At 45.7% G+C, this 72089-nt stretch overlaps 1 long non-coding RNA gene across 50 annotated transcripts; it reads right to left on the bottom strand.

Moving 5' to 3' along the window:
- Positions 1 to 39292: 39292 nt before the first annotated feature.
- LOC123069758 (uncharacterized) lies at positions 39293 to 47667 on the bottom strand. Of its 50 annotated transcripts, none has more exons than XR_006432901.1 (12): positions 47251 to 47659; positions 47008 to 47097; positions 46534 to 46616; positions 45537 to 46456; positions 45406 to 45454; positions 43145 to 44029; positions 41659 to 42563; positions 41450 to 41517; positions 41285 to 41371; positions 40804 to 40878; positions 39719 to 39823; positions 39293 to 39568 (listed from the first exon to the last, which is right to left on the bottom strand). It is a non-coding gene; the product is annotated as an uncharacterized lncRNA (long non-coding RNA). The 50 variants fall into 50 exon arrangements; XR_006432902.1 differs by having other exon boundaries at positions 46534 to 46607; XR_006432897.1 differs by having other exon boundaries at positions 45537 to 45592; positions 46457 to 46616; positions 47251 to 47657.
- Positions 47668 to 72089: the final 24422 nt, after the last annotated feature.

Raw genomic sequence — 72089 nt, 5'->3', positions numbered from 1 at the left:
CTATGTTCATATGCACCTGGTTATCATGTTCTACCTGCTAGTATTACTTTCATGTTGGCCATGCTTGGTAGTAGTACATGTTGGGTTGGTCATGTTCTTCGGTGCATGACTATCGTCGGTTACCGAATACCATTGAAGTGCATGTTTCTTTGTTGTTAGTTGGTTATGTGGTTACTTGGTAGTTTTATCATTATATTCTTGCGTGGTATTTACTTCTGATGCTAGTTGTTATGCTATGCTTATGAGTAGTGTTATGCTTGTGATATTCATCCTCGTCGATATGCCATGCTCATCTAGATAAATGATTCATTGTTGTTATGCTTAAGATTTATGTTGCATCCATGCTTATGTTGAAATAGTGCTCATGCATTGTAGTTGCATCATGTTATTTTAATATGGCTCAGCTTATTGCATTCAAGTTTAACCGGGCTTAATTGAACTTGAACAACTATTGGCTGAGTCATGGTGCCACCATATCAAGCTGACCAGTGCAACCACATTTGCCTTTTATGGGAAGGTCCTAACTAGGTCTATTTTCATGCCTCTCGTCGGTGCCTCCAACGAGGGAAGGTTATGCACGGGTGCTACCTTGGCCGCGTAGGACAACCTAAGCCTTGTGTGCATGTTGTTTTGATTGGTATACCATTGTCCCCGTGGGACCATTTATTGTTTTGCCACGACGGTGGTCGTTGATGCCTTTGGTAGGCATGGGGCCTCCCATGACTTAGCCCATAGGGGAGTTGGTCGGAGTGGCCGGGAGAATGTCATGGTAGTAGAGTGGTTTTACTAGAATGTCATTGGTCCACCCGAATGGGAGCGTGAGGCCATGGGTTCCGTGGTGTGGGTACAGTGTACTACCTCTGCAGAGTGTGTGTTAAATCTATCAATAGTCGCGCCCACTGATATGGGCCCAGCTCATAGTTGGTCACACTATGGGTCAACAGTAATAATAATGATGTGCTTAATAGAAACCCCGATTCAATGATGAGAGAAGTTGGTTGATCTTTATGTGATCGTGAGATGATCACCATGGTATCAAGGATACCTAGTTGCTGGATATTTGTGGTGTTATGCGGGAATCAAGGGTGAAGGTCAAGCTCCTTGTGGTCATGTAATGATTACTACGGTATAGTAATACGAAGCTTGATTGGATCCTGAGGTGACCATGTGATGTCCATGATGGTAAGCTGATGTATGTGATGGTTACGAGGTAACCAAAGCAAAGTAAGTTGGTGCATGATAGCTTCATCATGTTGCATGTAGAATCATTATGTTCATATGTTCATGCCATGTTCGTGTGTTCTAGCTATGCCATGTTCATGTTGATTCAAGCCATGTTGTTCTGATGATATCATGTTAATTTCTGCTTAACCTGTAATTGCCATGTTGTTGTTTGCCTTGAATGCTTCTAGTTATTGTGAGCTTGCAAGTGCATTCAATGTACTGACCTGGCGTGTCATGCCAGTTTGCAGGTCATGCTGGATTTGATTACTTGTTTGCCGTGGATTCCTTGTTTGCGAGCTAGGATCAGCGTTCCAGCCAGAGTCCCTGCGGAGTGGAGTTCACCACCGTCGTCATTGTTCCGCTGCCATTAGTTATTCTGCTGATTCATGTTATTATGTTGCTTGCATAGAGCAACCATGGCAGGTGTAGTGTCGTTGTGCCGATGTAATCCCTTGTATCCAGATAGCTTGTAATAAAGAGCTGATTTGTTCTATGCTAAGCAATTCCGTATTCCAGAAGACTTCTCCTTGACTCTAGGCTGGAATACAGGGCATTCCGGTTTCTCTGAGCCGGGGCGCCACAACGCTTGATATTTGAGCAGGTCTGGCTGTAGGATGCCCTAGCCTGCGTGACCATTATAATGCGGTAGTATAGAGCCCAGTTGGTTTGTTTTGATTGCTTCATTTGTTTGTTGCATAGCATGCATAAAGACTTATTATCTTGTCACTAACGGTTTATCTTGTGAGTGTAGGTGGTATCGGTTTTGATCCACTACCTGCACTCTCCTTCTTTGCATACCTACTCTTCGGTGTTCGGCGTCATCTCTATCCCAGCAGAGTGATGCCCTGGTACCAAGTGTTCCAGACACCATTTGCAGGAGTTATGTGTCACGCCCAATATGCGACCCTATCCTAAAGGAACTCGAAGGTCCCACCAAGGATAGAAGTGCATATTGGACACGCTTTTGCAAGGTGGATATCATTACATCATACCATTACATAATAGTTGGGGATACATACAAAAGGCATACAATGTTGCATGAATACAACAACATCATACACAAGAGAACCATACGACTATGGATGAAACACAAACAGAAACTCAAACGACATCCACCTAGCGAGCCCAGGATACCGACCAGGAACCTATCCTCTGAACGAAAAAAAAGCAAAAGAAGAACTCAAAAACAAGTAAACATCGCTCTCGCATCATGATCATCTCATTACCTGTACCAGCAACTATTGTTGTAGGAATCTGTGAGTCACGAGGACTCAGCAATCCCATTACCATGGGTATCAAGACTAGTGTCACACCCTGCATTTTGTAACATTTCATTTGCATTAATAAAGGATGAAAATTTGGACCAACAAAAACTTTTGCATTATCTGGCTTTTATTTGGAGTTGGTTTTCTCTTTGTGATTTTTTAGTGCTCTTTAAAGTCAACACAACTCCACCTTATATACTTCATCTCCTTGCCCAAACTTCTGCCCAATGATCATGCCATGTGTATAGAGCAATATAATATTTTCATACAAAAATAATTTGGCCAAATAGTATTTTCAAAAATTAGTTTTCCAAAAACCCCTAAATTGAGGTTTGCACTCCAAATACTTGATTTGGGGTATGAAAAATATTTCAAAGAGTATATTTGAGACCTATTAGCTATCGGACTCCCATAAACCACAAAAATATAATTTTAAAAGTTATTTTCCTATTTTATTTAAAGGCTTTTTCTTAAGGCCAGAAATGGTCTTTAATAGGGAAAAATTATTTTATTGTTTCAAAAATATTTGACAAAAATCAGGGAAGCTTAGTGGACATATGTTTTCCATATATAAGAGTTTCAACACATGGTCATGTTCAAAATATTGGACAAAACCTCCCAAAACCATTTCTGCCCATTTCAAGGATTTGAAATATTTCTATAGGAAATATTTTCATAAAAATCCAAGGAAAATCCAGCAAGTCACAAATGCATATTGTGATCACCTTGCAAAGCCTCATGTCAATTAAAGTCATTTTGGTTCACCAAAATGCCCCAAAACCCTCTCTGACTAGAATAAAAATTGAACTACTTTGTACTGCCAACTATCTCTCCTTGATCCCAACTTTTGTGAGCATGATCACATGACCAAATGAGGCCACAACACCAAGTGGTGCATCAAGGAGAAGTGATTTACTCAACTAGATCTGCACAAGTCCATTCCTGCCAATTTCTAGGGTTTACAAAAGTTGCATTGGCAACTTTGCCCAAATGAGCTCAAAATGGGTGGAAGGCCCTAATTATATGTGCCATTTCACCCTGTGGAGTCACATGACTAATGGAAATAATCTACTTGCCCAAACCAGCATCAAACACCTTTTGCCACTTTACCAAAATCCCATTTTTGGCCTCTCCCACTAATCTCCGTGAGCTCTGCTTTTTACCACAACCCCTCCTAGATCCCCTCTATCACCTGGATGCTTTCATGTCCGAGGAAGCAATGATGAAGGGAGGGGGAACCCCATTTTTCTTCTCTGGACAGCAGATTCCCCGCTCTCTCAGCCTCCTTCTCTCCCCTCGGCTTTCCAGAGCATCCAAGGCTCTCTACAGCTTTTGCCCATGCCCCCTCCAGCTGTCATACACAAGTGGAGGCGCGCAGACGCGGGAAAACCGCAAATGCCGGCCAAAGTCGCGCTCTGGAGCGCCTGGCAGGGAACCCGACCATTGACGCCGCGTCCCCCGACCACCTCGAGCCTCCCTCGCGCGCCAGTCGATGCCCCTCGACGTCCGCTCCACGCCAGCAGGCCGCCCACTTGCTCCCGCGCCCTCCTCTCTCTCCTGCAGCTCGCGCTAGAGTGCCGCCCCGCTCGGCCAATGCTTGCACTGCTCCCATGGCCCGCCCGCAGCTCGACCCTCTCCTCCTCTCTCTCCCTGGCACCCTAAACCACTCCCACGAACGCCCCCGAGCCTCCATTCCCTCTCTAATGGCCACCCAAGCCGATTCCGCGGGCACCCGTAGGCCACGCCTACGGTGGACCTCGGCCAGCCTATATAAGACGACTCCGAGCCCCTCTCTCTCACTCCCTGTCGCTCCCCCACACTCCTAATCAACCTCCCGCACCCCCATTCATCTCCAAAACCGCCCGAGCTCGAGATCGAGCCCGAGCTCCGCCGCTTCGGCTCGCCGGAGTTCGCGAGGTACAGGCCTCCCCCGCTCCTCCTCTACCTCGATCTGGAACCCCCGAGCACCCCTGATCATTTCCCCTTTCTCCCCTGCTTCTTTTGCAGCCGAAAATGGCCGGAACCGACGAAGCCCGAAGCTCCTCCGCCGTGCCTCCTCGTCGCCGGCGAACCAGGCCACCCCAGCGACCGCAACCACCTCCACCCGAACGGCGACGCGACTCTGAGCCCAGCCGTGCCCTCGCCCGACCTCGCCGTGCCCTGCATCGCCGCCGGTGAGCTCGCCAGCCATCTGGACTCAGGGTTAGGAATGACAGGCGGGCCCCGCGTGTCAACCGCTCCCCTCCATCGCCCCTCTCTCTCCCTCTAACGCCTGGGCCACGCCCGTCAGGTTTAAACCTGGCGCGCGTGCGTGCACCAGCGCGCTGGGCTGCCTCGCTGGCTAGGCCGCTGCCCTGCGGCTGTTCTGGCCCAGCAGGCAAAGTGCCCCTTCCCCTTTTTCTTTTTCTGACACCCTTCCAAAAATTCCACAGATTTAAATATTCGTCCAAATAAATTAATTCCAACTCCTAAATTCCTGAAATATTGCAACGTACTTAATGGTGCAACTTCCATTCAAATCCAACAAACTTTTCTTCACTCTAAATATTTAGATGTGATTTTAAGCATTTAAATATACCTTTGTAAATCCATTTCTTCTATTCTGCTACTCCAAATCCAAAACTAGGAATTCTCCCCTACTTAGTTTTCACCCTAGTTTTTAACAAAAATAAGTTGACATTTTTTTGAGCACTTTGGTTTTTCTGTTATTATTGCCTTATTTTTCTCGTTATTATTTTGTGACGATAGATTGCGTTGCTGACGAAGGAGTTGGACCAGAAGACTTTGAAGACCCAGAAGACTTTGTTGAGTCAGGCAAGCAGCCCTTTGACCATGTCTATGAAACCCTTTTTATGCATGTCATATAGCACCATATTGTTGTTGCAGGAATCATGATGAGGTAGTAACCACTTTGATGGTTGGCCACCGTACTTCCTCGTTGATACTTGCATTGTGCTTGACCCTACCTTCTTATGAGGGTTATGCCGGTGGGAGTAGATAGGATGCTAAAGTAGTGACGGGAATATGCATGGTGATGCAGACAAAGTATTTTCAAAAGACTTTTCGAAAACCCCATCGGGTGCCACTTATGCCCGGGGGAGATGATGAGTTGGGTAGCCACTTGATGACGAAGTGGTGTACCGAGGCAAGTGTGTGTTGTTTTCAAAACGGATTGGTTTAAATTGCGACCGTTATTCCAACCTTACATGCGCAACCACTCTACCCTTGTATGGGAAAGGGCATTATTGATTAGCTAGGCCAATACTAGCTTGGAGCCCGCATTACTAGTGACGGGGGAGAGTTGGTGCTCTCTCTCGGGACGGGGTCGTGCCAGGTAGGGCGGCCATGACTATTTTCACAGGGCATCGGATACACCGTTGTGTCCCCTCTCGGATGTTACGATCTCGAGTGAGTGTTGTATGATGTACATCGTGAGGATACGGAACAACGAGTGACTCCTTGTTAGTGTCGTCTAGAGAAAGATAGTGATCGGGTGCTTACCCTGGGTACTTGAGGTATCGCGGGTCGTGGATGACACGGAAGTTCCCCGGATCTTGTGGGTAAAGTGTGCAACCTCTGCAGAGTGTCAAACTATTCGAATAGCCGTGTCCATGGTCAAGGACAGTTGGGTAACCGCTCTTGGGCTACGTCCACATGTTTACAAACCAGTGTGTGTGTTTGGATAACTACTTGGGTCAAGTCAAAGGACTTGACATGACTGAGTTGGGTTGATGCCCACTCTATTTATGTTGATATCTGTGACCTGTCCTCATGGTTACTTGAATTCTCCTGATGCATGCCTTACAAATTGTTGAACATGTCATTGCACTCAAAACTAGCTTTCTCCAAAAAATTACCTATATCATGCATTGTTGTATCTTGAACCAAAACATGGGTTGCTTGCGAGTACAATCAAAGTACTCATTGGCTTGCCACTGGTTATTTAATTGACCAGGCATGGAAGAACCGGAGTTCGAAGAAGAGTTCTTTGGAGACGAACATGCGAACTAGGACGTTTCCCAGTCAGAATGCCTGTAGGGTTAAGGCAGATGGCATGGGTTCTACTTATCAACGAAGATTTCCGTTGCTTGTGTTTTATTTGAAGTTCAGCCCTTAAGGCTTTATCAATGTAAGACTTGACCATAATGGTCATAATTTGTGTAAGACGGTATGTATGGATGTAAGACTCTTGTTATTCAGCTTCTGTGTGTTCAGTGAGCATTGATCTCTGGGATCACTGTACACGTGCATTCGGTGATCACGACTTATGAGTCGGGGTCCCCACAGAGCTGGTATCAGAGCCATCCTGACTGTAGGAAGCCTTAGTTAGCATGGACGTTAGTTAGAGTGAGACTATCTACGAAATAACCTTTATACCTACGTTTTCTAAAATTATCCCAAACATAGGTCACCTTTCCCCTATTGACCCTTCCCCTTCCGTTTTTGTAGATGGCCGTCGTACCCGAGGACTTCCTGACCACCGGATTTCCCGTGCTTCTCGAGGATAGCCTCAGGAAGTGCCAGTTCACTCGAGCCCCCACCTACTCCTACCACGAGCACCGGATCAACAGCACCAAGAAGGAGTATCACGTGGAGGTAGTCGTGAGGGCGAACGACTCCCCGACAAGCTGGTACTTTGAAGGACCCCAGATGGCGACCCTCTTTCTCGCCGTTGACACTGCTGCACTCAAGGCGCTGACTCGCCTTCGAGATCTTCTGCCAGAGATGGCAAGTGAGCCAGCCACTCGTTACCTGCCCTATCGTAAGGAGGGTGATGACGAGAGCGGTGCACCAGCTCCGCCCATGGACGAAGGACTTTCCCTCCATTTCCAGACCTACTTCAGCTTGTGTGCTGACAGCCTAGCACAAAACTTGGCCTCGGAGTCGGTGGAGCTTCGGAAGGAGCTCCATGAGACCAAGGAACTCCTCCGCCTGGCTCAGACAAAGGCGGACAGGATCAAGAAGGATGGAGCACCCCCTGGACAGCCCATTGTAGCCTATCGAAGCGGGCGACCCCCACAGATCACGAATGCCAAGGGGTCATCTCAGCCACGCCGTATAACGGTGAAGGACTACCGCAACCTCTTCATGGTGCCCCCGGCGAAGCAGCACCGTGTTTAGCTCCTCCACTCCCCCACTCCCTCAAGCGACGAAGAGACTGAGACATATGAAGATGAGGAGGAAGACCCAGAGGAGCCGGAATACCCGACCGAGCATTCCACCACCTAGACACCGTTCATGACTAGGATAGGCCAATCCATAATCCTTAAGGTAGGATAGGTCGTGTACCCCTTATGCGAAATCGAGTCCATGTAATGGTTCAAATGAAACCATGTTGTGTTGTGTTTTCTTTCGAAGTGTTTTGATGGAAGTTGTACTTTCCCTTTCAGGAAATTGTAAACAACTACATCACCCATTTGGTTTTAATGCATGAGTTTGGCCCTTCCGGCCTTGGCTTAACTTAAAATTGTATCACACCCACCCCTTACTAGGCATCCCATCTATATTGCTTTCTCTCCTTTTTCCCAATCATGAGACCTTGACCGCTCCAACAGGATGCCTGTTGTAACACGTACTGGTACCTCTACCCAGCAGCAAGAAGCCGGAGGTTCTGCTGAAGCAGGAGCCAACCAGGACCAAGCCCGAGGACAGACTCCACCACCGCCACCACCTCCAAACATGGACATGGCTCAGCTTCTCCAAGCCTTCCGGGAGGAACGCCAAGCCAACACTGCAGCCCTTCAGATGATTGCTCAAGCTGTGAACCGCCAGCCGGCAGGGAACGGCAATGGGCGTTCCACGTTGGCAGAATTCAAGAAGCATGCACCACCCACCTTCATCGAGACTGCTGAACCCCTTGATGCTAACGACTGGGTCCGCACCATTGAGGACCTATTGGAACTAGTCGGCTGCACTGAAGACCGTGATAGGGTGGCATATGCTGCCCACTGTCTCGGGGGAACTGCCAGAGCTTGGTGGGATGGATTCAAGGTCATGCATGCGGGGCAAAACATCACTTGGAATGACTTCAAGGCAGAATTCTGCAGGGCCCACATTCCTTCTGGGATTATGGCCATTAAGAAGCGCGAGTTCCGGGCCCTGAAGCAAGGGAGTAGCACTGTCAAGGAGTACATGCAGAAGTTCAGTGTTCTGTCAAGGTATGCTCCTGAAGATGTCAGCACTGATGCTGCCAAAAGAGAGCGCTTCATGGAAGGCCTCAATCAGACCCTGCAGTACTCGCTTGTTGTGTGTGACTGCCCAACCTTTCCTGATCTGGTGAACAAGGCACTCATGCTTGAGGACAAGCGACGTGCTTTGGATGATACCCGTAAGCGCAAGATGATCAGCAAGGGTAGCTCCAGCAACCAGAAGCCTCGCCCGTGGCAGCCAGCCCCGGTCAAGCCAACCTATCAGCAGCCAAGAGCCCTTGCACCCCGCACCAACTATCAGCCTCAGCAGTATGCCAACCCCAGGCCAGCTTACAACAACCCCAATAACAATGCTGGCAAGAGCAGCAACCCCAACCAAGTCACTTGCTTTGGATGTGGTCAGCCAGGACACTACTCCAAGAATTGCCCCAACAAGAAGCCCGACGCCCCGCGCCCCAATGCGCAGAACCCAGGACAAGGCCGTGGAATGCCACCAAGGAACCAAGCTCCCCGCAACCCGCCCAACAACGGCAAGGGTCGTGTGAATCATGTCACTGCAGAAGAAGCCCAGGAAGACCCGGATGTCGTGTTGGGTACGTTCCTTGTCAACTCAGCACCTGCAACTGTCTTGTTTGATTCTGGAGCCACGCATTCGTTTGTCACCCAAAAGTTTGCATTAAAAAGTGGCATGATCCCTACACCCCTGAATAACCCTATGGTGGTGCAAACCCCCGGAGCAGAGATGAGAGCCAAGATAGGATGTAAAGGAGTCGGGATTGACATTAATGGGGTAGACTTCCTAGCAGACCTTATCATCTTAAGATCACAAGGCTTGGATGTGATCTTAGGAATGGATTGGATCATCAAGCACCAAGGCTTGTTAGATTGTGCCAACCGGACTGTCAATGTGACCAATGACCAAGGAGTCAAAGTTAAATTTGCCTCCAACCCCTCCTCTGCTCAAGCCAACCAAGTCAACTGTCTGACTGAAGTTGGAATGGAGCAAGTGCTGGTAGTATGCGAATACCCTGATGTCTTTCCTGATGAGCTACCAGGAATGCCTCCTGGCCGAGACATTGAGTTCATCATCGAGCTCATACCCGGAGCAGGACCCATCTATAAGAAGCCGTATAGAATGGGATCGGAAGAGTTAGCAGAGTTGAAGAAGCAACTAGAAGAGCAGTTGAGGAAGGGATTCATCCGCCCTAGTGCCTCCCCTTGGGGATCACCTGTTCTGTTTGTGGCCAAGAAGGACGGTACCATCCGCTTGTGCATTGACTACCGCTCCCTCAATGAAGTTACAATCAAGAACAAGTATCCACTTCCCAAGATTGAAGATCTGTTTGACCAACTCAATGGGGCCAAGGTGTTCTCCAAGATCGACCTCAGATCTGGGTACTACCAGCTGAAAATCAGACCCCAGGATATTCCGAAGACGGCATTTGTAACCAGATATGGCCTGTATGAGTGCACGGTCATGTCCTTTGGACTGACCAATGCCCCAGCTTACTTCATGTATCTCATGAATAAGGTCTTCATGGAATATTTGGACAAGTTTGTTGTTGTCTTCATTGATGACATTCTTGTCTTCTCGAAGACGGAAGAAGAGCACGAGCAACACTTGAGGATGGTCCTAGACAAGCTTCGAGAGCACCAACTGTATGCCAAGTTCAGCAAGTGCGAATTTTGGCTACGTGAAGTTGGATTATTGGGTCATGTTTTGACCGAAAAAGGATTGTCGGTCGATCCCGCTAAGATTGAAGCCGTGACTGAATGGCAATCCCCAAGCAATGTGAAGGAAGTCAGAAGCTTCCTCGGACTCGCAGGATATTACCGCAAGTTCGTTGAAGGATTCTCAAGCATTTCCCGACCCATGACTCAGCTCTTGAAGAAGTACAAGAAGTTTGAATGGACGCCGAAGTGCGAAGAGAGCTTCCAGGAGCTGAAAAAGAGACTGACCACCGCCCCAGTTCTAGCCACACTAGATATACACAAGGAATTTGTGATATATTGTGATGTGTCAAGAACCGGACTAGGAGGTGTTATGATGCAAGAGGGCAGAGTCGTAGCTTACCTTTCAAGGCAACTACGGCCTCATGAAGAGAACTATGCTACTCATGACCTCGAGTTGGCAGTTGTAGTTCATGCCCTAAAAACATGGCGACATTACCTCCTAGGGAAGCGGTGTGAGATATACACGGATCACAAAAGTCTGAAGTATATTTTCACTCAGAAGGAATTGAACATGAGGCAAAGAAGATGGCTAGAGTTGATCAAGGATTATGACCTTAGTGTTCAATACCACCCTGGAAAGGCTAATGTGGTAGCAGATGCATTAAGCAGAAAGGCTTGTTCCTTGAATGTTATGCTTAAGGACATGCTACCCTCCTTGTATGAAGAACTTGAAAGCTTCGGGTTGGAACTGGTTGCACCAGGATTCTTGGCCAACCTCGAAGTTAGGCCTACCTTGATAGGTGATGTTGAGGAAGCTCAGAAGGGACACGAAAGTATTGAAGGCATCAAGAGGAAGATCAAGGCAGGCAAGGCCCCAGGATTCTTGGAGGATGAGCACGGAATTGTGTGGTTTGGGAATCGCATTTGCGTACCCAACAAGATTGAGCTCAAGAATTTGATCCTGCAAGAAGCTCATGACACCTCGTATTCCATCCACCCCGGAGGAACCAAGATGTATCAAGACCTAAAGGAAAGATTCTGGTGGCATGGCATGAAGAGAGAGATAGCCACTTTCGTCGCTAAGTGTGACATATGCCAAAGGGTCAAAGCTGAACATCAGCGACCCGCTGGATTGTTACAGCCTCTCAAAGTGCCTGAATGGAAATGGGATAAAGTCGGAATGGACTTCATCACTGGATTACCTAGGTCAAATAAGGGACATGACTCCATCTGGGTCATAGTCGACCATTTGACCAAAGTAGCCCATTTCATTCCTGTCAAAATGACTTACAAGGGAAACCAGCTAGCCAGCCTCTACATCAACAGAATCGTAAGCCTTCATGGTGTTCCCAAGGAGATTGTGTCAGATCGAGGAACCCAGTTTACCTCAAGGTTCTGGAAAAAGTTCCAAGAGGCCATGGGGACCAAGTTGTCCTTCAGCACTGCTTTCCACCCACAGACCGGAGGTCAGACAGAACGAGTGAATCAGATACTCGAAGACATGCTCCGAGCCTGTGTCTTAGCATATGGAGCTAGGTGGGAAGATTGCCTCCCTTTCGCCGAGTTCTCTTACAACAACAGTTATCAGTCAAGCCTTCAGATGGCACCATTTGAGGTGTTATACGGACGGAAGTGTCGCACACCCCTCAATTGGTCAGAGACCGGAGAAGGACTAGTCTTTGGGCCTGATATCCTCCGTGAAGCAGAAGAGCAAGTCCAGCTTGTCAGAGAGCATTTGAAGACTGCCAAGTCAAGGCAGAAGAGCTACGCTGACTCACGTCGTAGAGACGTGAACTTCCGAGTTGGAGACCATGTCTATCTCCGGGTCACACCTCTCAAGGGGACCCAGCGCTTAAATGTCAGAGGAAAGCTCGCCCCAAGATACATCGGCCCCTTCAAGATCACTGACCGACGAGAAGAAGTGGCTTACCAGTTGGAGCTTCCACCTGAATTATCCGATGTGCACAACGTATTCCACGTATCACAACTCCGGAAGTGTCTCCAAGTTCCAGACAAGCCTGATCTTTACAAGGACGTCAATCACCAAGCCATTGACCTTTAGCCTGATTTGACCTAGTGTGAGAGGCCCATCCGCATTTTGGATGAGGCTGAGCGACACACTCGAAGCCGCACCATCAAGTACTTCATGGTCCAGTGGAGCAACCACACCGAAGCAGAAGCAACTTGGGAACGTGAAGACTACCTTAGATCTGAGTTTCCGTATCTCTTTAAAGCCTAGTTTGGGAATCTCGGGGACAAGATTCTTGTAAGGGGGGTAGGTCTGTCACACCCTGCATTTTGTAACATTTCATTTGCATTAATAAAGCATGAAAATTTGGACCAACAACCGCCTCCTCTTGGTTGGTGCCGGGCCCGAGAGTGATGGGACTACTTCCTTAAAGAGCCTTTTGCATTATCTGGCTTTTATTTGGAGTTGGTTTTCTCTATGTGATTTTTCTTAGTGCTCTTTAAAGTCAACACAACTCCACCTTATATACTTCATCTCCTTGCCCAAACTTCTGCCCAATGATCATGCCATGTGTATAGAGCAATATAATATTTTCATACAAAAATAATTTGGCCAAATAGTATTTTAAAAAATTAGTTTTCCAAAAACCCCTAAATTGAGGTTTGCTCTACAAATACTTGATCTGGGGTATGAAAAATATTTCAAAGAGTATATTTGAGACCTATTAGCTATCGGACTCCCATAAACCACAAAAATATAATTTTAAAAGTTATTTTCCTATTTTATTTAAAGGCTTTTTCTTAAGGCCAGAAATGGTCTTTAATAGGGAAAAATTATTTTATTGTTTCAAAAATATTTGACAAAAATCGAGGAAGCTCAGTGGACATATGTTTTCCATATATAAGAGTTTCAACACATGGTCATGTTCAAAATATTGGACAAAACCTCCCAAAACCATTTCTGCCCATTTCAAGGATTTGAAATATTTCTACAGGAAATATTTTCATAAAAATCCAAGGAAAATCCAGCAAGTCACAAATGCATATTGTGATCACCTTGCAAAGCCTCATGTCAATTAAAGTCATTTTAGTTCACCAAAATGCCCCAAAACCCTCTCTGACCGGAATAAAAATTGAACTACTTTGTACTGCCAACTATTTCTCCTTGATCCCAACTTTTGTGAGCATGATCACATGACCAAATGAGGCCACCACACCAAGTGGTGCATCAAGAAGAAGTGATTTACTCAACTAGATCTGCACAAGTCCATTCCTGCCAATTTCTAGGGTTTACAAAAGTTGCATTGGCAACTTTGCCCAAATGAGATCAAAATGGGTGGAAGGCCCTAATTCTATGTGCCATTTCACCCTGTGGAGTCACATGACTAATGGAAATCATCTACTAGCCCAAACCAGCATCAAACACCTTCTGCCACTTTACCAAAATCCCATTTTTGGCCTCTCCCAGTAATCTCCATGAGCTCTGCTTTTTATCACAACCCCTCCTAGATCCCCTCTATCACCTGGATGCTTTCCTGCCCAAGGAAGCAATGATGAAGGGAGGGGGAACCCCATTTTTCTTCTCTGGACAGCAGATTCCCCCCTCTCTCTCAGCCTCCTTCTCTCCCCTCAGCTTTCCAGAGCATCCAAGGCTCTCTCCAGCTTCTGCCCATGCCCCCTCCGGCTGCCAGACACAAGTGGACGCGCGCAGACGCGGGAAAACCACCGATGCCGGCCAAAGTCGTGCTCTGGACCGCCTGGCAGGGCACCCGATCGTTGACGCCGCGTCCCCCGACCACCTCGAGCCTCCCCCGCGCGCCAGTCGATGCCCCTCGACGTCCGCTCCATGCCAGCAGGCCGCCCACTTGCTCCCGCGCCCTCCTCTCTGTAGCTCGCGCCAGAGCATCGCCCCGCTCGGCCAATGCTCGCGCTGCTCCCATGGCCCACCCGCAGCTCGACCCTCTCCTCCTCTCTCTCCTTGGCACCCTAAACCACTCCCACGAACGTCCCCGAGCCTCCATTCCCTCTCTAACGGCCACCCGAGCCGATCCCGCGGGCACCCATAGGCCACGCCTACGGTGGACCTCGGCCAGCCTATATAAGGCGACTCCGAGCCCCTCTCTCACTCCCTGTCGCTCCCCCACACTCCTAATCAACCTCCCGCACCCCCCATTCATCTCCAAAACCGCCCGAGCTCGAGATCGAGCCCGAGCTCCGCCGCTTCGGCTCGCTGGAGTTCGCGAGGTACAGGCCTCCCCCGCTCCTCCTCTTCCTCGATCTGGAACCCCCGAGCACCCCTGATCATTTCCCCTTTCTCCCCTACTTCTTTTGCAGCCGGAAACAGCCGGAACCGATGACGCCCGAAGCTCCTCCGCCGTGCCTCCTCGCCGCCGGCGAGCCAGGCCACCCCGGCGACCGCAACCACCTCCACCCGAACGGCGACGTGACTCTGAGCCCAGCCGTGCCCTCGCCCGACCTCGCCGTGCCCTGCATCACCGCCGGTGAGCTCGCCAGCCGTCTGGACTCTGGGTTAGGGATGACAGGCGGGCCCCGCCTGTCAGCCTCTCCCCTCCATCGCCCCTCTCTCTCCCACTGACGCCTGGGCCCCGCCCGTCAGGTTTAAACCTGGCGCGCGTGCGTGCACCAGTGCGCTGGGCTGCCTCGTTGGCTGGGCCGCTGCCCTGCGGCAGTTCTGGCCCAGCAGGCACAGTGCCCCTTCCCCTTTTTCTTTTTCTGTCACCCTTCCAAAAATTCCACAGATTTAAATATTCGTCCAAATAAATTAATTCCAGCTCCTAAATTCCTGAAATATTGCAACCTATTTAATGGTGCAACTTCCATTCAAATCCAACAAACTTTTCTTTGTTGTAAATATTTAAATGTGATTTTAAGCATTTAAATATACCTTTGTAAATCCATTTCTTCTATTCTGCTACTCCAAATCCAAAACTAGGAATTCTCCCCTTCTTAGTTTTCACCCTAGTTTTTAACAAAAATAAGTTGACATTTTTTTGAGCACTTTGGTTTTTCTGTTTTATTATTGCCTTATTTTTCTCGTTATTATTTTGTGACGATAGATTGCGTTGCTGACAAAGGAGTTGGACCAGAAGACTTTGAAGACCCAGAAGACTTTGTTGAGCCAGGCAAGCAGCCCTTTGACCATGTCTATGAAACCCTTTTTATGCATGTCATATAGCACCATATTGTTGTTGCAACGGAATCATGATGAGGTAGTAACCACTTTGATGGTTGGCCACCGTACTTCCTCGTTGATACTTGCATTGTGCATGACCCTACCTTCTTATGAGGGTTATGTCGGTGGGAGTAGATAGGATGCTAAAGTAGTGCTACGCAAAAAGGGACGGGAATATGCATGGTGATGGAGATAAAGTATTTTCAAAAGACTTTTTGAAAACCCCATCGGTGCCACTTATGCCCGGGGGAGATGATGAGTTGGGTAGCCACTTGATGACGAAGTGGTGTATCGAGGCAAGTGTGTGTTGTTTTCAAAACGGATTGGTTTAAGTTGCGACCGTTATTCCAACCTTACATGCGCAACCACTCTACCCTTGTATGGGAAAGGGCATTATTGATTACCTAGGCCGATACTAGCTTGGAGCCCGCATTACTAGTGACGGGGGAGAGTTGGTGCTCTCTCTCGGGACGGGGTCGTGCCAGGTAGGGCTGCCATGACTATTTTCACAGGGCACCGGATACACCATTGTGTCCCCTCTCGGATGTTACGATCTCGAGTGAGTATTGTATGATGTACATCATGAGGATATGGAACAACGAGTGGAATCCTTGTTAGTGTCGTCTAGGGAAAGATAGTGATCGGGTGCTTACCCCGGGTACTTGAGGTATCGCGGGTCGTGGATGACACGGAAGTTCCTCGGATCTTGTGGGTAAAGCGTGCAACCTCTGTAGAGTGTCAAACTATTCGAATAGCCGTGTCCACGGTCAAGGACAGTTGGGTAACCGCTCTTGGGCTACGTCCACATGTTTACAAACCAGTGTGTGTTTGGATAACTACTTGGGTCAAGTCAAAGGACTTGACATGACTGAGTTGGGTTGATGCCCACTCTATTTATGTTGATATCTGTGACCTGTCCTCATGGTTACTTGAATTCTTTTGATGCATGCCTTACAAATTGTTGAACATGTCATTGCACTCAAAACTAGCTTTCTGCAAAAATTTACCTATATCATGCATTGTTGTATCTTGAACCAAAACATGGGTTGCTTGCGAGTACATTCAAAGTACTCATTGGCTTGCCACTGGTTATTTAATTGACCAGGCATGGAAGAACCGGAGTTCGAAGAAGAGTTCTTTGGAGACGAACATGCGAACTAGGACGTTTCCCAGTCAGAATGCCTGTAGGGTTAAGGCAGATGGCATGGGTTCTACTTATCAACGAAGATTTCCGTTGCTTGTGTTTTATTTGAAGTTCAGCCCTTAAGGCTTTATCAATGTTAGACTTGACCATAATGGTCATAATTTGTGTAAGACGGTATGTATGGATGTAAGACTCTTGTTATTCAGCTTCTGTGTGTTCAGTGAGCATTGATCTCTGGGATCACTGTACACGTGCATTCGGTGATCACGACATATGAGTCGGGGTCCCCACAACTAGCAAAGCTTAATGGGTATGGAAAGGATAAGTGGGAAGGTTGCAGCAGCGACTAAGCATGATATGGTGGCTAACTGATACGTCTCCAATGTATCTATAATTTTTGATTGTTCCATGCTATTATATTACCCGTTTTGGATGTTTATGGGCTTTACTTTGCACTTTTATATCATTTTTGGGACTAACCTACTAACTGGAGGCCCGGCCTGAATTGTTTTTTTTTTTGCCTATTTCAGTGTTTCGAAGAAAAGGAATATCAAACGGAGTCCAAACGGAATGAAACCTTTGGGAGCGATCTTTTTGGAACAAACGCAATCCAGGATGCTTGGAGTGGACATCAAGAAGCAGCCGAGGCGGCCACGGGGGTTCCAGGCGCGCCCTAGGGGGGTGGGCGCGCCCCCCACCCTCGTGGGCCCCTCGTGGCTCCCTTGACCGACCTCCCTCGCCTATATATACTTGCATACCCTAAAAACATCGAAGAGCACCATGAAACCCTATTTCCACCATCGCAACCTTCTGTATCCGCAAGACCCCATCTTGGGGCCTTCATCGGCGCTCCGCCGGAGGGGGAATCGATCATGGAGGGCTTCTACATCAACAACATAGCCTCTCCGATGAGTTGTGAGTAGTTTACCACAGACCTTCGGGTCCATAGTTATTAGCTAGATGGCTTCTTCTCTCTCTTTGAATCTCAATACAAAGTTCTCCTCGATCTTCTTGGAGATCTATTTGATGTAACTCTTTTTGCGGTTTGTTTGTCGCGATCCGATGAATTGTGGGTTTATGATCAAGTTTATCTATGAGAAATATTTGAATCTCCTCTGAATTCTTTTATGTATGGTTGGTTATCTTTGCAAGTCTCTTCGAATTATCAGTTTGGTTTGGCCTACTAGATTGATCTTTCTTGCAATGGGAGAAGTGCTTAGCTTTGGGTTCAATCTTGCGGTGTTCTTTCCCAGTGACAGCAGGGGCAGCAAGGCATGTATTGTATTGTTGCCATCGAGGATAAAAAGATGGGGTTTATATCGTATTGCTTGAGTTTATCCCTCTACATCATGTCATCTTGCTTAATGCGTTAGTCTGTTCTTATGAACTTAATACTCCATATGCATGCTGGATAGCGGTCGATGTGTGGAGTAATAGTAGTAGATGCAGGCAGGAGTCGGTCTACTTGTCACAGACGTGATGCCTATATACATGATCATGCCTAGATATTCTCATAACTATGCACTTTTCTATCAATTGCTCGACAGTAATTTGTTCACCCACCGTAATACTTATGCTATCTTGAGAGAAGCCACTAGTGAAACCTGTGGCCCCCGGGTCTATTTTCTATCATATAAGTTTCCAATCTACTTTATTTTGCAATCTTTACTTTTCAATCTATATCATAAAAATACCAAAAATATTTATCTTATCTTATTATCTCTATCAGATTTCACTTTCGCAAGTGGCCGTGAAGGCATTGACAACCCTTTTATTGTGTTGGTTGTGAGGTTCTTGTTTGTTTGTGTAGGTACGAGGGACTTGCATGGAGCCTCCTACTGGATTGACACCTTGGTTCTCAAAAACTGAGGGAAATACTTACGGTACTTTGCTACATCACCCTTTCCTCTTCAAGGGAAAACCAACACAGTGCTAAGAGGTAGCAAGAAGGATTTCTGGCGCAGTTGCCGGGGAGGTCTTCGCTCAAGTCAAGACATACCAAGTACCCATCATAAACTCATCTCCCTTGCATTACATCATTTGCCATTTGCCTCTCGTTTTCCTCTCACCCACTTCACCCTTGCCCCTTTATTCGCCCTCTCTTTTCCGTTCGCCTCTTTTTCTCTTGCTTCTTGTGTTGTCGCTTGTCGTCATGGCTTGTCCTTCTATCATTGGTAGTACTTCTGATCATGAAGTTCTTAATTTTAAACAAAGGGAGGGAGAAAATCTAAAAGATGCTTGGCATAGAATTTGCAATGCTCAAAATAGGTCTACTAGGAAGCAATCTACTTCCGTTCTTCTTCGCAATTTTTATGTAGGCAGTACTCCTTGGAATAGATATATTCTTGATACCATTACCGGAGGGAATTTCTTGGGTAGCCATACTTTTGATGCTTATAATGTTATGTTAGATTGGTTTGGACCACCACCTCTTTTGGTTAATGGAACCGTTTTAACCTTGGAACATGTGATGCATAGGCTTGAAATTATTTAAAATAAAGTTACCACAGTTGAGTTAATTGAAAATTTGGATAAAAAGATCCACAACCAAATTACCCAATATGGATCTAGGGTTGGAGTTACTCTTAAAAAATTTAAAGAGAAGGAACATATAGTTAATGAAAGAATAGATCAAGATTCTACAAGAATCGGTAAACTTGAGGATATTATTACTAACTTAGGGTCTTCCTTTTCATCCGTGAAAACTACTCCAACTCCTCCTACCAAATTTGCCAAATTTATTTATGTTCCTAAAAATAAGGGTGAATCTTCTAGTAAGGAAAATGCATATCTTAAATCAATAAGTGTTCATCCCAACTTTCTCGCTATCATTAAGGAACCTTTTGCTACAAATAAATTTCTTGATTTATTGCCTAGGAGTTTAATCATTGCTAAAAATAAAGAAACTCCTAAGGGTTATAAATTCTCTATCGAAGAATTGAATACCAAAGATGGCAATACGTAGATCTATTCTCGCTTTTATGCCTAGCTAGGGGCGTTAAACGATAGCGCTTGTTGGGAGGCAACCCAATTTTATTTTTCTTCCTTGCTTTTTGTTCCTGTTTAGTAATAAATAATTCATATAGCCTCTGTTTATATGTGGTTTTATGTTTTAATTAGTGTTTGTGCCAAGTAGAACCTATAGGATCATCTTGGGTGAAAGTTAATTTGATCTTGCTGAAAAACAGAAACTCTTGCGCGCACGAGAATAATTTTAATAAATCACAGAAACGTGATTTTTAGTTGATTTATATTGAAGTAGATCAACAGACAAATTGCCTATGACTTCCTATTTTGGTAGGAGTTTTAGAGTTCCAGAAGTATTCGAAAGTTACAGATTGCTACAGACTATTCTGTTTTTGACAGATTCTGTTTTTCGTGTGTTGTTTGCTTATTTTGATAAATCTATGGCTAGTATCGAGGGGTATGAACCATAGAGAAGTTGGAATACAGTAGGTTTAACACCAATATAAATAAATAATGAGTTCATTACAGTACCTTAAGTGGTGGTTTTTCTTTCTTGCACTAACGGAGCTCATGAGATTTCCTGTTGAGTTTTGTGTTGTGAAGTTTTCAAGTTTTGGGTAAAGATTTGATGGACTATGGAATAAGGAGTAGCAAGAGCCTAATCTTGGGGATGCCCATGGCACCACAAGATAATTCAAGGACAACCAAAAGCCTAAGCTTGGGGATGCCCCTGAAGGCATCCCCTCTTTCGTCTTCGTCTATCAGTAACTTTACTTGGAGCTATATTTTTATTAACCACATGATATGTATTTTGCTTGGAGCGTCTTGTATGATATGAGTCTTTGATTTTTAGTTTACCACAATCATCCTTGCTGTACACACCTTTTGGGAGAGATACACATGATTCGGAATTTGTTAGAATACTCTATGTGCTTCACTTATATCTTTTGAGCTAGATAGTTTTGCTCTAGTGCTTCACTTATATCTTTTTAGAGCACGACGGTGGCTTTACTTTGTAGAAATTATTGATCTATCATGCTTTACTTATATTATTTTCAGAGTCTTTTAGCACAGCATGGTATTTGCTATGGTTATAAAATTGGTCCTAGAATGATGGGCATCCAAGTTGGGTATAATAAAAACTGTCATAGGAAGTGAATTGGATGCTATGATCAATTTGATGCTTGATAATTGTTTTGAGATATAGAGGTGGTAATGTTAGAGTCATGCTAGTTGGGTAATTATGAAACTGAGAAATACTTGTGTTGAAGTTGGCAAGTCCCGTAGCATGCACGTATGGTAAAAGTTGTGTAACAAATTTGTTACATGGGGTGCTCTTTTCATTGCCTTCCTTATGTGTGGAGGTCGGGGGCACGCGATGGTTAACTCATACCAACCTCCCCCTAGGCATGCGTAATAGTACTTTGCTTCGAGGGCTAATAAAACTTTTGCAATAAGTACATGAGTTCTTTATGACTAATGTGAGTCCATGGATTATACGCACTCTTACCCTTCCATCATTGCTAGCCTCTACGGTACCGTGCATTGCCCTTTCTCACCTTGAGAGTTGGTGCAAACTTCGCCGGTGCATCCAAACCCCGTGATACGATACGCTCTATCACACATAAACCTCCTTATATCTTCCTCAAAACAGCCACCATACCTACCTATTATGGCATTTCCATAGCCATTCCGAGCTATATTGCCATGCAACTTTCCACTGTCCCATTTATCATGACAAGCATCATCATTGTCATATGCCTTGCATGATCATGTAGTTGACATCGTAATTGTGGCAAAGCCACCATGCATAACTTTTTATACATGTCACTCTTGATTCATTGCCCATCCCGGTACACCGCCGGAGGCATTCATATAGCGTCATATCTTGCTCTAGTATCGAGTTGTAATCAATGAGTTGTAAATAAATAGAAGTGTGATGATCATCATTATTAGATCATTGTCCCTTATAAAAAAAGAAAGGCCAAATAAAAAAAGAAAGGCCAAAAAAAGGCCAAATAAAAAAAGACCCAAAAAAGGGGGACAATGTTACTATCCTTTTCCACACTTGTGCTTCAAAGTAGCACCATGATCTTCATGATAGAGAGTCTCTTATGTTGTCACTTTCATATACTAGTGGGAATTTTTCATTATAGAACTTGGCTTGTATATTCCAACGATGGGCTCCCTCAAAATGCCCTAGGTCTTCATGAGCAAGCAAGTTGGATGCACACCCACTTAGTTTCTTTTGTTGAGATTTCATACATTTATAGCTCTAGTGCATCCATTGCATGGCAATCCCTACTCCTCATGTTGACATCAATTGATGGGCATCTCCATAGCCCATTGATTAGCCTCGTCAATGTGAGACTTTCTCCTTTGTTGTCTTCTCCACACAACCTCCATCATCATATTCTATTCCACCCATAGTGCTATATCCATGGCTCACGCTCATGTATTGCGTGAGAGTTGAAAAAGCTGAAGCGCGTTAAAAAGTATGAACCAATTGCTTGGCTGAAACCAGGGTTGTGCATTTTGTGTGATGAAAATGAAGCATAGCCTAACTATATGATTTTGTAGGGATAAACTTTCTTTAGCCATGTTATTTTGAGAAGACATGATTGCCTTGTTAGTATGCTTGAAGTATTACTACTCTTATGTCAATATGAACTTTTATTTTGAATCATTTGGACCTGAACATTCATGCCACAATAAAGAAAATTACATTGAGAAATATGCTAGGTAGAATTCCACATCAAAAATTCTGTTTTTATCATTTACCTACTCGAGGACGAGCAGGAATTAAGCTTGGGGATGCTTGATATGTCTCGAATGTATCTATAATTTTTTATTGTTCCATGCTATTATATTACCCGTTTTGGATGTTTATGGGCTTTACTTTACACTTTTATATCATTTTTGGGACTAACCTACTAACCGGAGGCCCAACCCGAATTGTTGCTTTTTTTGCCTATTTTAGTGTTTCGAAGAAAAGGGATATCAAACAGAGTCCAAACGGAATGAAACCTTCGGGAGCGATCTTTTTGGAACAAACGCAATCCAGGAGACTTGTCAAGATGCAGCCGAGGTAGCCACGAGGGTACCAGGCGCGCGCCCCACCCTCGTGGGCCCCTCGTGGCTCCCCTGACCAACCTCCTTCGCCTATATATACTTGCATACCATGAAAACATTGAAGAGCACCACGAAACCCTATTTCCACCGCCACAACCTTCTGTATCTGCAAGATCCCATCTTGGGGCCTTCGTCGGTGCTCTGCCGGAGGGGGAATCGATCACGGAGGGCTTCTACATCAACACCATAGCCTCTTCGATGAGTTGTGAGTAGTTTACCACAGACCTTCAGGTCCATAGTTATTAGCTAGATGACTTCTTCTCTCTCTTTGAATCTCAATACAAAGTTCTCCTCGATCTTCTTGGAGATCTATTCGATGTAACTCTTTTTGCGGTGTGTTTGTCGAGATCCGATGAATTGTGGGTTTATGATCAAGTTTATCTATGAGAAATATTTGAGTCTCCTCTGAATTGTTTTATGTATGATTGGTTATCTTTGCAAGTCTCTTCGAATTATCAGTTTTGTTTGGCCCACTAGATTGATCTTTCTTGCAATGGGAGAAGTGCTTAGCTTTGGGTTCAATCTTGCGGTGTCCTTTCCAGTGACAGCAGGGGCAGCAAGGCACGTATTGTATTGTTGCCATTGAGGATAAAAAGATGGGGTTTATATCATATTGCTTGAGTTTATCCCTCTACATCATGTCATCTTGCTTAATGTGTTACTCTATTCTTATGAACTTAATACTCTAGATGCATGCTGGATAGCGATCGATGTGTGGAGTAATAGTAGTAGATGCAGGCAGGAGTCGGTCTACTTGTCACGGACGTGATGCCTATATACATGATCATGCCTAGATATTCTCATAACTATGCACTTTTCTATCAATTGCTCGACAGTAATTTGTTCACCCACCGTAACACTTATGCTATCTTGAGAGAAGCCACTAGTGAAACCTATGGCCCCCGGGTCTATTTTCTATCATATAAGTTTCCAATATACTTTATTTTGCAATCTTTACTTTTCAATCTATATCATAAAAATACCAATAATATTTATCTTATCTTATTATCTCTATCAGATTTCACTTTCGCAACTGGCCATGAAGGGATTGACAACCCCTTTATTGCGTTGGTTGCGAGGTTCTTGTTTGTTTGTGTAGGTACGAGGGACTTGCATGGAGCCTCCTACTGGATTGATACCTTGGTTCTCAAAAAACTGAGGGAAATACTTACGCTACTTTGTTGCATCACCCTTTCCTCTTCAAGGGAAAACCAACATGGTGCTCAAGAGGTAGCACTAACTTACGAGTACAAGAATAAGATGAGAAGCTACGCAAACGGTCGCAAACTAGTAATGATTAAGAAGTGATCCTGACCTACTTATGTTCAAACATAACACCACCGTGTTCTCTTATCAACCCACTTGAAAAGAGACCATCACGGTTACACACGCGGTTGGGTATTTTAATTAGAATGTGGTGTCAAGTTCTCTACAACCGAATATTAAAAACTCTCATCTACCACATAACCGCCGGCACGGCTCTCGAAAGTTTATACCCTGCAGGGGTGTCCCAACTTAGCCCATTATAATCTCATGATCCGCGGAGACAATCCTCCATTGCGGGAAATCTGATCAGACTAGGGATCCCGATGCACAAGACATTTCGACAATGGTAAAACAAAGCCAGCAAGACCACCCGAATGTGCCGACAAATCCCGATAGGAGCTGCACATATCTCGTTCTCAGGGCACACCGGATGAGACATCCTACGAGTAAAACCAACCCTCAAGTTTCCCCGAGGTGGCCCCGCAGTCTACTCTATTTGCACCAACACTCAGAGGAGCACTAGCATGGGGGTTGATTAGAAATACTAGGGTTCCAGATAAAATCCCCTATTTAAGTTTTATTTGTTATATTAGGCAAATGTAAAACCAATGTTGGGCCTTGCTGGAAGAGTTTTATTCAGAGCGAACTGTCAAGAGGGTCCCATACCCCTCACCGTGTTAGGGACGCAAAATCAAGGAACATAATACCGGTATGATGGAAACTAGGGTGGCAAGAGTGGAATAAAACACCAGGCATAAGGCCGAGCCTTCCACCATTTACCAAGTATATATGTGCATTAATTAAATAAGAGATATTGTGATATTCCAAGATATCCAAGATATCCATGTCCCAACATGGACGACCTGCAACTGCACCTACAACTAACAACGCTATAAGAGGAGCTGAGCAAAGCGGTAACATAGCCAAACAACGGTTTGCTAGGAAGGGTGAAAAAGGTTAGAGGCTGACATGGCAATTTGGGAGGCTTGATAAACAAGTGGTAGGAAGCGCGACATAGTGATAGCATCGAAACAACTAGCATAGTAATGATAATAGTGAGATCCAGGGTAACGGTCATCTTGCCTAAAATCCTGCTAGGAAGAAGATAGAGTCCATGAAGAATACGGACGGGTGTATACGAACCAAGCGTAGTCGAACGAATCTTCACGATCACAACGAAACAGGAACTACCGAGAAGAAGCACAACCGGAAACAAGCAAACAACACGGTAAACACACAACACATAAACATGGCATGATGCACAATCAAGCATGATGGATGGCAAGGCTACATGATTCTACTCATGGCAAGATATGATGCAAACAAGAACAACACATCAAAGCAAGTTTAAATGAGGCCGGAAACAACATATAACAAATCCGGTAAGTCCTCATGTGCTAATTTCGAAATTTGTCCAGATCTGAATAAACCTTAAGTTGAAGTTGTTAAACAGCAAGTTAAAATGCACCATGATGATCTACACAAAATTCTAGTTAAGTTACATATAAAGTTCATTTAATTCGGAGCTACGGTCTAGAAGATATGACCAAAACAAGTTAAATATGGCATTGATGCAAAATACATTCAAACATCAAGCAAAGACACTCAAAAGAAGGATTCAATATGACATGATAAAACTGCATGCAATTCTAAGCAAGTTTCATATAGAGCATGCTCAAAACGGAGCAACGGTGCAACACATACACTCCAAACAAGATATAACATCAATCTGGCCAAAACAGCAACTAGGCACTTCACAATCATCAAAACAACATGCTACAGGAATCATATGAGCACAAACTTGATATGCACTTCATGTAAAGATAACAAACTTCAAATATCATTAAGCTTGAGGTTTATATGCATCAAGATTAAACCAATATGATCAATGCAAAATGCAACTTTGTAACACAGGAGCATAAACATGAGCAGAGTTAATATGATGGCATGTTAGAGGCATGAAACAAAGATGCTACAGCAACTATACATGGCAACCAAGGGTCTGGAATCAAATTACACATAACAAAGAGCAAATACATCAAGGCATCCTATACATATGGCTCGTGGATTGGTGGGAACCAACATGACAAGATTGAATATTGAAACAGTTTCAGCAAGTGTAAAACAGCAACATTATCATAGCATGTTTGCAAGCATGGAACAGAGGCATATTATATCCAAATTCACAACCATGGCATGTGAACACAGTACTCATGTCATACTTGAAATCGTGTAACTGGAGCATCTCCAAAAGAGGCATGGATCACTCAATAACAAGCTCGCAACATGGCATCATGAAGTTAACAGAAAAACTGGAACAACATTTAGGCATGTTCATGGCGATGAATACATATGCTACAAATATATATATGGCAAAAAGTGGCATGGCATGATATAGCATAACATGGAAAAGACAACATGTCAACTAAGCATCTCCAGATTATGCATGGATTAATTGGTAGTATCAAGCAAACATAGCAACATGATATAGCAGATTCAGACTTGACAGGACATTAACAGCAAGTAGCCCACTTCACAAGCTTTATGCACTCACTATAGTGAATATCAAAATAAATGGCTTGCACCCCTGTAAATATGGCATGATTATGCTCCTAAAACATGTAGACATGATGCTCAAAAGAAAATCACACAAAAATATATAAAAATGACAAATAGGCAAGTTACAACAGTTTTCAACAGTTAACAGCAACATGCACTTTTGCAACAGGGATCAAGATATGTAGATAAACTCAAACAAGCATTGAACAGCAACCAACATGTATAGCATGAAGAGAAGAACATATGCAAATCAAGATCATCATCATAGGATAAACATGAGCAAAGTTACACTACTCACAAGATGCATAAATGACATGTTTCATTTGGATGCATGGATATTTAGTTATGAGCATTTTAAAATGATGGCATTTCTGTAGATATGCAATGCACTAGAAATTAAACAAATCCGCAGGCAGAAAATAAAATATGCATGGCCTGAACATCACGGTGCAGCGGCCCAAACGAGGATTCGGCCCAAGTGGTTGTGTGCTAAAGAAATGGGAACCAGGGCAAAAACTGGGTCGCCTAGGATGGTGATGCGCATGTAGGGCTTTGGTATTGCGGGTGCAAGGGCGAACAGAGAGGGCCGAGCACACAGAACCAAGGCAAGTTGAGGCAAAAGCACGAGCTTCAGCTCTCTGCCATGAAGGGCATGCATGGCGGAAGTGGCCTCAGGAAGAAGACTACGGTGACGGAAATGAATCGGCGAGGGACTGGGACGAGCGGCTGCTCATTGAGGGTTCGCTGGTACCAACGGATCAAGCGGCGAGGCGACGGAGGCGACGTGGGGAGGCGCTGACCGACGGTGATGGTTTGGCCCAAGGAAGAAGACGACGAAGAGGACGTCATGGAAGGAGCTCCGGTGACCGTGTGGAGGCATGAGCTGCGGATGAAGATGGCGAAGACGGCCATGGTGCTCCTTGCGGAAGAAGATGATGGGGGATGGCGTGGTTCAAGCCAGAGAGGAGCCAGAGGAACTCTCGACCATGGCGACAGCTAAAGCGTGGCGGTAGCTTACCTTGCGGTGGTGCGAGGAGGAGGGAGGAATGGGTAAAGGGGAGACCCTAGGGCACCGGGGCGGGTTTATAGGAGGTAGGGAGGTTGTCCCGGCCGTCAAATCAAGTCGGCTGCAGACGTGGAGGTCTTTGATGCGCTGCCGTACATGAAAGAAGAAGAAGAACAGGGGCGCTGGCGTTGCTGGGCTGGGCCTCGCGCCTAGTGGTTGCTGCTGCGCTGGGAGGCCTAGAGGGAAGCCCAGGTAGGCTACTGCTATTCTTCCTCTTTCTTTCATTTTCCTCAAACAAAAAATCAAAGAGAAAAGTGCAAGGGGCTAGAAGAGAAATTTGGGAGAGATGAAATATTCCCAAACTCCTGGGATTATACGCTAACTAAATAAATTTCCTTGGGCATTTTTAGAGGTAGAAAAATAAAACAAGTTTGAATAATATTCAAACTTGAGGCATTTTTGAACCCAACCAAATAAACTCCAAACGGAATGAAATTTGACAGAGAGGTCTACTGGTGATACACCAAGGCCACTCGGCAAATCTCCGCCCATTCCGAGAACGTTTTTCTCCCACTCACGAAACAAGGTCTGAGAGGGGCGACAGGTGCGGGTGGGAGTGTCGGATGACGAAATGGACAATGGGGAAAGAGACTGGATGCAAGTTTCGAAAAACATGATGATGCGATGCACATGATGACATGTCAAGATGCAACACGCGAGCGAATGACATGGCAACAACGACGAATGACTAGAAGACACTTGGCGCATCGGATCCAGGGTGTTACAACTCTCCTCGACTAACAAGATATCTCGTCCCGAGATCTTAGGAACGAGACAGAAGAGAAGAGGATGAGGTGAAACAAGAATGCAAGAGAGATCATGAACAAAGTTCGAGAGCATTCGAGTAGAAAAGAGGAATGACGAGTATGACGGGAATCAAAAGCTCAATGAATAGGATAGACTCTAAAACTACTCCTGTTAGAACAAGATAGAAAAGTAATAGAACAGAAGAATTCCGGCAGCACTCTGGCTGAAAATGGAAGGAATAGAACATGAACTTCACAAGATGGAATGACACTTGACGAGATGAACAACACAATGCCTCCGGAAGAATTGAAATAGTGGAATGACAAGAACCGATAAGAGAACAAAAAATTCCACCACGAATGAATTTGATAGCATCCTTAGAGGAAGGGTAGAACGGATTTGTTGAGATATTCAACAACAAAAGAATAAGCTTGTTGTGGACTTATCAAAAACATCTCAAAACTTGAGGTGAAATTATACCACAACCAAATGTCTGAATAGCTGAGAAGAATGAAGAAATGCAAAACTCCACTTCAGAAGAAAACGGAGAATTATTTGCACTTCGAGACGCGAGAAGAAAATATACTTGAACTCCTCCAACAAAAATCTTGATGAACTCTTGAAGAATGAATTAAATCATGAAGAACCACCATGAAGAACTCCAGTGACAAAAGGATGATGAGATAGAATGAAGGATGAAAGAATAAGATTAAGCCTTGCGGTGATTTAGATGGAGGTTCCGACGAAATGGCCGAGGGAATTTGAACTCCAGAAAAGAAAAGATGAAAACACTTCGAACCGCGAAATTATTCATCATGAACAAACTCTGAAGGAAGGGATTGGTCACTTGGAGGAAATAAGAATAAGATTTATTGAATTCTTTTCCTTCATCAAATTAAATTGATGACAAGCAATGGATTTTGCATACTACTTATTCTTGTTGGAAAAGGATTGAGGGGTATATAGCGCAACCTTGAGGAAGTTCTTCAATGAACCACCGGTAGGATTGGAAAGAATGAATGAACTGATATGATGAAAAAGGGAGAGGAATGCTGAAGGAACCACCATAAGAATTCAAAAATGACTGGTGAAATAGAATGAATCACTGGGAAGAATTAGAAGAGAAAATATGCTCGAGGGGATTTATATGCAAAAGAATGAAGAGATAACGAGCTGATTAAATAATACTTGACAGATGTGCCGGGATAATTGGATAACGATAGCTAGAATGTGAGGACGGAGAATTCTTCTGGAATGATGGCTTTAGGTGAAAAGAAACAGAAAACAACTCCTGACATACTCCGGATGGGTAAGAAAAGAATATTTGACAAACGGAACAATTTGAGAGGAGAACATGAGGCTAGAACCACGAATTTTCGGGTGAACGGAGAAGATTTAAGAGAAACTCTTCTTCGGTCTTCAAATGACAACGGGAAACACCACAAAAATTACTGAGATACCCCGGGAGAATGGAAAGAGGAAGGGTTGAACTAAAGATGAAAAGAATTTGAAAGCGATCTTGGAGAAGGCATGTGACTGATGGAATTCAATCTTACATCACACTTTGAAAAGAATTTGAGAATAACTCTGTCACGCCCAATATGCGACACTATCCTAAAGAGACTCGAAGGTCCCACTAAGGATAGAACCGCATATTGAAACGCTTTTGCAAGGTGGATATCATTACATCAACATTACATAATAGACGGGGATAGATAGAAGAGGCAAACAATGCCACATGAATACAACAATATATCATACACAATATCAACATCCGACTACAGATGAAACACAAACACAAGCTCAAACGACATCCACCCTGCTAGCCCAGGCTGCCGACCTGGAACCTATCCCCTGATCAAAGAAGAAGCAGAAGAAGAACTCCAAGACAAGCAAACATCGCTCTCGCATCATGATCATCGCATAACTTGTACCTGCAACTGTTGTTGTAGTAATCTGTGAGCCACGAGGACTCAACAATCCCATTACCATGGGTATCAAGACTAGCAAAGCTTAATGGGAAAGGAAGGGGTAAAGTGGTGAGGTTGCAACAGCAGCTAAGCAAATATGGTGGCTAACATACGCAAATAAGAGCGAGAAGAGAGCAAGCGGAACGGTTGTAAAACTAGCAATGATCAAGAAGTGATCCTGAACTCCTACTTACGTCAAACATAACTCAAAACCGTGTTCACTTCCCGGACTCCGCCGAAAAGAGACCATCACGGCTACACACACGGTTGATGCGTTTTAATTCGGATCTGGTGTCAAGTTATCTACAACCGGACATTAACAAATTCCCATTTGCCACATAACCGCGGGCACGACTTTCGAAAGTTTATACCCTGCAGGGGTGTCCCAACTTAGCCCATGATAAGCTCTCGCGATCAACGAAAGATATACCTTCTCCCAGGAAGACCCGATCAGACTCGGAATCCCGGTTTACAAGACATTTCGACAATGGTAAAACAAGACCAGCAAGACCGCCCGATGTGCCGACAATCCCGATAGGAGCTGCACATATCTCGTTCTCAGGGCAACACCGGATGAACACTACGTACAACTAAAACCAGACCTCAAGTTTCCCCGAGGTGGCGCTGCAAGTGGCTCTGGTTCGGACCAACACTTAGACAAGCATTGGCCCGGGGGGGGCTATAATAAAGATGACCCTTGGGTTAATTACTCCCAAGGGAAATGTAGGTGGTGGTGAGGCAAATGGTAAAACCAATGTTGGGCCTTGCTGGAGGAGTTTTATTCAAAGCGAACTGTCAAGGGGGTCCCATAAATCACCCAACCGCGTAAGGAACGCAAAATCCGGGAACATAATACCGATATGACGGAAACTAGGGCGGCAAGAGTGGAACAAAACACCAGGCATAAGGCCGAGCCTTCCACCCTTTACCAAGTATATAGATACATTAATAATATAAGAGATATTCTGATATCCCAACATAACCCTGTCCACCATGGAGAACTCTTCAACTTCACCTGCAACTAACAACGCTATAAGAGGGGCTAAGCAAAAGCGGTAACATAGCCAAGCAAAGGTTTGCTAGGAAGGGTAAAAAGGTTAGAGGTTGACATGGCAAATTGGGAGGCTTGAAGAGCAAATGATAGGTAGCACAGCAAAGCGATAGGACGAAGCAACTGGCATAGCAATGATAGTAGTGAGATCCAGGGTAGCGGTCATCTTGCCTGAAATCCCGCTAGGAAGAAGAATGAGTCCATGAAGAAGATGAAGCCACGAAGACGAACCAAGCGTAGACGAACGAATCCTCACAATCGCAACAAAACGAGAACTATCGAGAAGAAGCACACAACATGGTAAACACACCACACATAAACAAGACATGATGCACAACCAAGAATGATGCATGACAAAGCTACATGAAGCTACTCATGGCAAGAGATGATGCATACAAGAGCAACACATCGAAGCAAGTTTAAATGAGGCCGGAAACAACATCTAACAATTCCGCTAAGTCCTCATATGCAAATTTCGAAATTGGTCCAGATCTGAATAAACCTTATGTTCAAGTTGTTAAACAGCAACTTAAGATGCACAAATATGATCTACACAAAATTCTAGTCAAGTTACATATAAAGTTCATTTAGTTCGGAGCTACGGCCTAGAAGATACGAGCAAAACAAGTCAAGCATGGCATTGATGCAAAATGCATACAAACATCAAGCAAACACCTCAAAACAAGGATGCAAGATGATAATATGAAACTACATGCAATTCTAAGCAAGTTTCATATAGAGCACACTCAAAACGGAGCAACGGTTCAACACACCCACATGAAACAAGATATAATAACAATCTATCAAAAACAGCAACTAGGCATCCTGCAAGCATCAAAACAACATGCTACAGCACCCCAACATAAAAACAAAAGGCATGGACATGATCTACAGGTAAATCATGACAAAACATGAACAGTGAGCTATCTCGAGAAATCACAAGAACATGCTCAAACACACATGGCAAGATTGCAAATAGTAACAGTTTCAGACTTTGCAGAAATAACATCAGCTTGCAAAGTTTAGAGCTATCAAACAACATATTACAGGAAATTATCATGGCAAACAAAGGAATGGCATGAACCTACTAATTGCATAGAACAAAAATCCCTTACTGACCATGAGCCAAAAATGATCAGAAGATATGATGGTGCCCATGTAAACATAGCAAGTTATATGACAGATTCAAACATGGCAGGATCAACGATAAGTAGGCATGTTGGTGAGCTCGTCACACTCACCACATAGCAATACATGGCATGGCAAGGCAACCAACGGTAAGAACACATGTTTATGAAGCTAAGCATGGCAATATCAAGTTCATAGAGTGCATGGATCACTAGCAAAACACATGGCAAAACTGAACTTCATGTTAACAGGCTGACAGCAACATTATTTAGCAACTTTGGAGCAAGATTACAACAACCTACAGCAGGATAGAAATGCAACCAGGGGCATGGATGGATAGATCATGACATGTATAACAAAACATCCTTAGTGAACATTTCCAGATTATGCATAGAATGACTTGTAGCAGCAGGTTTACATAGCATCACAAAATAACAGATTCAGCCTAGCAAAACAGTAACAGCAAGTACACTACTTCACGAGCTCGATTCACTCATCACAAGTCATTGCATGACAAAATAAGCATATCATCAGCAAGAAGACATGATTATGAAACTAACAAAGGCAAGAACAAGTTCATAGCATGCAAGGATCAACTACAACAACCTTGGCAAAATTGAAAAACATGTAAACAATCTGCCAGGAAACATTTTATAGCAAAAGTAGAGCAAGAAAATGACATACTAGACTACTCCATAATTGCAAACAGGGGCATGAATGGATAGATAATAACCATATGTTCAAACCATCCTTACTGAAGTATCTCAAAATATACTTGGATCTCTCTGTAGCATCAAGTTTACATGGCATACAAATAACAGCAGAACAGGGACTGAAATCAGCAACATCACGAAGCCTAGTTTGCATGCTTGTTCTAGTCACCACATTGATCAAAAAAATACATGGCATATACCCATGTAAAGACGGCATAATGTAGCACAAAACATATGTAGACATCAACCTCATAGGATGCACACATCAAACATGGCAAAAATGACAAATGAACATGTTCTGTTAACAGACAGCAGACAACATTATATAGCACTCTTGCAACGATGATTCAGGCATCAAGATGGACTCAAATGAACATGACGCAATGGAATGAAATGAAAAGCATCTCTCAGCAAACATTTTGATATATTATGCACGCAAAATGGAGCAGTATGCAGGGAGTTATGATGCGATGAACAGGAGAACCAAATGCAAATATATTACAGGACTTGGAGGGGGAAAAACACAGCGAGCGTCGGATAGCTAAAATGCGACCGTGGCGGGTTTTCGGCGGGGCTCACCATTGGGCTGCGGCCCAGGGAGCGTGGGAAGGTAGGCCGGCGTTGCTAGTGCTAGAGCTGGGTCGGGCCTTGGTCGACGGAGAGGCCGGCCCACGCGGGCGCTGGAGGGATCGTGCCCCTGCCGATCCTACTGGATCGAGGCAGGGACGAGCATGGCGGCGGCGGAGCGACGACGGGAGCCGTCGGTGGCGCGAAGAGAGGACGGGGACGGGCAGATCTAGGCGCGGGAGTGCCGGATCCGTTCCTTGTCCTCCGGATCTGGCCGGAGAAGGGGGCACGGGAGGCCGGCACAGCTCTAGGCGGCGGGCGGCGCTGGGTGGCGGTGACGGGCGGCACCGGCAAGGCGGCGGTGGTGGCCGGCAACCAGAGGCGGTGAGCGGCGCTCGGGAGAGGCGCGGGGAGGCGGCGCGCGCTCGGGCTGAGCCACGGGCAGCTGGCGGCGGCGAACGGGCCCCGCGGGCCCGTGCTGGGCTTGGCGGGCCTCGGTGGCCGCGGGCGCGAGGAGAGAGAGCGAGGCCCATGGACACGTGGCGGCGGGCGAGTGGGCGTGGCGCGGGTGGCGACTGACGTGGCGGCGTCATATTGGCCAGGGTGAGGTGGCTGGCGGTGGTGGACGCGTCCGGCGGCGGGCGGACATGTCCGGCGGCTGAGAGGGAGAGTGGCTAGGGTTTCATCTGCGATTTGGACGGGGGAGGGCTAATATATAGCTAGAGGGAGCTAGGAGACTCCAAATGAGGCACGGTTTTTGGCCACGCGATCGTGATCAAACGGCCGAGAGCATGGAGGGGAGTTTGCTGGGTTAGTGGGCTGATTTGGAGGGTTGCTGGGCTGCAAGAGAAAAAGGGGGTTTAGGGCTGCGCGGTTAACCGTTGGAGTATCAAACGGACTCCAAATGGCACGAAACTTGACAGGCGGTCTACCGGTGCTATATCAAGGCTGCTTGGTAAACCTCGGGCCATTCCGAGAAAGTTTAACACCCGCTCACAACGAGAGACAAAGAGGGGGACGCCGGAGGGCATAGGAGTGTCGTATTGCAAAACGGACAATGGGGAAAATGCTCGGATGCATGAGACGAACACGTATGCAATGCAATGCACATGATGACATGACAAAAAGCAACACGCAAGCAAATGACATGGCAACGACGGCGAATAACTGGCGGACACCTGGCGCATCGAATCTGGGGCGTTACAACACTCCTCCACTAACAAGAGATCTCGTCCCGAGATCTTAGGACCGAGACGGAAGGGAAAAGGGATGAGGTGAAGCAAGAACTCAAGAGAAGAAGCAAGGAATCGAGAGCACTCGAGAAGAAGAGAGGAACGACGAGAATGACGAGAAATCGAAAGCTCACGGAATCAGATAGACTAGAAACCACTCCGGTTAGACAAGGCAGATAAGAATAGGCACGAAAGAATTTGGACAGCACTCCGGCTGAAACATGGAGGAATAGAACACGATCTTGAGATGATGGAATGATACTTGATGAAGACATGGCACAAAACCTCCGGAAAGAATTGAAAGAGTTGAATGAAAAGAACAGAGAATAAAATGACAACTTGTGCCACGAATGAGATTTAAAGCATCTTTAGAAGGAAGGTTTAAACGGAGTTGTTGAGAAAATCAACAACGAAAGAATAAGCTTGATGTGGACTTACGGATAACATCTCAAAATTTATGAGCTGATAACCGACCACAAGCGGAAAAAATTGAATAGCTGAGAAGAACGAAGAAATGCAAAACTCCACTTCAAAAGCTATGGAGAATTAAATGCACTTCGAGATGCGAGAAGAAAAGATACTTGAACTCCACCGAGAAGAATCTTGATGAACACTTGAAGAATGAATTAAATCATGAAGAACCACCATGAAGAACTCCGGTGACAAAAGGATGATGAGATAGAATGAAGGATGAAAGAATAAGATGAGCCTTGCGGTGATTTAGATGGAGGTTTCGACGAAATGGCCAAGGAAATTTGAACTCCGGAAAAGAAAAGATGAAAAGACCTGGAACTAGAATTTATTCGTCAAGGACAAACTCCGAAGGAAGGGATTACTCACTTGGATGAAATAAGAATAAGATTTATTGTATGCTTAACCTTCATCAAATTAAGTTGATGACAAGCAATGGATTTTGCATACTACTTATTCTTCTTGAAAAGGATTAAGGGGGGGGGGGGTATAGCACAAAACTTGAGAAAGTCTTCATGAACCACCGGTAGGATTTGAAAGAACGAATGAATTAAAATGGTAATCAAGGAAAAAGGAATCTGAAGGAACCACCGAAAGAATTAGAAAAAAAATGACTGAAAGAGAATGAATCACCGGGAAGAATTAGAAGAACAAATCTGCTTGAGGGGATTTAGATGCAAAAGAACAAAGAGACAACAAGCTGATCAAAGAATACTTGACAGATGCACCGGGATAATTGGATAACGGTAGCTGAAATGTGAGGACGAAGAACTCTTCTGGAATGATGGCCTCCGGTGAAAAGAAACGGGAAAACAACTCCTGACATACTCCGGATGGTTAAGAAAAGAATATCTGACGAATGGAATAATTCGAGAGGATAATATGAAGCTAGAACCACGAATCTTCGAGAGAACGAGCAAGATTTAAGAGGAACTCTTCTTCGGTCTTCAAATGACGACGAGAAACAGCACCAAAATTACTGAGATACTCTGGGAGAATGAAAAAGAGGAAGGGTTGAACCTAAAATGAAAAAAAAATTGAAAGCGATCTTGGAGATGGCATCTGACTGATGAAATTCATTCTTCCTTCAGACTCCGAAAAGAATTAGGAATGGCTCCGGAATAATTAGAAGAGTCAGGTAAGATCCTTGGAAAAGACCTGTGGGTTATGGGCCCACTAAAGAGAAAAAACACCGTTGAAAAGGATGTTGAAGAGATAGATGATGCACCGGAACAATTGAAATATTTGAATGAGGTGACAACCTCGACTTAATTGGAACACAGACGAATCTCCTGAGATGTCTTGAACTCCGGAATGATGGAATGGCGACAGGCAAACGAGCAAGGAGAACACTAGATCCAAGGAAAAGAATATGATCAACCGAAAACTTGAATTGGGTCCACCGGAAAAGAGATGAAGGCTATCAAACAAAAGAGAATTCACCGGTTGAAATAATTGAGGGAAGACTGAAGAGGCTCCGCACGAGTGAAATTGATGGTCGTTAGAGACTCAAGGCTCCGGGAAGAAGAGGGTGGGAGGGCGGGAAAACAAAGGCAACTTTGAAGGGGAAACGATGAATATCTTGAAGAGAAAACACCGGTTGAAATCATTGAGGAAAAAAACAAAGACTTCGCACGAGTAGGAAGGATACTCGATTAGGGACTCCGGCTCCGAGGAGAAAAAGGGTGGGCGGGTGGGAAAAGAAAACAACTGAGGACAGAGAAACAACTTCGTTGAGAGCGGACTGAGGATTGAACTTGGCAAAGACGAAGAGGCTCGAGTCAACTTGACGAGAAATGCACCGGATGAAAAGAGATGAGAACCAACGATCGGAAAACCAACTGCGTGATACTAAAGAAAAATTTGAAGGGGAAGAGGAGTAATTCAAAACACCTACGTCAAGATTCCTCACCAGAGTGACGAAGGGGCTGAGGAGTAAAAATAATTCCTACTCTCCGATATAACTAGACTCAGAAAACAGTTTTCTTCTAGACCCAACAACGGCCAAACTACAAGATCAATCAAGGGGGCTCCTAAGGTCGGTCGAGGCTCTGATACCAACTTGTCACGCCCAATATGCGACACTATCCTAAAGAGACTCGAAGGTCCCACTAAGGATAGAACCGCATATTGAAACGCTTTTGCAAGGTGGATATCATTACATCAACATTACATAATAGACGGGGATACATACAAGAGGCAAACAATGCAACATGAATACAACAATATATCATACACAATATCAACATCCGACTACAGATGAAACACAAACAGAAGCTCAAACAACATCCACCCTGCTAGCCCAGGCTGCCGACCTGGAACCTATCCCCTGATCGAAGAAGAAGCAGAAGAAGAACTCCAAGACAAGCAAACATCGCTCTCGCGTCATGATCATCGCATAACCTGTACCTGAAACTGTTGTTGTAGTAATCTGTGAGCCATGAGGACTCAGCAATCTCATTACCATGGGTATCAACACTAGCAAAGCTTAATGGGAAAGGAAGGGGTAAAGTGGTGAGGTTGCAGCAGCGGCTAAGCAAATATGGTGGCTAACATACGCAAATAAGAGCGAGAAGAGAGCAAGCGGAACGGTGGTGAAACTAGCAATGATCAAGAAGTGATCCTGAACTCCTACTTACGTCAAACATAACTCAAACCGTGTTCACTTCTCGGACTCCGCAGAAAAGAGACCATCACGGCTACACACACGGTTGATGCGTTTTAATTCGGATCTGGTGTCAAGTTATCTACAACCGGACATTAACAAATTCCCATTTGCCACATAACTGTGGGCACGGCTTTCGAAAGTTTATACCCTGCAGGGGTGTCCCAACTTAGCCCATGATAAGCTCTCGCGATCAATGAAGGATATACCTTCTCCCAGGAAGACCCGATCAGACTCGGAATCCCGATTTACAAGACATTTCGACAATGGTAAAACAAGACCAGCCAGACCGCCCGATGCACCGACAATCCCGATAGGAGCTGCATATATCTCGTTCTCAGGGCAACACCGGATGAACACTACGTACAACTAAAACCAGACCTCAAGTTTCCCCGAGGTGGCGCTGCAAGTGGCTCTGGTTCGGACCAACACTTAGACAAGCATTGGCCCGGGGGGGCTATAATAAAGATGACCCTTGGGTTAATTACTCCCAAGGGAAATGTAGGTGGTGGTGAGGCAAATGGTAAAACCAATGTTGGGCCTTGCTGGAGGAGTTTTATTCAAAGCAAACTGTCAAAGGGGTCCCATAAATCAACCAACCGCGTAAGGAACGCAAAATCCGGAAACATAATACCGATATGACGAAAACTAGGCAGCAAGAGTGGAACAAAACACCAGGCATAAGGCCGAGCCTTCCACCCTTTACCAAGTATATAAATGCATTAATAATACTAGTTGACCCGTTGCGCCAAATGGCGCAGAGACCCGCTGAAGACATGCTATCGATGAAAATAGTTTCATGCTGCAAGGACCTTTTGCTAAATCATGCTTTTTTTTAAACATGTTTATTACGTTGTGAAATAATAACATGGAAAAGGGGAAATTGCGTAATATGAATATGTTCAGTTTGAAAATATGCCCACTATGATGAGAGAGTAAAGTTGGCATGGTTGTATTTTTTTGGCAATGGGTTTGAAAAAGGAAAATATTTGTGTGACATGAATAGGTTACTGTAGGCTTGAGCAATCACATAGGACACAAATTGTAACTATTTTTATAAAAAAGAATAGACTTGTCCTTTAAAATATATACTTGAGAAGGTAAACATAGGTGACACAATAAAAAAGAAGGTAAACATAGGTGACACAATAAAACCTGGTTTGATGAACTCTATCGCACACTTTGTGATGTTTGATGAATAAAGCTACACTTCAAAAAAAAGTGACACAATAAAATGTACTTAATACATGATGAACATTTCTTAGAAATAGTGGTCAATTACATCATATAATTTGGTTCTGTACAAAAAAAGTTTCCTGTTTTGTGTATATATCCTAAACACCACCCCTTGCGATGAACTCTTTGTCTTTGTCCACAAATTTGGTTATTCCCCATCCAACATGTCAGTTGCAGTCTCCTGAAGCATAGGAACAACACAAGTTAAAACAATCTGGTCAAACATACACTAAGAATATACTCATGGGCAGTTATAGTGTAGCAGGTTCTATGTAAAGTCAAGTTACCATGTGGTTTTTACGAACCAATGGAGAAAAGCCGAAACACTGACCCAAGAATTAATCTGAGAAGGTCATTCTTCAAGCTGACTCCTAGCAGAAGATGATGCATCTAAGTGAAGTTGCCTGGAGATTTCTTATATGTCCCTTGCTCTCTACTGCAACAGATAGTTGGAATGGCATATAAGATAAGTGTGAGGTACTGACAGAAGCTCACTCTCAAAAGGCACATTCAATATGTGTATGTAATGAAATAGATGTGTTATTAATTAAGTAACCTGAATAAGTTGTTGCATATTTCTTCTAGGGACAACTGTTTATATATTTCTTCTATATCCATTGCTCTCTGATTGAACGATTAGAATGGCAAACAAAGTAATTCTTAGGCATTGATATTACCGACTTACTTGTTCGCAGGCGTATACTGAAATCGAGAGCATAAAGGTAATATGCTATAGCATATATCTGTACTGTAAGTAACAAAAGAGTAGTCTCTTTCCTTTTTTCAACATAACAGTCTACTTATCTGATGCACTTGGGCTAACACGAACATAAGAAAACACCAATGACTAATCATTTGGAAGGCAGCATGGCTGAGTCCTACACATGGCTAGTCAAGCCCTCTTGCCAAGCTGGAAAGTTTCTTACAAATGCGGAAATATCCATAAAATTGCATCTCTCCTGTTCTACTCAAATAATATTTTGTATATATCAGAGGTTTCAAAAGCTAGGTACCAGTTAACTCCTATTGTGTCTGTTTGTATATATATCATTGGTCTGTTTTATTCTAGAGCCTTACTAACCAAATAAAGATCAAAACTTTGAAGTAAATTCTATGCCTAGAAACCAAATAAGAACTACACTGAAAATATTTATGAACTACTACAACAATTCAGACCATTTTAGACTACTTTAGTATGAGACTGTAATCAAGAATAATGAATGTAGGTGGCTGATATCTTGTTCGAACAATAAAATAAATAAGGACATACAGGTAATGGATTTGACCAACAAAACCAAATACTTCTAGATCTGTACGAACTTCTAAAGAATTGATCAAATCTTAAAAGTTAGAAAGGCTAAGCAGATAGAGTAATGATATGTTACACGAATAAGAAAGCATGTCTGCTGACCATACATAGTAGCTGATTAGCGATGATGCACTCAATGCGAACCAGTGTTTCCATGCCTATCAGGATAAAGGTATTCTTTTCTGCAAGGATAAACATGGAAGTGGAGTGATCAAGCACACCAAAAAGAGTTTTCATGACTTAAAAATAATAAACAGAACATGGAAATAAGTGCTTTGAAACATAGAATTTGGAGCTGCACAAAAGATGCAGCTGAAGAGGACTCCCCTAAATAAAAACATCAAGCTAAAAAATTAAGCTAGCAAACCAGTCTGACCTATTAGATATGTCACATGGACAGTAGCACCTACATATTGAAGCAACAAAATTGACAAAAAAAATCCCCATATATGAACATCACAATCTGTGGGCATTAACTAAACACAAATTAAACCTAAAAGAAGTCAAATGATAAATCTTCTACAACATTAACACATGGGTGATAACATCAAGAAAACAATGATTGTGTTCACACGAGAGAAATATCACCTTGTTCTTCTTCACCGAATTCTTCTGCTGGATTATTCCTCCTCTTATTTCTCAGATCGGCCGACATCGAATCAGAAGATGGAGCACCTAACAGAGCAGAGCAGGGAAAATCTTTAGGTCTAGTAAAACATTAGCCAAGCGAGTACACAATTTCTTGTCCCTTACCTTGAGGAATATGAGATCCAAAAATAATACACTGCGATAAGGTGACCATTATGACAATGTCCATGGACCTGCAAGCACCATTGAGTACAATCACAGAAAAAAATCAAAAATACATTACAGAACAACAGGACATCATCACAATAATACCTTTAATCTAAGAGAATAAATGAATAATACTGAAGAAATAATGGAAGGAGAACCAGACGAACATGTCCAATCAATAATCTACGCTCGCATTTGTTGACTCTCAAAACTGCCAACAAAACGGTCCCTCCCAACCACTCGGCAGTTGGCACATGCTGGCCACGAGACAGCTAACCGCCAGGATACGTGCAGCTGCTTGGTTTTTCAGGTTGGAATACCTAGTGCCAATAATTGGAGCAACCAACCTTTACAGGATCGAGAAAGGTTTTGCAGGCCAGCAGTACGCGTCATTCTTTTCACCCCTTTTGTTATTATAGATAGTGTAGCATTAATACAAACCACAAACCACTGGCTTTTCAGTCCACTGGTCTGCACCGGCAGCATCGTAAGACGAGGATCACCGCAAACAATACAATCAGAACCAGACCAAAGCCATCATGCATGTCTTGCCATGCCATGCCATGAAGCCCATGGCTGCAATCCCATGGCTCTGACCGGAGCGATCCGCACATTATGTTGAGCTCCTCCCCCATCTTCAGACAACAGCTGCCCTTCATACGGCTTGCAGGCCGAGCGTCCGGTCCATCCACCCGATGATGTCGGCCGCGATCTCGTCGCGCTCGGGCTCGAAGAGCAGGTCGTGCAGGAACCCCTCGTACAGACGCAGGTCCTTGTGCCTCGACGCGGCCTCCGTGTAGAGCTCCTGTGAAGCCAGCGGGTCCGTCACACGGCCCGCGGTGCCGTGCAGGACCACGAACGGGACCGTCACCTTCTTCAGGTTGTGCAGCAGGTAGGAGGAGATGCGCAGGATCTCATGGCCTGTACGGACCCTGATCGGCACCGTGTAGACCAGCGGGTCAGAGTACTTCGCTAGCAGCGCGGCGGGGTCGCGGGACACAGGGATGCCGCGCTTGTTGGCTCCCTTGAATTGGAACTTGGGTACTATCAGAGAGAATATCGGTGCCACGGCCTGCATTGATTCAGATGAGTCTCAGTGATGAAACGCAACTTGGCATGCAGGTAAAACAAATATGTGTGGCCAATTTTAAGTTTTGGATTTGTGGATGAATTCAAAAGCAGAGCTTCTGAAGTAGCTCTGCTTTTGATATGAGCGTACAATATCAAAATGAGCTCGACTACTGATGCACAAATTGACAGCAGAAACAAACGCGCAATTCCAAGAACATGCACAACTCGGCAGCAAGAACAAATGCGACAGTTCCAGCCTACTGGAAGAATGAGTTCGACTGCTGATGCACAGAAACAAACACGGAAGTTCCTTTTGTGGATAAATTAGGCTATGATCAGAGGCATTAAAATATTTTACAGTTTAGTTTAATGCAACAGAAAATAAGATAATGTCAGATCAGACAAGGCACACTTCTCGCAAAAAAGAGAGAAGTCCACACTAAAGAAGCATGTTCCTAGTATGTACCTAGTAAAAAATAGATGCTACTAATCAATATAACTAAACTATTATTCCGTGAGCAAAAGGAAATCATGGATGTAGCTAGAAAGAATACGCATCTGTCCAGAAAAAAGGAAGCAAACCTCAAGCAACAGAAGACCAAGATGCAGCAACACAGGAGAACGTAGAACCTGCTACATAAACAGAGATGAAGCAATCAGAGGAGGTAAAGAGAACTTCATGCCCCAAGGCATTAAAATATTTTACAGTTTGTTTTGCAAGTTCAAAATTGACACCATGGCGGCCCAGAAGCATAGAGTAAAACACCAGCATGCTATGCATGTCTACCATGTTTCACTTTGAAATAAAGCTCGATTGCAACTGAAATATATCTCCTTGTATCTCCTATATCCCACATACCTAGATTAAACCAGCAAGTTAGAATGTTGTTATTTACAAAGAAACACCACAACAACCTAATCAACTATATCCCTTCTTTAATAATTTCCTTTCTTCTCTGTAGTTCTATTTTTTCAACATGGCACAATGATTCATCCCTATTTAAACTTGCACTGAGATCTAAATTTAGTGTGTGGCATATATGTTAATACACCCAGCCTAAAATCTGAGAAGAGCAAAAACAACAAAACGGAGAAAGTTCCCCTCTTTATTCTAAGTTTCGGTGAACTGGCAAACTCATATGTAGGCAACTCAAGTTTTGCGCCTCCTGCAAGAAATGAACTTCCTCAACAACCTCACAAATGTAGGACAAGTCAGCCAAGAAACAAATGCATATCGATGCATGAGCTGAGAAAACGATCATGTACCTTTAGATTCAATGACACAATTATCCTAGAAAGATCTTAAGCCTAGAGAGCCCTTAAACTGAACGAAAAACAGTAAGTCTGGATATCAATCAACGACACAATAGACAGTTTGCTAGCAATCGACAGTGCCGTTGAAAGAATGCCCTTCTCCGCGGTAGCCAAGCAAGCCCATGACATTCTCGTGGTTTAACTTGGACAAGTCTGTTATATGGAAGTACAACTATTGGAGTCAAATATGAACTGAACAATGTGTATTTATTCAAGCTGAAGGTAAAACTGTATATTACGGCTTCCTGTGATGTGATTCGTATTTTTCTAACCATTCCAATCAGTCCATATGTTAACCAAACATTTGACCCCTAATCACAAAGACCGTATGTGCATATAAATAAAACAGATTAAAATCTTCTTAGAGTTACCAAGAGGAGTGAGCAAAGAAGAGGAGAGGTGCAGCGGGGAGAGGACATTTTTAGCACCCTGTGTGTGGGATGTAGGGCACAGAGTTTTCCACCTATCCAAAAATTCAAAAGTTCTATGTTTACTGAATATCATAAAACTGCATTACCGAACAATTTCAGTAAATTATTCTAGTTTCATGGCAACACCACAAAAATCTTACAATCACAAAATTCACTATGCTTTAAAAAGTGTAAAAATTAAAAAGAAAAAATCATGATTCCATAACAACCAACATAAATCAAAGAGAACACAAATCAAAGGAGAACATGATTCCAACATGGTATCCTGTAAGCTTATGGTTAATACGAAAGATTGAGTAAAATGAAGTGTCAACAGAAACAAGATCGGTACTAAATTATTAATTTGCTTACCTGCAATCCATCTTCAGAGATCACCCTAAACAACGGTCGTAACTTCTATATATTAATTCCTCAGTACTTCCATTTTGTAAGATGTTCAAGTATTATATGTACTCGTTAGAAAAATACCCGTGAAAGTACACTGTTCCAAAATGAAACAATAAATTTGACGCAAACTTAATGACAGTCTGAAGCTGAAATCCTACCTTCAGGCTATATACACATTTTATTATGGAATGGTCTGAATCAAAACTACCCTTCTAGGAAAGAAACTCACACAATGAGGATCATTATACACTAAGAGGAAGGACTAAAGGATAAAATGCAGTCAAATAAATATTAACACACAAAGCTCAACCAGAACCAATAGAAGGGGCGGCAAAAGATGTACAGCTCAACTGTACTGAATGTTGGGGTTTTTCCATGGACCGCAAGCTAATATTTTATTTGCCTGAGAAAATTACAGTGATGTTGTCTACACAACACTGATTACTCTTCCACCATGACCAGCTCTTACAGTTCAATGAGATAAATGGCACGAATACATCTATTTAACTATTGCACACAATATATTGAAAATCATCACCACGCTCCATATGTATTATTGGTTGGGCTATACAAAATGTGAAATATGGTCTTGTCTACTGTAATTCAACGACTGGGATTCTAATCATTGTGTTGGATCAATGATACAATTTTGCTAGGTAACACTTCAGTAAACATGAGGAAAGTGCTTGGGGAATTGGACAAAAATAGTACCTTTAGAAAAACTGAAAAGACCTCCAACGCTGGAAATAAGCTCTCCAACCTGTATGCAAAGTTGCAAACACTATTGATTTAATATGAACTGAAACAAAAACATAAATCAAGAGAAGTAAATAAGTGCATACCGGAGCATGCCTAAACACCATCAGGGTTCGATCTTAAGTCAGGCCTGCTAAACCTCCTACACACACACACACACACACGAAAAGTCGACTTACTAAGGACCGAATGGTTGATTTAGTCTAGCTGAAATTGACACACCAAACTGAGCTACAGATTACAATTCGAAAATGGAAATAGAAATATATATGGTTAATGTGGATGCAACAAAAGAGTTTTTTCTTAGAACAGAAGACCTGACATGGAGAAAGCAAGGTTCAGGAACACAATACAATGGCATGCACCACTCCCAGTTTATCTGAATCCATAATTGTGCATTTTACAGAAGGTATAAAAATCTCCAGAATGTGCAAAACCTGATCATCCTAACCACTTCATCAGAGTTGGAAAACTATCAATCAAGCTTCAACAGCTCATGGAAAAAAAGAGGTGTAAGTTTTGAAATTCTTTGTTTTACTTATATAGCTGAAAGTTTTAGATACAACTTATGTGTACATAAGGATCTTCACTCAAAAACTAAAGGTACATTATACGTCAGGTAACAAAACTAAAGCCACTCAATGTGCTTCCACCTTTTTTTATTCTCAACACTGGATCATTAACATTACTCCAGTTATTTCCTTAAACTCAGAATAAGATATGAGAGATCATAGTTATAAATTTTGTCAGGGTAACACAATTACATGAAAGGGTGCACATAGTACCCAACGCTATCACTACAACTGAGCATGAAGGACTGTCGGACGGGGACATTTCTTCAGTATGTATAGTCTGTCTACCCTACAACAGTTAAGCTGCAAAAAAGAAAATTACCAGATGACCAGACCAGAACAAGTGTTCCACAGAACTATTAGAATTATGTAGCATCCACACAGCGAACGATTGAACTCAAAACATTAGTGCAAGCTTTGCCAGCTGCAATTACCTTAAAAAACCAGAGCAATAGGTAATGTGAGCGGTTACTCCACTGCAGATTTTTCAGAGGTCTAGCAAAAGGAAAACCTTCTATTTTCAGATTAAGGTGAAGATGGCTCCTGCAGTTCCGACTGGTTGTTCTGAACTATTTGAGACATCAGCTTAGATATCTCAAAAATAGCAACAGCGATGAAGCAACGAGCAGAACGGAGATGCCGCAACGGATGAGATCATACAACGTGTAAAATACAGAAAAGAACTTGTCAGAACACAATCACGGCATGCAACAATGCAGATGGAAGCAAGAAACACTAAGGTGTCATTTCTATAAGGTGTCATATCCTCACAATTAACTTGCAGCAAATATATAGAGTAGTTCTTTTAACAAGAACAAAGTTGTAAAACTATATCATAGGTCTATCCTCACATCCGCACCTCTCGTTTTGCATTTGTGATTCTGCATCGACCACCAAGGTAGCATAAAAAAGGTTCGCAAACCAGGATAAACTAAAGCATGCACTTGGAAAGGAAAATCAAATAAACAAAAATGGGCTAGTATACCTATGGATAGGTTAGACAGAGAGTCAGCGAGAACGCCCAACGCTGGCCGAGAACACCCACCCCTATATAACAATCTGGAATTCTGGATGCCTAGTAAAAATCACAAACATGCATCAGACAAGACGCACAAAGAGATAGAAGAGAACCTATGTTTCCTTGGTCCTCCCTACCTTGACCGCTTCAAACTGTGCTGGAATCAATGGTAGGCATGGGGCTGGGCAAGATGGATTGGAAGATGCGCACCTGTTCCTCACCTCGGCCAACCCGTGATGCCTAGCCGTGGTCACTCCTCCCATGCTCGAGGTGCCTTCCACATCTGAGTTGGCTCGCCCAGGAAGAGGACATGCGAGTGTGCTCGTCCGCCAGCGCTGCCTGCGAAGCCGAAGACTTCCTTCCCCTCTTGACACCCTCCGTCCATGGTGGATCCATGGTCAGCGGCGAGCACGAGGCAGTGGGATGAGCTGGCCGCCGGTGACAGAGAAGGAGGTGGAGTGGCGGCGGCCGCTGACAGGGGAGGTGGGAAGGGAGGGGAGACGGAGCGGGAGGGTTGCGGCGGCTATGGGGGTCGAGGAGAAAAGGGGCTAGGGTTTGTGCAGGGGCGGCTGAGGCGAGACGAGGATGGGATTGGGTGCGCGCGCGTGGAGGGGATTGGCCAAATCCTCATGCACGCGGGCGTGGCTTACGCAGCCAACCCGCAGGAAACGAGCCCACCCGTCATAGGCCAGAGGAAATGACCGTGAGGTGAAAATCGAATTTGACTGTTGTGAAGATCCAACGGCTAAAGCGCGTTAGAATGCAGATCGAACAGGGACCAATCGGGGAAGCCTCCTGAAGGTGAGTTGGCTAGCCTCTTTTTTGTTTTAAATAAGAAATATTGTGATATCCCAACATAACCCTGTCCACCATGGAGAAATCTTCAACTTCACCGGCAACTAACAACGCTATAAGAGGGGCTGAGCAAAAGCTGTAACATAGCCAATCAACGGTTTGCTAGGAAGGGTGAAAAGGTTAGAGGCTGACATGGCAATTAGGAGGCTTGAAGAGCAAACGATAGGTAGCGCAGCAAAGCGATAGGACGAAGCAACTAGCATAGCAATGATAGTAGTGAGATCCAGGGTAGCGGTCCTCTTGTCTGAAATCCCGCTAGGAAGAAGAACGAGTCCATAAAGAAGATGAAGCCACGAAGACGAACCAAGTGTAGATGAACGAATCCTCACGGTCGCAACGAAACGGGAACTATCGAGAAGAAGCGCACAACATGGTAAACACACCACACATAAACAAGACATGATGCACAACCAGAAATGATGCATGACAAAGCTACATGAAGCTACTCATGACAAGAGATGATGCATACAAGAGCAACACATCAAAACAAGTTTAAATGAGGCCGGAAACAACATCTAACAATTCCGGTAAGTCCTCATATGCAAATTTCGAAATTGGTCCAGATCTGAATAAACCTTATATTCAAGTTGTTAAACAGCAAGTTAAGATGCACAAAGATGATCTACACGAAATTCTAGTCAAGTTACATATAAAGATCATATAGTTCGGAGCTACGACCTAAAAGATATGAGCAAAACAAGTCAAGTATGGCATTAATGCAAAATGCATACAAACATCAAGCAAACACCTCAAAACAAGGATGCAACATGATAATATAAAACTACATGCAATTCTAAGCAAGTTTCATATAGAGCACACTCAAAACGGAACAACGGTTCAACACACATGAAACAAGATATAATAATAATCTGTCCAGAAAAGCAATTAGGCATCTTGCAAGCATCAAAACAACATGCTACAGCACCCCAACATAAAAACAAAAGGTATGGACATGATGTACAGGTAAAGCATGACAAAACATGAACACTGAGCTATCTCTAGAAATCACTAGAACATGCTCAAACACACATGGCAAGATTGCAAATAATAACAGTTTCAGACTTTGCAGAAATAATATCAGGTTGCAAAGTTTAGAGCTATTAAACAACATGTTACAGAAACTTATCATGGCAAACAAAGGCATGGCATGAACCTACTAATTGCATAGAACAAAAGTCTCTTACTCACCATGAGCCTAAAATGATCAGAAGATATGATGGCGCCCATGTAAACATAGCAAGTTATATGACAGATTCAAACATGGCAGGATCAATGATAAGTAGGCATGTTGGTGAGCTTGTCCCACTCACCACAGAGCAATACATGGCATGGCAAGGCAACCAACAGTAAGAATACATGTTTATGAAGCTAAGCATGGCAAGAGCAAGTTCATAGAGTGCATTGATCACTAGTAAAACACATGGCAAAACTGAACTTCATGTTAACAGGCTGACATCAACATTATTTAGCAACTTTGGAGCAAGATAACAACAAGATACAGCATGCTATAAATGCAACCAGGGGAATGGATGGATAGATCGTGACATGTATAACAAAACATCCTTAGTGAACATCTCTAGATTATGCATAGAATGACTTGTAGCAGCAGATTTACATAGCATCACAAAATAACAGATTCAGCCTAACAAAACAGTAGTAGCAAGTACACTACTTCACGAGCTCGATTCACTCACCACAAGTCACTGAATCACAAGATAAGCATATCATCAGGAAGAAGACATGTTTATGAAACTAGCCAAGGCAAGAACAAGTTTATAGCATGCAAGGATCAACTACAACAACCTTGGCAAAATTGAATAACATGTAAACAATCTGCCAGGAAACATTTTATAGCAAAAGTAGAACAAGAAAACGACATCCTAGACTACTCTATAATTGCAAACAGGGGCATGAATGAATATAGAATAACCATATGTTCAAAACATCCTTACTGAAGTATCTCAAAATATGCTTGGATCTCTCTGTAGCATCAAGTTTACATGGCATAAAAATAACAGCAGAACAGGGACTGAAATCAGCAACATCACGAAGGCTAGTTTGCATGCTCATTCTAGTCACCACATTGATCACAAAAATACACACCATATACCCCTGTAAAGATGGCATGGTGTATCACAAATCACATGTAGACATTAACCTCATAGGATGCACACATCAAACATGGCAAAAATGACAAATGAACATGTTCTATTAACAGACAGCAGACAACATTATATAGCACTCTTACAACGATGATTCAGGCATCAAGATGGACTCAAATGAACATGACACAATGGAATGAAATGCAAAGTATCTCCCAGCGAACATTCTGATATATTATGCATGCAAAACGGAGCAGTATGCGGAGAATTATGATGCGAGGAACAGGGGACTAAAATGCAAATATATTACAAGACTTGGAGGAAAAAAACACAACGAGCGTCGGATAGCTAAAATGCGACCGCGGCGGGTTTTAGGCGGGGCTCACCATTGGGCTGCGGCCCAGGGCGCGTGGGAAGGCAGGCCGGCGCTGCGGGCTGCTAGAGATGGTCCGGGCCTTGGTCGACGAGAGGCCGGCCCACGCGGGCGCTGGAGGGATCGTGCCCCTGCCGATCCTACTGGATCGAGGCAGGGACGAGCATGGCAGCGGCGGAGCAGCGACGGGAGCCGGCGGCGGCGCGAGGAGAGGACGGGGACGGGCAAATCTATGCGCGGGAGTGCCGGATCCATTCCCTGTCCTCCGGATCTGGTCGGAGAAGGGGGCACGGGAGGCCGGCGCAGCTCTAGGCGGCGGGCGGCGCTCGGTGGCGGTGACGGGCGGCACCGGCAAGGCGGCGGTGGTGGCCGGCGACCAGAGACGGCGAGCGACGCTCGGGAGAGGCACGGGGAGGCGGCGCACGCTCAGGCAGAGCCGCGGGCGGCTGGCGGCGGCGAACGGGCCCCGGGGGCCCGTGCTGGGCTTGGTGGGCCTCGGCGGCCGCGGGCCCGAGGAGAGAGAGGGAGGCGCATGGACACGTGGCGACGGGCGAGTGGGCGGGGCGCGGCGGCGGCTGACATGGCGGCGTCCTATTGGCCGGGGTGAGGTGGCTGGCGGCGGTGGACGCGTCCGGCGGCGGGCGGACATGTCCGACGGCTGAGAGGGAGAGTGGCTAAGGTTTCATCTGCGATTTGGATGGGGGAGGGCTAATATATAGGTAGAGGGAGCTAGGAGACTCCAAATGAGGCACGGTTTTCGGCCACGTGATCGTGATCGAACGACCGAGAGCATGGAGGGGAGTTTGCTGGGTTAGTGCGCTGATTTGGAGGGTTGCTGGGCTGCAAGAGAAAAAGGGGGGTTCGGGCTGCGCGGTTAACCGTTGGAGTATCAAACGGACTCCAAACGGCACGAAACTTGACAAGCGGTCTACCGGTGCTATACCAAGGCCGCTTGGCAAACCTCAGGCCATTCCGAGAAAGTTTAACACCCGCTCACAACGAGAGACAAAGAGGGGGACGCCGGAGGGCATAGGAGTGCCGGATTGCAAAACGGACAACGGGGAAAATGCTCGGATGCATGAGACGAACACGTATGCAATGCAATGCACATGATGACTTGACAAAAAGCAACACACAAGCAAATGACATGGCAACGACGGTGAATAACTGGCGGACACCTGGCGCATCGAATCCGGGGCGTTACAAACTCTAGAATAATTAGAAGAGTCAGGTAAGATCCTGGGATAAGACGTGTGGGTTAGGGCCCACTGAAAAAAAACACCGTTGGAAAGGATTGTTGAAGAGATAGATGATGCACCGGAACAATTGAAATATTTGATTGAGGTGATAACCCGTCACAGCCTGGTTTTTGCCCTCTTTCCTTTGCTTGATTTTCATCTGAGTTGGTTTTGGATTTGAAGTTTTTGAATCATTCCATTTGGACTTGATCACTTGGGTATCCCTTGATTTTCACCCAAGTGCCCCCTCTCCTTTTCTAACCCATCATTTCACCCCTGTCCAACCCAACAATATTGTTTGGAATATTTTTCTTAAATGAAAAATATTCATTTTGCCTCTTAAACCCTAGCTAAACTCTTTGACCTCCAAAGCAACCCTCATTTCTGTTGCCCTAAAAATCTTGAGAAAAATTCCAAATATTCTTTGGACCCTAGGGTACATTTCTGAGCAAAAATATTTCACCACTTTTTGGAGTATTTTTGCTATAGAAAATATTTTCACTTATGGGCTGAAATGGTAGTTTCTACAACAACTACCTTTTTACTAGCTCCAATGTAGCTGGTTTTCCCTGTGCTTATTCACCTTAGTAAGAGTCAGTAAAACCCCAAAGCTCAGCCCTTGAAACCCTATGGTTTGACCAGAGTAACTGTTCAAAGTTTCTGTCCAGTAACTAAACATCTTCACCATTTCACTTCTACTGCACCTGGAAACAAACTGAGACGTGGTAACACCTAAGTTTACTAAGGACTACACGCCAGACATCATGGTTAGTGCAAATGTGGCCTGATGTCATGGTCCACGCGGTGACCGCGTTCGTCCGAGTGTGCTGGCATGCCAAAAGCGCGCTCTTCGCGTCGCCAGCGCCTCTGTGGCGTGCGTGCTCGCTGCTCGGCTGGCCAGAGCGTGTCCCCCCTCGCCACCATCCTCGCCTCCACCCCCTTAACTCCTCCCTTCCGCTCGCCGACGCTAGAACTCGCCACAGCGAGCATGAGTATGGTCCGGCCAACGGCATAGTGCCCGTGCACTATGTTCGTCCCTTTCCTCCTCGCTCATGTGCTCGTCCGCGTCCGTCAACACCTCCCGCGTGACCCTCGTCACCTTCCACCTCTCTCTTTGGCACCATTCGTCACCGGGCGCCGGAGATAGCTGTCCTTCGGCGGAGCCCGAGCCCTCCTCGCCGCCCCGCCTATATAAATCCCCCTCTGCAGCCTCCTGGAGCATCGCACCTTACCACATCTACCTCCTATATCCACTAGAAGCCGCAGCCCGGCCGGGCAGGCCGCGGGCTGCCGTCCCCGAGCCGAACTCGCCGTAGATCCCCTCTGGACCGGCCCCGCGGCTCCGGCAACTCCCAAGCCGAGGCGACCCTGCCAGGGCCTCCGCCTCTCCTTGTTGAAGCTAACGCGCCAAGCCCGAGCCCCTAGAGCCGCCCCTAGCCGCCGTCTTCCTCATCTCCGGCGACCACCGTGTTCTGCCTCCGCTTGCGAGGAAGAATCCGACATCGTTCGGTCACCGTTCGCCGCGATACGGGTACAGGCAGGTGCGCAAGAGCCTTCTCCATCGATCCCTCCCTCTCGTTTTCCTCCAAGATGCCTCAACGCCGGCGTAAGCTCCGGCGAAGCGCCGCGCCGCCCTGTTTCTTTCTCCCCTCCCTCCGGCCTGACTAGCGGGGCCCGCTAGTCAGCCACTCATTATGCACGTGAAGCGGTATGAGTGGTGGCGCCCTGGGGAAATACGCCATCGACGTTACCCCCTCTCTGTTTTCTTTTTTTCAAATTTATTTAAATTCTAGTAGCATTCAAACAGCCATAACTTTTATTCTACAAGTCCAAATGTAGTGATTCTTTTTGCATTGTGTTCTGTGTTCAAAAATCTAACAGCTCCCAAAAGATGGGATTTTTCCTTGCTGTCTAGATTTTCTGGCAATTTTCAGAAGGTTTCTTGATATTTTTCTTTTGTGGTTTTTGAATGTTTTCAGAGGAACCAGCTTGTCTTGAGGGTCACCAGGAGCCTCGTGAACCTCATCAGTACTAAGGAAAGCCACGGTAACATTTTCATGGTGCCACTTCAATATTTATGATTTTCATACTTGAACTTATGAATATTGATGCATTTAAATTAGTTATAATAAATATATTCTGTTATATGCTTGTTATGTTAAAATGCTTGAACTTCAGTATGTTTGAAGTAAATATTGTTAGTAAGGTAATGAGAACTTAGTTGCAAGTGATAAAAAAATAATATGGTCATAGAATGGATGAGTAATTTGAATATTATTTTTGCATGAGGTATAATGATGATAATTGCTAGAAATAGTTCTGGTATAAGTAAAGAGAAGTTTTAACCAGTATAGTAGAAGTTTTAACCAGTATAGTAGCATGAGTTTATGTTGGCTCCATGGGAGCGTGATTGGTGCAGTCTTTGCACGGATAGTGTGATGCATATGTTAAGTGATGCATGGTATGGCAGTATGACACCGGTTATTTTATTTTCACATTAAAGTTGAACCTGATTAATAATTCAACTTGAACATGTTGTTGACCGGGTCGTGGTGCCGCTGAAACAAGTCTTCCTAGTGTAACCACACTTGCCGGTATGGGACGACCTTAATGCGTTTCATTGTCGTGCCTCTGGTCGGTACCTCAATTTAGGGAAGGTTATGGGCGTGCTGTACCCTGGCCCGGTAGGCAAGCATAACCTTGTGAGCCCGTTGTTAAGTTGATTTTGGTACCGGATCCCAGTGTGGATCATGGCCACGATGGTGGTCGAGGTGTCTGGAGGTAGACACGGGGCCACCCAGGACTAGCCCGGTGGGGTCTAAGTCGGAGGGGCCGGGAGAGTGTCATGGCAGTGGAATGGTTTCGTTGGAACACTGTTGGTCCACTCGGATGGGAGAGTGAGGCCATAGGTTCCGTAGTGTGGGTACAGTGTACTAACCTCTACAGAGTGTTTTTAATCTATCGATAGCCGAGTCCACGGATACAGACACGCTCGAAAGTAAGGTACACCATGGGTCAACACTTAATAAATATGCACACTAAATTGCACTAAGGATGATAGTGAGGTCATCGTGTTGAGTTGGACATGACTTGTCGGGTTGTGATCGCCGTAAGGATCACGGGCCACGAGTTGTTCGGGTTGTGATCGCCGTAAGGATCACGATCCATGAGATGGTCGGGTTGTGATCGTCGTAAGGATCACGAGTATGTTTTGGTAATTTTATGTTTGTTGGTCACACATGGTAAGCAAGTCGGGAGAATGAGTACCTGATGAGCACTGTCACAGCATGTTGGCTATATAGTTGCATTGTTGATTAAATTGGATAAATATCATGATATTGTCTGTCATCTTGTTTATGCTTATTATGAGCTTGCAAGTACATTCAGTGTACTGACTTGGTGTGTCATGCCAGATTTCAGGAAAATTCCGTTGGAAAGGAGTGATGTCCGAGTCTAGACCGTGTCCACGTCGGTGTCCTTGTGCTATGGAGTCCCGCTAAGACGTTGTTCCGCTGCCGAGTAGTTGTCATGATCGAGGCCCCTTTATGTTCACTGAATAATGTACATATTGTTCAGCCGCACCGTGTGTGCCGCTCGGCCTCGCTAACTATTGTAATATGAACTATGTTCCGCTAGCATGAATAAAGTGGTTGTTTTTTGTACCATGTTGTTGTGTGTTGCCAGAAGACAAGGTCTCTGGGCTGGCAATGCAAGGTAAACCGGTCGCTCTGAGCCGGGGTGCCACATAACCTCGAATTAATTCGAACATAGACGAATCTCCTGAGATGTCTTCTGCACTCCAGAACGATTAAATGGCTAGAGGCGAATGAGCAACGGGAAAACATTTCAGTCGTTGGAAAGAATATGATCAACACCGAAAAACTTGAATTGAATCCACCAGAAAGAAAAGCGATGAAGAATGTCAAACAAAATGAGAATTCACCTGTTGAAATAAATGAGGGAAGACTAAAGAGACTCCGCATCAATGAATTTGATGCTCGAATAGAGACTCAGACTCCGGGAAGAAAAAAGGTGGGAAGGGTGGGAAACAAAGGCAACTTGGAAGGTGGAACCGACGAATATCTTGAAGAGAAAACACCGGTTGAAATAATTGAGGAAAGAATGCAAAGGCTTCGCACGAGTAGGATGGATACTCGATTGTGGACTCCGGATCCAAGAAGAAAAAGGGTGGGCGGGTGGGAAAAAGAAAACAACTGAGGATTGAACTTGGCAAAGATGAAGAGGCTCGAGTCAACTTGACGAGAAATGCACCGGATGAAAAGAGCTGACAACACAACGATCGGAAATCTAACCACGTGATCATAAAGAAAAATTTGAAGGGGAAGAGGAGTAAGTCAAAACACCTACGTCAAGATTCCTCACCAGAGCGACGAAGGGGCAGAGGAGTAAAAGAATTCCTACTCTGTGATATAACTAGACTCCGAAAAAGTTTTCTTCTAGACTCGACAACGGCCAAACTACGAACAATCAAGAGGGCTCCTATGGTCGGTCGAGGCTCTGATACCAACTTGTCACGCCCAATATGCGACCCTATCCTAAAGGAACTTGAAGGTCCCACCAAGGATAGAAGCGCATATTGGAGACACTTTTGCAAGGTGGATATCATTACATCCATAATAGTTGGGGATACATACAAAAGGCATACAATGCCGCATGAATACAACAACATCATACACAAGAGCAACATCCGACTATGGATGAAACACAAACAGAAACTCAAACGACATCCACCCTGCTAGCCCAGGCTGCCGACCAGGAACCTATCCCCTGAACGGAGAAGAAGCAAAAGAAGAACTCCAAAACAAGTAAACATCACTCTCGCGTCATGATCATCTCATTACCTGTACCTGCAACTGTTGTTGTAGGAATCTGTGAGGCACGAGGACTCAGCAATCCCATTACCATGGGTATCAAGACTAGCAAAGCTTAATGGGTATGGAAAGGATAAGTAATAAGGTTGCAGCAGCGACTAAGCATGATATGGTGGCTAACTTACGAGTACAAGAATAAGATGAGAAGCTACGCAAACGGTCGCAAACTAGTAATGATCAAGAAATGATCCTGAACTACTTATGTTCAAACATAAGACCACCATGTTCTGTTCTCGACCCACTCAAAAAGAGACCATCACGGTTACACACGCGGTTGGGTATTTTAATTCGAATCTGGTGTCAAGCTCTCTACAACCGGATATTAAAAACTCCCATCTGCCACATAACCGCGGGCACGGCTCTCGAAAGTTTATACCCTGCAGGGGTGTCCCAACTTAGCCCATTATAAGCTCACGATCCGCGGAGACAATCCTCCATCGCGGGACATCCGATCAGACTCGGGATCCCGGTGCACAAGACATTTCGACAATGGCAAAACAAAACCAGCAAGACCGCCCGAATGTGCCGACAAATCCCGATAAGAGCATGGCGGCAGCTTACCTTGCGGCGGCGCGAGGAGGAGGGAGGAATGGGTAAAGGGGAGACCCTAGGACACCGGGGCAGGTTTATAGGAGGTAGGTAGGTTGTCCCGGCCGTCAAATCAAGCCGGCTGCCGATGTGGAGGTCTTGGACGCGTTGCCGTACATGAAAGAAGAAGAAGAACAGGGGCGCTGGCGTTGCTGGGCTGGGCTTCGCGCCTAGTGGTTGCTGCTGCGCTGGGAGGCCTGGAGGGAAGCCCAGGTAGGTTGCTGCTATTCTTTCTCTTTCGTTCATTTTCCACAAACAGAAAATCAAAGAGAAAAGTGCAAGGGGCTAGAAGAGGAATTTGGGATATATGAAATATTCCCAAGCTCCTGGGATTATACGCTAATTAAATAAATTGCCTTGGGCATTTTTTGAGGTAGAAAAATAAAACAAGTTTGAATAATATTCAAACTTGAGGCATGTTTGAACCCAACCAAATCAACTCCAAATGGAATGAAATTTGATAGAGATGTCTATCAGTGATATACCAAGGCAACTCGGGAAATTTCGGCCCATTCCGAGAACATTTTTCTCCCGCTCACGAAACAAGGTCTGAGAGGGGCGGCGGGTGCAAGTGGGAGTGTCAGATGACGAAACGAACAACGGAGAAAGAGACCGGATGCAAGTTTTGAAAAACATGATGATGCAATGCACATGATGACATGTCAAGATGCAACACGCAAACGAATGACATGGCAACAATGACGAATGACTGGAAGACACCTGGTGCATCGTATCTGGGGTGTTACATTATGCTCAGGTACCGTGTCGATATCTTTCCGCCACCCACCCATATTATTTCGGTCATAGACTTGTAACAATCCCGACTCGTGCCCTCCATCTCGTCCCTCTAGCAACCCTTACTGATCTTTGTTATCAGAAAAGGGAAATGCCATCAAGCCTTGCTTTTCCTCCCCTATTTTGCCCTGTCATCCCATTCTTTGGATGTGTACGGTTCCTTTCATTTGCTTGATGATGATGTGGTCGTGGCCTTTGTGTCTCGCTACATGATCACCACGTCCGTCCTCGCCTCCGTGTCCATCCAAATGTAATCAGTGTTCAGCCAGCGCTTGGTGTAGCCTTGGTTATACCAACGCCTTCTACACATGGATTTCACTTTCGTGCACACCGCCACAGCATATTAGATCGTAATACTGGAGTCTCCACGAGATTTGTGTGCTTAGGTATGCATGCATATTATTGTGTGAGTAGCAGTAATATGGGATGTTGCTTGATATTATTTATAATATTAGTATGTTTGTGTGCTTCTGTCCTCATCGTTTCTTTTGCTTCTTTATTTGGGCCTTCGGTGTTGCCATATTTTCCCTTATTAAAATTGCTCGTCAACTGACACTGGACCCGAAGAATTAGCAAGGAATTGAAGTATTTGGAAACTCAGCTAAACAGAATGGAATTCTCAGCCGACTGCAGTGAAATGGGGAATATCTGATCTTGACAATCAAGTTTGCATTAGTGTGCACTCCGCACAACAATATGGATAATCAAGTCTCCCTCAGTGTGCACTCTTCACGGCTGTGATGATCAAATCACAAAGAATATGAAATGGTGTGCCAGATCGATAGTATATTATCAGTCAAAGGTATGGCTCAGATGCAAGGGTTTGATTCTTATGAGGATGATTTTGAAACATGATATACCTGGAAGAAAGCAAGAATGTGCCATATACTCAGAAAGGAGGATAGTTCAGCAAAACCCCGATTCATACATGAAATCAACAGCAAAAGTACTAAGATGGTATGTATCTGTGGAAATCGGTCCGCATATCACAATGAGGAGCTTCTGGTGTAAGCAAACCAGTCTTCCCTCGCAAGCTACCAGAGAAGATTCCAAGCCAAGATTCCTCAGTGCGATACATGGATGACTTCTCATGCAAGGTACCCTGCCTTCTTCAGTAAGCAACCGCAAAAGTTTTCGGCATAAGGAACAGAGTCCTTCCCCAACCAGTCTTTAAGGGGGGAAGCGTCTGAAGCACGATACCTAGTCTTCCTCAGCAAGATAGTCTGATGGATTCCAACATAAGTCATCCAATCTCCCTCAGCACGACATTGGTACAAGATTTTACACCGTGAGTCGGTAGCATTTGACAGTGCATCCCGGGAATCAGGTCCACAACAGTTTGGTCAGAAGCAAGAATCAGTCAGATCACAAGTCTGCCCCAAGAATCAGGTTCTCATATATGTTGTGAGCATCCTACCAAGTTCTTGCAAGTCAGTGGTATGATGGTGAAGTCAAGGTGAGAATCCAGAAATCTCACGAGTCATGCATGAATAAGAAAGTCAGTTATACCCTCACTTGGTGATGCAAGAATCGATAGGTTTCGGAGAAAGACAACATGGGACAACATATTTTGGCAGGACTCAGTCAAGCCAGTTTCCTCATACCAGGAAAAGTGATATCATTGAATCCTTGTCACCACCTGGTATGCCTGACGACAACAACAAACTATATGCAAGTACATGTGAACTTGATATAGTTCCTATCACACGGTGCATGAACATGGATAAGGTTATGATTGCCGAAATATTACACCCGACAGTACCTCTGGTCATACGAAGAAGCAATATGACCTAGCTCTTTCAGCCAAGGATCTAGGCAAAGAAACCAAGAATGAAAGAGCAAGACCGGTGATGCAGGTATGAAGATTGTTGCATGACCCACATGGTGCATATACCCAAAACAGTCTAAGTTAGTATTGATCACCATGAATATTCACCTGAGGGGTCTACTCAATTCTGGTAAGGCCCTCATATCCAAACAACCCGCTCAGTCAATAGCATATGCTCATATTTGTCAGTATCCAATATCCAAGTCTTCCCAGTCAGACCAAAGGTCAATGCGACAAGTTAACCTCAGTGACCATGGTAAAGCATCGCACATCCCACTATCCCCATCGACATACCGGTAGAATGAGCAATCAAAATGTGAATAATAGTCTCAAAGAATGAGCCCTCACTTATGTGTAACATCAAAGGACAGTCGGTCATGAACAATTCTTCTGCAAGAAGCCAGTCAATCAAGTCTGCGAATATTATCATATAAGGTCATACCCCTTCATGATGGCCACGACAGGCGATAGTCAAATATTTGGTATGAATCGGATACTCAAGACAGTGGATCCAGTCAAGATGATTCAGAAGCTACTGTGATAAGTCAAAATCTGTCAGGAAAACGATTATGACTCACCTCACTGTTTTGAACCCGAAGGACCTGTAGTTAGTAGAGAAACCCAATGCAAGGAGTCAAAGCTTGGGTGTTCATCAGGAAAATCCGATCAGCACTTCATGGAAGGTTGTTAGTACAGACACAACAATCCAAAATCACTCTCGGATTTGTGAGACGAACATATGTTTCAGTCATGATAATCTTTCACACTCAGCTAAGTGAGCAGATATGAAAAGGATTGGAGCAAGTATAAGCATGAACGTGTGAGGTAAGTTCTGTCGGGATGTGGATACCGTGAAGCAAATTACCCCAGGACCATAGAGACAGTAATATGAAATTTAGTAGGGAACAATCAATAAGGAAAAAAGGATACCCGAGTTGGAAACGGTTTCCTTAAGGACAGATATATTCATACTTGTTCCCTGAGCAACCAAATCTCGAGGACAAGATTTCTTTAAGGGGGGGAGGTTTGTCACAGCCTGATTTTTTGCCCTTTCTTTCTTTTGATTTTTTGAGTATTTTGCTTGAGTTTTCTTTTTCCGTGGCTATGTGGTCTGGAAACTGAACAAGATGACCTCTTCTTTCTTTCCGGAGTGGCTTTTTATCCCAAATCCATCCATAGACCTTGCCATTTTCATCCTAGCCCAAATCCCAATATTCTTTTTACTGTGAATATTCCTTTTCTATTAAAGGAATTATCCTATTTGCCCTAGGTTGTGAAGCAACATATATTTCCATCACTCCAAAAATTCCCAAATAATTTTCATAAATTGTTTGGGTCATATCTTCCTCAAATATGGCAAAACTTTTGCTTGTCATGTTCAAAAATATTCCTCAAATAATTATTTTCCTCTCCTGTCCTAAATGGCACATTGTGAAGCAAGTGCTATTTATCTTTGCTCATTTGACCCCCAGACTTTTTGGACATGTTTTCCTGTCCAAATAATTGCCTCATGCCAAAATTCTACTTCATTTGCCTAGCCAAGCTTCCTCAGTGATTTTTCAAAGTTCCTGTCTAAGGGAAGCCTTTGTGAAGGAAGTACTAGCTAGAGTTATCCAAATGGGTTGAAATTTTGCACACTCCTTCATGTGCTCATATAATTGCCCTATCCAGTTTTCAGCTCCATCCAATCATCTATGTGAGCACAGCTTCAAATCTTTGATTCTGTTAATACTTTTAGGTTATGAAGCAAGTATAGTTTTTAATGCTTCCTTAATTCTGATAAATTACCAGATCATGCTCCTACCCAAATAACATCTCTCCACAAAATTTGGGATCATTTACTTAAGACATTTTCCCTCCAAAATTATTGCAAGTTTCTGGTCAGTGGGGAAGTTTGTGAAGTAAGTACCATTTTGGCAAGTCCATTTGGTATGAAATTTTTACAGCATCTTCATATGGCCAAATGACCCTACCTTGCCAAATTTCAGCTCAATCCAAGCTAGTATGTGGGAGCTACTTCAAAGTTTGCTATTCTGGTCAGTATGGCACTTTGCACTACAAGTACTGGCTAAACCCCTCTGTATGAGCTAAAACCCTGCCATCTTAATGACCTTAGTAAGTGATAAACCCCAGTCAAATCTCAGTCTAATCCTCTCGATCAATCCTCTGTAGATGGCATCAAACACCTTGTTGTTCCTTTGTTTTCTTGCTACCTGTGATCACTCCAGTGAGCACTATGCTTGGCTCTCTCTTCCTTGGCATCTATCTCTGCCTCCCTTGTCTCCTAGACATAGATTGGCCGACCATCGTGCACTGTGTGCACCAGTGCATGCGGTGACCACCGCCCTGGCACGCCATGGACGCGAGCTGAGCGTCATTTGCTCGGGCCCCTCCTCTGTTCGTTGATTTCGCGCGCCTAGCCGTGTCCAATAGCTTCCCCGTGATCCCTTGCGTCACCCTACGTAGTTGCCACGTCCGGACTCGCCCTGGTTGCGTCGCTTTCGAGCTCATTCGTGCCACTAACCTCCCCTGCTCCTCCTTGTCTTGTTACCGGAGCTCTGTCGAGCTTTCCCGAGCTCGCCCGAGGCCTCCCACGCCCCCGTGAATCTCCTGGACAAGTCTCCCCTCTCTCATCGTGCCTATGCTCGTGCTAGCGCGACGGCACGTGCGTCACCGCGGCCGTGTCCAAGCACCGCGTTACCGCGGCTATTTATAACCTTCCCCGCGGCCTCCTGAGCATCTAACTGGCTTCCCCTAGCTCCCAGATCCCTCCCCATGTTCTTCCCCAAGCTATAGGACCCTCCTCGCTGCGGTTGCCCGCCATGGACACCTCGGTCCTCCTCTTAAAGTCGCCCGAAGCCGAGCTCCCCCCCTCCAGCCACAACCTAAGATCTCCCCTGAGCCCCCTGGAGTGTCCCCCTCCATTCCCCTCCTTCCCCGGTGACCGAAGCACCGTGCCTGAGCTTGTTGTGGCCGCTGTCCACCGCGGCCAAGGTGCCTCCCTCCTCCTAGCTCTCCGACGGCTGTGGATAGCACCCGTGGGTGCGCCTCCCTCTCCCGAGATCGCCGCTGGGGGTCGCCACCCGGGGTCGACGCTGGCGCGCATGCTCTGTCTCTGCCTCACGGGAGATAGCGAGGAAGGAGACGACCTTGTTCCCAGCCGGCCCATGGACCCCGCGGCCCCACCTGTCGGCTAGTAGGCGTTGACCAGCTACTGGGCCCGCGCGCGTTAATTGGAAGCACATTTGGTAAACTATGTTTTTGTCCACTAAAAGCGTACTTCTCTATGCCTTCTGTTAAGAATACACTTTCCGTCTGCAGAAATGTATTTCTGAACATGCGCCTTCTGTTTTTTCAGCCGCTAGCCGAAACCTCGAAGTTATGAATGTTCACCCATTAGCGCAGAAAAAGAATACTCTTTATTTATTTTCTCCCTAACGAACAAACGGCCGTAACTTTTCAACCACAACTCCGATTGAGGTGATTCCAAAGCCCACTTCTTCGTCTCGTCGATCTCGTTCTTTTTAGTCATTTTCACCATGTCTTGACATTCTGAAAATGACCTTGATGCCCTTGCCCTAGTCAGCCCCTCCGAGAGAGAATCTTTTCCGGTGAATCTTTCCGCAGCTTCACCGCACTTCTCCCGGAGCCTTCTTCACCCCATGCAAGCCACAACACCCACTTGGATGATCTACATGCAGTAGCCATGGTTTTCAACTTGAACATTTAATAACTGTATGTTTGCTTATCTGCAACTGCTAGTGTTGTTTTGGTTATGCTATGGATCTGTGTTTACTTTCATGCTATGTTCATATGCACCTGGTTATCATGTTCTACCTGCTAGTATTACTTTCATGTTGGCCATGCTTGGTAGTAGTACATGTTGGGTTGGTCATGTTCTTCGGTGCATGACTATCATCGGTTACCGAATACCGTTGAAGTGCATGTTTCTTTGCTGTTAGTTGGTTACATGATTACTTGGTAGTGTTATCGTTATATTCTTGCAAGGCATTTACTTCTGATGCTTGTGGTTATTCTATGCTTATGAGTAGTGTTATGCTTGTGATATTCATGCTCGTCGGTATGCCATGCTCATCTGGATAAATGATTCACTGTTGTTATGCTTAAGATTTATGTTGCATCCATGCTTATGTTGAAATCGTGCTCATGCATTGTAGTTGCATCATGTTATTTTAATATGGCTCAGCTTATTGCATTCAAGTTTAATCAGACTTAACTGACTAGTGCAACCACATTTTCCTTTTATGGGAAGGTCCTAACTGGGTCTATTGTCATGCCTCTCACCGGTGCCTCCGACGAGGGAAGGTTATGCATGGGCGCTACCTTGGTCGGGTAGGACGCATAAGCCTTTTGTGCCCGTTGTTTTGATTGGTATACCATTGTCCCCATTTGGGACCGTTTATTGTTTTGCCACAATGATGGCTGTTAATGCCTTTGGTAGGCATGAGGCCACCCATGACTTGGCCCATAGGGGAGTTGGTCGGGGTAGCCGGGAGAGAGTCATGGCAGTAGAGCGGTTTTGTCGGAATGTCGTTGGTCCACCCGAATAGGAGCGTGAGGCCATGGGTTCCGTGGTGTGGGTACAGTGTACTACCTCTGCAGAGTATGTGCTAAATCTATCGATAGCCGCGCCCGAGGATATGGGCCCAGTTCGTAGTTGGTCACACTATGGGTGAGGGAGTCCGGGACTAGGGGGTGTCCGGATAGCCGAACTATCATCATCGGTCGGACTCCAAGACTATGAAGATACAAGATTGAAGACTTCGTCCCATGTCCGGATGGGACTTTCCTTGGTGTGGAAGGCAAGCTTGGCGATACGGATATGTAGATCTCCTCCCATTGTAACCGACTCTGTGTAACCCTAGCCTTCTCCGGTATCTATATAAACCGGATGGCTTTAGTCCGTAGGACGAACAACAATCATACCATAGGCTAGCTTCTAGGGTTTAGCCTCCTTGATCTCGTGGTAGATCTACTCTTGTAACACACATCATCAATGTTAATCAAGCAGGACGTAGGGTTTTACCTCCATCAAGAGGGCCCAAACCTGGGTAAAACATCGTGTCCCTTGTCTCCTGTTACCATCCGCCTAGACGCACATTTCGGGACCCCCTACCCGAGATCCGCCGGTTTTGACACCGACATTGGTGCTTTCATTGAGAGTTCCTCTGTGTCGTCACTGATAGGCTCGATGGCTTCTTCGATCATCAACAACGACGCAGTCCAGGGTGAGACCTTCCTCCCCGGACAGATCTTCGTATTCGGCGGCTTTGCACTGCGGGCCAATTCGCTTGGCCATCTGGAGCAGATCAAAAGCTACGCCCCTGGCCGTCAGGTCAGATTTGGAAGTTTGAACTTCACGGCTGACATCCGCGGGGACTTGATCTTCGATGGATTCGAGCCACAGCCAAGCGCGCCGCACTGTCACGACGGACATGATTTAGCTCTGCAGCCGGACAGTACCCTGGAGGCCGCACTCGAGCCCGCTCCGATCTTCAATTCGGAGCCGGCTGCGCAGATCAAGGACGGATAGCTAGACACCGCCTCGGGGGCTGCAACCTCTACAGCGATAGAGCCAAACACTGACCTTGTCCCTCATGAAGCTCGTGACTCCGAGGTGCCGGACTCCTTGCCGGACTCCGAACCTCCCGCGCCCCCTCCAATCGAATCCGATTGGGCGCCGATCATGGAGTTCACCGCTGCGGACATCTTTCAACACTCACCTTTCGGCGACATCTTGAGTTGGCTAAAGTATCTCTTGTTATCAGGAGAGCCCTGGCCGGACTGCGGTCAGGACGGTTGGGATGTGGACGAGGAAGAAATTCAAAGCCCACCTACCACCCACTTAGTAGCCACTATCGATGATCTAACCAACATGCTAGACTATGACTCTGAAGACATCGACGGTATGGACGACGATGCCGGAGACGACCAAGAACCAGCGCCTACCGGGCACTGGAAAGCCACCTCATCATATGACATATACATGGTGGATATCCCAAAAGATGGGAATGGCAAAGGAACAGCGGAGGATGACCCCTCCAAGAAACAGCCCAAGCGCCGGCGTCAGCGGCGCCGCTCTAAATCCCGCCACAGCAAGAATGAAGATTCCAGCACCGGAGATAATAACACCCCAGACAGTGCCGAAGACAAACCACTCCGGCAAGATTCAGCACAGGAGGACGGAGACGCCAGCCCTCATGAGAGAGCGGCAGAAGAAGAGGTAGAGGATTATATGCCTCCCTCTGGAGATGAGGCAAGCCTCGACGATGACGAATTCGTCGTGCCTGAGGATCCTGTCGAACAAGAGCGCTTTAAACGCAGGCTTATGGCCACGGCGAACAGCCTCAAGAAAAAGCAACAATAGCTTAGAGCTGATCAAGATCTGCTAGCCGACAGATGGACTGAAGTCCTCGCGGCCGAAGAGCATGAGCTCGAACGCCCCTCCAAAAGCTACCCTAAACGCAAGCTGCTCCCCCGATTAGAGGAGGAAGCGTATGAACCTGCATCACCAGCAGACAATACGGTTGACCGACCATCCCGTGGTCGTGACAGAGAGGCCTCTAGGCCCTTCACTGGAACCGTACCCCGGCATCGCTCGAAAAGCACAAGGCCACAGGGGAACGCTCCGGACTTGCGAGATATATTGGAGGATAAGGCAAGATAATCAAGATCGGTCTATGGATCGCGTGGGCGCCCCATGATACGCGACGACGACCGTCGCGCCGGACACAGTAAGTCCGGCCAGGCCGAACAAAATAGACAAAGCTCTTTTGAGCTCCGTCGTGATATCGCTCAGTACAGAGGCGCCGCACACCCACTATGCTTCACAAATGAAGTAATGGATCATCAAATCCCCAAAGGGTTTAAACCCGTGAATATTGAATCTTACGATGGCACAACAGACCCCGCGGTTTGGATCGAAGACTATCTCCTCCACATCCACATGGCCCGCGGTGACGATCTTCACGCCATCAAATATCTCCCACTCAAACTTAAAGGACCAGCCCGGCATTGGCTTAACAGCCTACCAACAGAGTCAATCGGGAGTTGGGAAGACCTGGAAGCCGCATTCCTCGATAACTTCCAAGGCACGTATGTGCGACCACCAGACGCTGACGACCCAAGCCATATAATTCAGTAGCCAGACGAATCGGCCAGACAATTCTGGACACGGTTCTTAACCAAGAAAAACCAAATCATCGACTGTCCGGATGCGGAGGCCCTCGCGGCCTTCAAACATAACATCCGTGACGAGTGGCTTGCCCGGCACCTGGGACAGGAAAAGCCGAAATCCATGGCCGCCCTCACATCACTCATGACCCGCTTCTGCGCGGGTGAGGACAGCTGGCTAGCACGGAGCAACAACCTCAGCAAAAATTCTGGCAGTCCGGATATCAAGGACCGTAATGGCAGGTCGCGTCGCAACAAAAACAAATGCCACATTAACGGCGATAATAGTGAAGATACGGCAGTCAATGCCGGATTCAGAGGCTCTAAACCCGGTCAGCGAAAAAAGCCATTCAAAAGAACTACTCCGGGTCCGTCCAATTTGGACCGAATACTCGACCGCTCGTGCCAGATACACGGCACCCCCGAAAAGCCAGCCAACCACACCAACAGAGACTGTTGGGTATTCAAGCAGGCAGGCAAGTTAATTGCCGAAAACAATGACAAGGGGCTGCATAGAGATGATGAGGAAGAGACCCGACCGCCGAACAATAGAGGACAGAAGGGTTTCCCCCCACAAGTGCGGATGGTGAACATGATATACACAACACACATACCCAAAAGGGAGCGGAAGCGTGCACTCAGGGATGTATACGTGATGGAGCTAGTTGCCTCGAAGTTCAATCCATGGTCCTCCTGCTCGATCACTTTTGACCGAAGGGACCACCCCACCAGCATCCACCATGGCGGATTCGCCGCATTGATTTTAGACCCAATCATCGATGGATTTCACCTCACCAGAGTCCTGATGGACGGCGGCAGCAGCCTGAACCTGCTTTTTCAGGATACAGTGCGTAAAATGGGCATAGACCCCTCAAGAATTAAAACTACCAAGACGACCTTTAAAGGCGTCATACCAGGTGTAGAAGCCAATTGTACAGGCTCAGTTACACTGGAAGTAGTCTTCGGATCCCCGGATAACTTCCGAAGCGAGGAGTTAATCTTCGACATAGTTCCGTTCCGCAGCGGCTATCATGCCCTGCTCGGACGTACCGCGTTTGCAAAGTTCAACGCGGTGCCGCACTATGCATACCTCAAGCTCAAGATGCCAGGCCCTCGAGGAGTCATCACGGTCAACGGAAACACTGAACGCTCTCTCCGAACGGAGGAACATACAGCGGCTCTCGCGGCAGAAGTACAATGCAGCCTCTTAAGGCAATTCTCGAGTCCGGCCGTTAAGCGGCCGGACACGGCTAAACGCGCCCGGAGTAACCTACAACAAGAGCACCCGGCACGTTCCGAGCACGCGTAGCAGTGCGGCCCCAATCCCAGCCCCTGCAAAACGTCAAGACATGTCCTTCGTGTACACCATTACGCTCTGAAGATACCATGGGCATGGGGAGAGGGGCACGACCACGATAGGCCCAGAATGTGGATCAACCACACCAGGGGCTCTCAAGTGTGTCGTTCTTTTTTTCTTTTTTCTTTTTATTTTTACCCACAGGACTCCGTTCGTCCGAGGCCCTGTACGGCAGTAGCCCTGCCGAACTCACGATGCAACAGCCAGGGAAGGAGAAAGGCTACAACGAATATCCAGGTGGTCTCCATTACGAGCATTAAATCTGTTTTATGCACCATTCCGCAGCCTACCCCTGGACGGGGACATGTTTAATAGTCCCATCCCTTGCTTATCGCACCATTTGTATCGTTCTACATTTACAACAGTTTTTCTTGAATAAGTAATGCAGCACCTTTTTGCTTTCAATTGCATTTCTTTCTTATACATATGTTCATTTATGACATGTTGCATCCGTACATTTTGGTACGGCTAAATACACCAGGGGCTTATGTTTCCCGCATCATGGTGTGATAAGTCCGAACACTTTCACAAGTGCGGCACCCCGAACTTATAGCATTATATGCATCGGCTCCGAATCATGTCTTGGGTCAATAGTTGGGTTTGCCCGGCTCCCATGTTTTGGTACCTTACATTCCGTTGTATCGGCTAAGGTAGCACTGGGAGAACCACTGCGATTGCTCCCCAGTTGAACTGAGCGAGCGCCTTAGTGGAGAAAGCTAAAACTGACCGTCATGATGAGGCGAGAGTCGGTCGCTGTTCGAGAGATTTTTTGCGAGTCCCTAAAGACTTATGCCGCTTAGAGCGAGGAGCCAGCTTTGTCCGGCCCAGGCGTGGATAGCGCCCCAAATTCGGCCTTCCGAAGACTAGGGGCTTCGCCGAAATTTAAAATTATAGAATTCTATGGCTAAGTGAGAGTGTTCAAGCATTGTAAGTCCGGTTGCCTTGTTCGTTGTGTTGAGCGCCTCCCTAGATGGACCCAAAAATGGGAACAAGAGTGCTCAAGTTTATCCCAAACACCCCAGCACTCGTGGCATGGGGGCTGAAGCCGATGACTTGCCATCTCTCAGATTTGATAAACAGTCGCACAGAAGGTAATATTTTAAATTAACAAGCGTTGCTTAGCGCATATGAACTAAGTTTTCAGCGCACAGGATAACAAAATGCGAGTCTACTCAAATATTACGTCTTTGGAGCACTCACTCGCAATAATGCGGGCACCCTTCAGGACACTCTTATAATACATCTCGGGCGTGCGATGCTCCTTGCCCTGCGGTGGCGCATCCGTCACAAGCTTCTCGGCATCCATCTTGCCCCAGTGCACCTTTGCGCGGGCAAGGGCCCGACGGGCACCTTCAATAAAGGCGGAGTGCTTGATGACTTCAACCCACGGGCACGCATCCACCAGCCGCCGCACCAGGCCGAAGTAGCTCCCAGGCATGGCCTCCTTAGGCCACAGCCGAACTATGAGGCCCTTCATGGCCTGTTCGGCCACCTTGTGGAGCTCGACCAACTGCTTCAACTGGTCTCTAAGGGGCACCGGATGTCCGGCCTCAGCATACTGAGACCAGAAGACCTTCTCCGTCGAGCTCCCCTCCTCGGCCCTGTAGAAAGCGGTAGCATTGGACACACTGCGGGGCAGATCTGCGAACGCTCCTGGAGAGCTCTGAATTCGGGTAAGTGATATGTAATTCACACTCACATGCTTACTTTGCATGAAAAACGCCTTACCCGCCGCTATTTTCTTCAATGCCTCGACTTCCTGGAGGGCCTTATAGGCTTCGGCCTTAGCAGCTTTGGCACTCTCAAGAGCCGTCGCAAGCTCGGCCTCTCGAGTCTTCGAGTCACGCTCCAAACTCTCATGTTTTTCCATAAGAGCCTGGAGCTCTTGCTATACCTCCGCCACCCGCGCCTTCTGCTTCTCTCGCTCGGTGCGTTCCGCGGCCGCATTACATTCGATCGCGGACACCGCCTCCTTCAGGGTCGCCACCTCGTTTATGGCCCCTGCTATATCCACGTTATCCTTGTCATTTTTCTTGCAACCAAATCCTTTTCTATAAGGTACAATTTTAATAAGGTATTACTCACCTTCCTTGTCCTCGAGTTGCTTCTTGGCACGGCCGAGCTCGTTCTCGGACCGCTCGAGGCTTTCCTTCAAAGTATTGACCTCCGCAGTCAATGCGGCAGAGGTCAGCAGCACAGCCTGCAATCCCATATTGGCATATTTTTATGACTCCTGCGTATATCTTTTGTCACATCCCTAGCTGCTGGTAGTGCTCTAGGCTAGCTTCATATGTGCATCATGTCTATATTTTCGAAACTTGAACTGAGGAATTTTGGAAGCCTCAAAAACTTAAATAAGAGGGGCAAAAACCCTAGAAATCTCATTCATTGCACCAAAGTGCTCTTCTTAAATGTTTGATAATTTTTGGTAAGGGTTCTGGTCCCAACCAAAATATTGAACATTTTTAAGGAATTATTTTTGGGACTTTGGATTTAATTCATTAGCTATTTGAATTTGAATTATATTCATATAATTAGAATATAATTTCAAATACCCCCTGAAATATTTCATAAGCTTTTGGAAAAGTCCCTCTAGCAATATAAAATATTCAGAGGAGTTTTTGGCATTGTTTGAATTATTTTAAATTCAAAACAGTGGCAAAATAAATTAAATAAAACAAAACAAAACAGAACAGAAATAAATAGAAAGGGAGAGAAGGCCACCTGGGCCACCTACCTGGCGCCACTCACCTGGCCCAGCTCCCCCAATGGCCCAGCCCACCGCCGCCCCCCTCCCCTGTCGTCTACCTCCCTGCCAGGAGGACGGACACCGCGACGCCGCCGCGCGCGCCACCTCCACCCTGCTCGGCCACCTCCTGCTTCCCCCGGTCTCCCTAGAGACGCCACGACGACGCCTCGTGTCCCCTCGCTCCTCTTCCTCCCTCGCTGCTCCCTCTCTCTTCCCCGAACACTCTCCCCCTCCTCTGTTCTCCTCACCCGAACGGAGCCGCCGCCACCGACGAGAGCCACCGTGGCTACCGGCCACCCCACGGCTCACCGACGCCCCAGGAAGCTCCGCCGGTCCTCCCTCTACCTCCTCAACGAGCCACGAGGCCCCGGACGTGCCGCAACACCGCCCTCGATGTCTTCTTCAACCTCGGGACCGCCGGCCATCTTCGTCAAATTCGTCGGCTCCGGACCGCCCCCGACCTCGCCGAGCGTCCCCTCGTCATCGCCGTGAGCCACTGACCTTCTCCCCTAACTCAGCATGCTCTCCTTCGTGCCGTAGCGCCGTTCCCCACGAGCTCCGAAGCCACCGTCCGCCATTGCTGCTGCACGCATAGCCTCCGTGCTCCCCTGGCCTCACTGAGCTGCTCTTAGTGCTCCCCATGTCTAGCAGGTGCTGCCCAGCCTCTCCATTTGCTCACTGATGCACCGTAGCGACGCGCCCGAGCACCACCGAACACCATCGCCGCCAAAGCTCGTCGCCGGCATGAGTTCCGGTGACCCCACGACCTCCCACTTGGTCCTCTGGATGCGCGAGAGCAAGGGCCATCCCCTGGTGCCCTCAGCGCGCCAAACTGACGCCTCTAGCGCAAGTCCGGCGTGCCCCCGCCGTGTTCTGTGGTCGCCGTCGGCTGGTCTCCGACGTGCTGACGTGGCGTCGTCGTTAGGGGCTAATGACCCTGCTAATTAACCCTGTGACACTGACAGCAGGGCCCCACCTGCTAATTAATCCTAGATTAGTTTCTGTTTAGTTTTTAACTAATCCTAGTGGCCCCACGCGTCAGCTTTGACTAAGCTGACGTGGCTGTTGACTGGGCCCA

Source organism: Triticum aestivum, chromosome 3B, assembly GCF_018294505.1.
Source record: "Triticum aestivum cultivar Chinese Spring chromosome 3B, IWGSC CS RefSeq v2.1, whole genome shotgun sequence".
Classification (NCBI taxonomy): Eukaryota; Viridiplantae; Streptophyta; class Magnoliopsida; order Poales; family Poaceae; genus Triticum; species Triticum aestivum.
The sequence above is the reverse complement of the archived record's forward strand: the minus strand, read 5'-3'. Positions and strand labels throughout refer to the sequence as shown.